The sequence below is a fragment of the Ischnura elegans genome, chromosome 4 (genome assembly GCF_921293095.1).
Source record: "Ischnura elegans chromosome 4, ioIscEleg1.1, whole genome shotgun sequence".
In the NCBI taxonomy this organism is placed as follows: Eukaryota; Metazoa; Arthropoda; class Insecta; order Odonata; family Coenagrionidae; genus Ischnura; species Ischnura elegans.
Window position 1 is genome coordinate 60,488,925 of NC_060249.1, and position 72,089 is coordinate 60,561,013.

Consider the following 72,089-nt stretch of genomic DNA (forward strand, 5'->3'; position numbering starts at 1 on the left):
CGCGTCTGCCATCAATGCGCCTTGATATATAGCGCCACCGCATGCAAGTGAGGGCTTCCTTTTCTCACGATGCCGCCACCCTCCCACGGCGGATATATAGCCGTTGAACCATTTCCGACCGCGGACTTCGTATCTTGCGAGTCCAATTCCGCCGTATATCACAGCAGGTGCCTGTACGATGCATAGCGAGCACAATGGCTCCTGCTTCAACCTGTTTTGCAAACGTGCCAAACATTCTTTCCTACCTGTGAAAATCTTCTTATCAAGTGACGCAGGCGGTTTAGGTATTTAGCGCGCCGGTGTTAAATGTTCAGATATCCTGAGCGCTATACATGTTACATTTTTTAATGAGATTTATTATTCAATATCCGCGTCAATTAATTTGGAAGCATTTAAAAAACTTATTGGTCTATTTCTAAAAGGTTTTTTACTCATTCTGGGAGGTGTATCGATACGTGTGAGCTTGGGGAATACCCTACAGTTGGTAGGGTATTTTTATTTTGGTTCTTATCTTGATAGATATTAGTATATGTTACCGTATTACAAAGTCGACAAGGAAATTTATCGCCTTCATATTTGTTCTAAATACGAGTAAGGGATACTTTAAAAGGCCTTTTTTTTAGGAATACTATCTACTAGTAAGTAAAATATCGTAAATGAAATCGTGGAAAGGCGCAAGGGTATTTTGTCGTGACTAAGAAGCAACCGGGGAAATCATAAAATTAATTAGATAAATTCATCGTTTAATTATTACTTTTATGCATTCCCGATTCAAAACTTACTATACTGCTATATTGATGTCTCCATGTTCCTGGGTTTCACCGCGTGGATTTTCTTTGTGACGACAGTTTCGCCGGTATTCCAACCGGCGTCTTCAGGTCGATGTCGCGATTCAATTTTTGGTGACTTTGGTTGGAATACCGGCGAAACTGTCGTCACAAAGAAAATCCACGCGGTGAAACCCAGGAACATGGAGACATCATCTAGACAACGCCGCGGAAAACTACGCATAAACATACTGCTATATTCTTTGAATAAGTAATTAAAATTATTTTTCTCAGAATGTTCCATATTTTTCAAAACGGAGTTCGTAACTTATTGTTTTTCGAATGAGCGAGTCATTATCTGACGTCCTTTGGAAAGAATTATTTTTTAAATATTTTTCTGGGACCGTAATAATTGAAAGACGTCAGAACCATCCAATTTTTTTCTGGAAAGGAAGTGGTCGTGTTCACCTCCCTTGATTAATTCCTCGTCCAGGATTCCGAACTTTTAAGATCCAAGTTAATGAAGCATCCGTCGATTGGAGTGCAGCGCATGAGAAGTACGCTTCAAACCATGCTCGCGAGTCACATGGCTCGTAGATTCAGCCAGAGCTTCTAAATATAGATGAGCGGACGTCAAATAGGTGTTATGGAATCAATGGAAAATAATTCCGCACGTTTTATTGGTAAACTGGTATTTTCAAGTTATACTACAAAATGCTTTAAAGTAGGGATGGTCTGATCGGATACCTCGGATTCAAATATCCGCGGATATTGCCCTTCATCGGATACATCGGATCCAAACTCGCGGAAGACATCGGATCTGGATCCGAAATTTTAAATAATAGCATCAGTGAATGATACGCCCCATAAGGGTGGAAAGAGCCCCGATTCTATCTTCGAATGCGCCGTCGCATGCGATTCTTGTCCAACTCATGAACCGTTTTGTTTGAAAGCTCTCGCAGAGGTTACGTAGGAGAATTTCAGCCGTGGAAAATAAAAAAGGCAAAATACGACTGGAACATAGTGTGACTCTTCCCAAGAGATTGAACAATCATCGGGGAAATCTCAGCGTCAGGAATTTGAAAATGCATTTGGATCCGAAAATATCCGATCCGAAAGATCCGGCTCCGAAAATCAAGGATCCGATCTGAAGGGGATAGGGTTGGTGTGGTGGCTAAAGTGTTGGCTTCCCACCCGGCGGGCTCGGGTTCAAACCCCGGCAGTGACAGAGAATTTTCAGTGAATGCCCGATCCCTGCTTGAATGTTATGTGGAGGATATTTCAAGCGCAACACTCCGTCCGTCGGATGGGACGCTAAGCCGTGGTCCCCTTGGCGCCTTTCGTTAAGAGCAGGCTAATGCCGACGCCGGGTTTCTCTCCACCCTTCCTTCCAAACCCTACCCTCATGGCGCAAATGACCTCAGCTGTCGGTCGCCTCCTCCAAATACCATACCATCCGATCTGAATCCGGATCTGAAAAAATCCTGGATCCGTCCATCCCCACTTTAAAGTATTTTATTTTTGTATTCCACCAGCTTTACACGGTTGAAATATCGTGTGCAGAAAAGTAATTGTTAGACGAACAGGATGATTATTCTCCTAATTAATCATTCCAGGCTTCGTTTCCCTGTGGAATATTTAGGATACATTTGGGTGCTAATTTCGAAATGAATATACAGCCATGGAGAAGATTTAGGTTTCATAGAAGAAAAATCAGAGTTCGTAAGAAAAATTACCATAAACCTAAGTCAATAATATTCAAAATTATTTATTTCTATCCCATGTTATAATTTAGTTCATCAATCTTTCTTTAGGGTATAGTGATAGAAGAACTCTTTCAAACTCTCTCCAAAAATCGTGTACTGGAAACTCCACCACTCACACAATGTTTTTTCATAGTATACGGGGTTCAAATCAGCGAAAAAAGTAGCAGTATGTCACTTTTTTTCATTATGAATGAGAGTAGTCTTTGTATTCAACGGTGTTTGGCGAGATGTTGTGGAACATATTGCAGTAATAAATGAAAGTGAAAAAATTTTGTGAATGTCCACAGTATTTATTCAAGTATAACGCGTTTCAGTGATTCATCGCTATCATCAGGTACAAATGCATAAACGTAAATGACGTAAACCATGCATTTGTACCTGATGATAGCGATGAATCACTGAAACGCGTCGTACTTGAATAAATACTGTGGACATTCACAAAGTTGTTTCACTTTCATTTATAACTGAGAGTAATCTTATTTACCTACTGATTTAAAGACCTTCGCGCGATTAAACGCGCCAGTTTTGTTGCTATATTTGTTGAGATTTTGAAGATATGTATCGTTTTGAATTATATATACTCTGCGTTATTGATTAAGAATGGTCATGAATTTTTGACATTTTGTGAAGGAACGAAAGAAAAATGTATATTGTCTAAAACTCATCAAGAATTGCATATATTTCCACGAAGGTTAGATTAGCCGACTATGATTATGCTCTGTAGATTCTGCTGTTAGAGCATTATCTAGAGTGAGAAATAAGAATCAGCACGAATTGTCGTTAAGAAAAAGTGACAATTTTGGTGATCACTGTTTGAAATCATATCTCCAGGTTAAAAGCATTTAGCAATCCAATAGCAATGAGTCAATAATCACCTTTTTCTCTCTCTGATCCTCCTAGCTAGTAAGTACCATTGGAGTAGGTAAAAGCTATTCACTTAGATAAGAACTCCTTACGAAGGATGCAGGAGAGAAGAAACTCTAAGCACGTTGCGAAGTTAGCTCTGCGAATAGTGACGTATAGAAGGCTGTAGAAAATCAGCTTCAAGATTGTCACAATGCTGATGAAGTGATGGCAAGCTCTCAGCCATACATAGGTCTCCACTTTCGGCTATTTCCCCGGGAAATGATGAAGGATAATTCGGCCGGCGCATTTTTCCCTCCATCTCAGCGAATCACTGCGGAATTCCTTTCCTCCAAGTTTTCTCCGTCTGCGTCCGGAATATTCGTTCGCCGACAGTTAACGTTCGATGCACGAAATGGAATTTTCTATTTCCTCCGTCAACTTTTTATATCCTGTTTCATAATCTTACGACTAGATAAAGAGATGCTCAATTTATATCTCACAATTAAACTGACTGAACCAGTACCAACATATAAGAACTATGGGGACATATCATTGAAAATTGTTTTTCTAAATGTCATTTGAAAAAAGTTTTTTTTTGCTAATTTTTGTCATAACAAATTCCTGTGTAAATTTCTTCGTGTACGGAAAGGAATGTTTTTGCTGGTTACATTACTGAATACTTAATACAGATTCAGTAAAAAAATCGTAGTTCACATGAAAAGTCACCTTGAAATAGGTCAATAACTACTCAGTATTATTTATTTCAATTCAAGGTTGTAGTTTTATAATTTCCTTTGCCCTTGCGTCGTTTGAAAATCGTTATAAAAATAGTAACTTTTTCATTTATTGATTTGTGAATGAAAAACTTTGTTGTTTCTACAATTTGGAACTTTAATTTGGAACTTTAAAGTTCCAAATTGTAGAAATAGCAAAGTTTTTCATTCACAAATCAGTAAGATGGATTTCTACAACGTGAAGGCCTCTACTATTCAGTGCATTTTCGTTTATTTTTAAAAAAAGGTATCTATAGATAGAAAATTATGTTGGAAGAATTAATTCATCAGCCATTGTCAGCGCATGAGTTTCTTATATAAAATATCATAAAAATTATAGCCTATAGTTATTGAGTAATTAATTGTAATCGGCCAACAATCATTAGATTCATTCGATGCAGCTCCCCTTTCATTACTCCTTTCAGCGAGACTTTTTTTTATTTTTAAGGATTCTTTCTCATTTACATGCTTCATATATTGTTATTTCTATCTAATACCGACCTTTACCGTTATTCCTGCCCACTCATCACCGGATACGATGGCCGATTTAGCTGTCTCAACTTACTCGTAGGCTTTTAAAAAGATTTTTTCATCCCCCTACTTTTCATACGACTCTGTCATCACTCACTCGGTCGATCCACTTGATTTAATTTTATCTTTTATTCCACCGTGCATTGTAATTTTTACAAATAAGCTTCCTCGGTGGAGTGCAGTGATCACTAGTGAAGTCTTTATTGAAAATAAAAAAAGCTATCGTTTCGTGGGTACGTTCGTATGCAGTGCAGCGAAGAAATAAATGTGCCTATCCATCATCGAAACCACCAACGGTGGCAGCAATATATCATCGGAGTGGATCGCAGGCACATCATCAGAGCCATCGTCGTCATCATCCACTCACCGGAGCCGGTGGCATGGGGTGATATCGCAGCGATATATGAAGAGAGAGAGAAAGAGATAGGGAACAGATGGAAAAGAGGAATAAGACGTCCGGGAGCGGTTCTTATACTACTGCATCCGCATATGGAAGACTCCCTCCCCTACCTACCCAGGAGAAAAAAATAAGAATTCTTCACTCACCACCTCGTCTCTGCGGTCCCAGCCCCCTCCACCTCCCCGTTCCGCCCCACACCCTTTTCCCGTGTGTGAATTTTTGTCTCCCGTGAGAAAGAGAAGGCCAGAAATGCATGCGAGTTCTAAAATAAGGACCTCGGAGACCCTGAGGACTGCTTCTCCACCCCTCCCCCCACCACTCTCTTTATTGATCACGCTTCGTTCCTCCGCACCACGCTATTGTTTCTCTTTTTCTCTCTTTCTTTCTCTCGCTTTCTTCTCCTCGTTTCCCTCTGATTATTCTCATCTCTCTCTTCCAGCACCCCAATTTTTCACCATCTTTCTAATCACACACTGCTAGCAGATCCTGAATGAGTTTTCCTGTCAGTGCTAGCAAAAACCATAAAATAATAAACTTACGAATCATTCGTAAAATTAAGTTGAAAGGTAAGCTCTATATTGAGTGCCAGGATGAATATTAAGCAGCATAGTTTTTTTTCCTTTTTAAACTAGACAAAAATTTAACCTGGGAATTGTAATTCTTCAGGACAAAATTTTTCGCTCTTGATGTTACAATTTATTTCCCATCATTTGAAGTTTACTTCACTTGCATGCCTTTATTTATATCTCACGAGTTGAATGTTAAGTATTGGATACTTGCTGGTATAAATGTAAGTTCAATTATTTTTTTCTCCATCGCCGAGTGCCGTTACGTTGTTTAATATGGCTTCTGTTCTCAAATTTATTAATGCTGTTAATATCTTAATTGTTTGTACTCACTATAATATCTTCGTTCACATTTATTTGCTGTTTGGAACTGTAAAAGAAAAAATTAATTCTTTAGTGAAATTATTTGCGAATCTTTGCACACTTAGAGGTATTTGCCAGAGATCAAAATATTATATTATTATTTTTTCGCCACCTTTTATTTATACATCGATAGTAAGACCCGGCTACGTTTTCCTGGTAGTGTATGCTTATTTAGGCAAGGATAAATGTAAAAAAAAAGCAATAATGGGAAAATTAATAGCCTATTATTTACAAAAAAATCATTTAAACGTCCAAAAATCAAAGCAATACGAATGAAAGATTGACATTGCATTTAATCATCATCATAAGTCAACAATACCTACTAAAAGTGGTTTGACGCAGCTATTCATTCTACTCTCCTGACAGCTATTTTTCATAGAGACGCACCTCTTATGTTTTATATCCTTAATAAACTTTCCTAAGTAGATTATAATCCTTGCCCTTCTTCCTGTCCACCTATCCTTCGACGATTGTCTTCATCAGGCCATCATGTATCATGATGTGGCTTACTTAGTCGCCCCGTCTTCTTTTTAGGGTTTTCAGAAGACTTCTCTTTTCTTCTACTCTTCTTAGTCTACTTACGTTTCTCCCTTTGATATGCCATGAAAAACCTCTCCTCCATCCTCAATCTGACTTCGTCTATGCATATAAAGAAGGGGATGTTTGTCCGCTATGCGTTTTCAGACCGAAATTGGTTCGTAGCTGAATCTCATGCACCCAAACCCCGTAGTGCTACTTAAGGTTGCGTCCTTCGCGTTGTTTTCTCATTACCATTTGTTACATCACGTCATACAATTTCTTTGGTTCTGACATCCTACCCGGTAGGCACACCTCTTCACTTTCTCAAAGGGAGAAACATTACTCAAATAATACTACTCTTATCTATTAATCCTCTCGGTGCAAGCCATTTTGCTGGCGTAAGACGCTTTTGGTTTACACACTTACGGGCACATAGCGATCAATGTTGTGGAGCTGGCTATAAGGTCCTCCCGTGCTCATTGTAAGGAAATCGTTCTTCTATTGTTTATTGTTCAGCGTGCCATAAAATCCTGCCATGTGATCATGAATTCCAAAATCCAAGTTTCCTACTTCCCTGAGTATTATCTCTCCTGGGCAACGCTGTGTGGCCTGCTAATATCTAAAGGCCGGTTTACACGGTACACGGAATTGCGCAGTCTGACGTACGTGTGAAGGCGCAATCAAAATTGCGTCGTGTAAAGCGGTGAATTGCTAGAACACATGCGAGAATGCGTGAATGCGAGACGGCAAAATAGCCCCTGTTCTAATTTCGTTCATGCATTCGCGCAATGCCACGCCATTTTAGAAATTAATGCAGCTCTAACCTGCGCAATTCCGTGTACCGTGTAAAACGGCCTTAATACATACCATCTTTAACGGATTACGGAGCCAATCTTTCTTCTCACTCTGCTGTAGCCACATTTTTGCATCTATTGCCCCTCTTCTCCAACCCCTTTGACATTGCCTTCGCCATTTTCTTTACTGAAGAGTTTCTTTTGAAGCGGTCCTCTACTTCACTTTGTTATTTACACTCCTCCTCCCTGACATGCTGATATTTCATTCTATAACTGCATCTATTTTCCCGTGACTTTCGGAAATGGATCGTAACTCGAGTTTTGCAGCTCTTCAACAGAGGAAAATTATGGTTCGGAAGCTTTTCAAAGATCAAACATTCGTCGTATGTCGTCAAATGTCATTTTAGTACACTTATAGAATAGTTTTATTGCTTCCTTTATTCCCCACATGATGTAGCTTTATGAGCCGCTTCCACCGAATTCCATCTCTAAAATATTCATAAGCTGACTCACTGTGTTTTCCAAGAACTAGGTCATTTTTTCTTTCGTCTCTTTTTTCGTCTATTTCCGTCTATATTATTGTTATAACAAGATATCAACGATCATTCACGGCCAGAATATTGTGGCATAATTTCCTTGTAAACACGCAGACTTCGTTAACAACCTGGTTATTAGGAGTCACCTTATTTTTATATCCACCATGGGCTAACGCTTTTGCGCAACAGGGAATTAAATCAATACGGGATGCAATCAGTGGGATTCTATGTTGGGGTGATATCATGATTGTGATTCTGATTTTATTAACTGTTATTCAATTTACAATTTTCCATTTTTTTTTCAAGAGTTCAAGCAGTACTCCGTATACCTAAAGTCCTTTCATCCTACGCAAAGTTTAGGTGATATATTTCACCATTTCGTTACCTAACTCTAAAAAAATATTGATTATTTAAAGCCCATAAATCAGTGACCAAAGTCAATAAAGTACCCAGGCCCGTCTGTTTCCCAAAAGGGAGTGAGGCACCCGTTCCTTCCTGAGCTACTGATATTGATAACGATTCAAATGCCTTATTTGTGAGTTGAGGGTAGTAAAAAAAATTCCTTGCCTATAATTAGCCAAGTTACAATTCCGATAACTAGGAGTACTACGTCCTGAAAAAGCTGCATTATTCGAGATTAGATTATAACAAATGGAACAAATTTTCATTCTAAGCCATGATAAATCAATAAATAAGACAAAATTTTTTCATGCACACCAAAAATAAAAAGCAGGTCGTTTACAGGAATATTTCTCGGGTTTCCCACCGGGTGTCGTATCGGGTTTTAGTTCCCAACGTTTCCATGACTAAGTCCGTCATCGTCATCAGGGGTTGATGTTGAGCCAAGTTTTTTCTCCGGTATTTATACTCATGAGGGCCGTTCAAGTGGGCCCTGATTGGTCCTTTCTGAATTGGGGTGATTTATAGAATTATTTATCAATTCAGAAAGGACCAATCAGGCCAACCAACCCACCCACTTGAACGGCCCTCATGAGTATAAATACCGGAGAAAAAACTTGCCTCAACATTAACCCCTGATGACGATGACGGACTTAGTCATGGGAACGTTGGGAACTACAACCCGATACGACACCCGGTGGGAAACCCGAGAAATATTCCTGCAGAGCATACGCCGGGAAAAACTCAGATTCTACAGGTCGTTTACAGATTGTAATATTCCAATTTGGTGGGTGAGGAAAGTTTCAATGTTCTGAGAATGCGAAACCTGAGAGCTTGTAAATGAGTTGATGCATTGGGAATCTCATTGGGAAACTGACAATAACGGACGCATTTTATTGTGCTTCAACCAAATTGCAAATGGCCATCAATTTAAGTAAGTAAAAAAATATATAATTCTACACCCATTTTAAAAGGGTAAGCGTAATTAATTTCACTCTTAATAGCATTCGTTAAATCACAGAGAGGGTAGGAGCTTGGCCTATGCTATGAAATATATTACAAAAAGTATTTAAGTTGATAAATTTCTAGAGGACGTTCAGAATCAGTCTTACTCTTTGTGATATCCACGTGCCCTTTTGTTTGATAAACGTTGTGCCATGCCTACGTAGAGGGGTAATCCCGCGTTCCTTTCTCTTCCTAAGGCAGAGAAAAACTACTACTTGGGAGATAGAAAGAGCCATCAATTCAATGACTCACTATGAGGTGCAATATTACACCCATTTTATAAAGGTTCTCGTGAGTAATTTCATGTGTAATTTTATAGTGTTTCAACGTAACTTGTAATTGGCCATCAATTCAATCGAGCACTTTAAGATACAGTATTACACCCATTTTAGGAAGGTAAGCGTGAGTAATATCGAGTGTAATGTTATTCTTAATCCTATCCATTGCAGTTACTTGGCCTGCGTAATAAAATGCGTTAAAAAATTATTTAATTTCATACTTGTCACTTGAAGACACTCAGCCTTACTTTTTCAAATATTCACATTCCCTTATGTTTGATAAACGTTGTGACATACCTGCGTAGATGGGCAATTCCGTGCTCCTAAGGCTAATTAGTTCGCTATCTCCATCAATTTCCGCCGTCTTTCAAGCACTCCCATTAGTATGCGTACTCTTTTTTTTCTCCAATTAAAAGTAGGTATTATTTGACCTTTTTATAATTGCTTCCTCGATTTTCTAAGAAGTAAGCATTAAAGCGATAGGTCACAGAGAGTTCAGGGACGAGAGTAACTTACCAGTGTAAACGTTTGAAGCTACTCTTTTGGGGATTAATGGAGCAATCAAGGCAATGCAAAAATAATAATTATATGTATTTATACTGTGGTTTCAATGCAATGCTTGTAAAGCAGTGAGGGTTTTTAAAACTTTTACCAAATACCAACGCAGGGTTGAGAAACTGCTAGCGGGTTGCCTCACTAGGCTACCTTTCCATTTCCTTCTTCAAAACGAAGCCCAAGAAAAAAAAACCCGCACCCCCTCATATCCCGTTTCCTGCCTTGTACAAATGCTCTCAAGATAACTTCTCTTTCCGCAGCCGTATGTAATGATTTTCTGTTTGCCTTCCTCTCTCTCTCCCCTGCTGTTTTCCGTATGCCCCTCCGTATACCCACATCGCGAAAAGCTTCCACCGTGATCCTCCATATTCCATACTCAGAAGAAGAAGAGAATTCTTCGCGAAGTTTCATATCACAAGTTGTCCAATATTTACATATTTACTCGGCAGCCACCATCTCCATCAATTTCCGCCGTCTTTCAAACATTCCCTTTCAGTATGCTTACTCTTTCTTTTCTGTAATAAAAATAGGTATTATTTGACCATTTTATTCAACTATTATTCACCCCCCTCATTTTACATAAAAGTAAAGATTGCAGCGATAGATGACATGGGAGGAGAGTAAGTTATCAGTGCTATCGGTGAAAGCTATCCTTAGTGGTTTTGGCTGGGGTTGCATTGTAACCGCATTGAACGTGCCTACATTCAAGACAATGTAAAAATAATAATTACATGTATTTATTTAAAAGTTTCTCCGACTTTCTTTGTACGATAATGTATTTTGAAAATTGCCTTTTAATTCACACTACGTGACGCGTATCGACGAAATGGATATTTATGAAAACCATCAATGCAATGAATTTTTTTGCTTATCTAACTTTAAGACGGAAAAAAGGAGATAAAATTATTCATTAGTTAGAATTCAAAATGTTTGCTGATTTTACTTTCAGAACATAGAGCAGGATATCAAGTCATTCATTAGCATTTCGGAATTCGATAACCTTTAGCGCGAAATCCGATTAGGTTCAAACGAATATTAAAGTTATTTTGATGCAGGTGTTAGGGAGCTTTAGTTTTTATCTCTTTAGCGTGGATAATGATTAGTAGTTCGCTGAAGATAAATGAACGGGTGGAACCGTACGGAAGAGCCTGAAAGGAGGAGTCTACATTAGATAAATGAAACATTTATGTGGTCGGTGTCATGAAGGCGATGAAAAACGAGGTTATAAAGGGAATGAGGAAGCGAGGATAAGTTTTTTGGATCAGGTTCCAAATTGTTATTTGGAACATAATTTGACATAAGATTACCGCACTGATTGTTAATGGATATTTTATTATTTTAGGGAAAATTATCTCCTTTTTTAAAACAATACATGATTGTTTTATGGTGATCAGTATTTATTTATGCCTTCCTTTATGATTTGATGATCACATATTCGTGTCTTTTATGTGTATTTATCTTCATTAAGGTGACAAATGGTGATAGAATTTTAACTCATAATAGGTGTACGATGTGAAATAATTCAGTATTCTATCTACACACTATTTTTACCGTTTTTGCATCTGATTATCGGCCTCTATGTTGACTTTCGTTCGTGATTTTTTATATATTGCAGATGTATAGCTAAATGGGCAATCATGAATCTGCACCGTGAAATTACTTGAGTTTCTTTTTATTTTGTTAGGTCACTGATAATAGTGGTGAAAAATTATGAAATAGCGGAATGTTACAAAGTCTCTCCCACTGAGTGCGTCAACCCGAAGTTTAGTTTGGATATGTGAAGTTAGAGCTCTCCCCATACTGAGCCAGAGGCGTTTGGTGTCACACCTTTTGGGAAGTATTCTCATTTATTTCACTAGGCCACCTTGTGTTTCGAGAATATTTTGCTTGGGGAAGACCAAAAGGAGACTTTATGTGCTTTTAAGCCTCCAAATCCTAATATTCAGTTTAAAAAATCCTGTAATTGTGGTCCAGAGACTAATTAATCAAACTAAATTATCCTTCCTTCATTGAAGTGTTATTAATCATCCTTTCAGTGGTTTCATCATAAACAATTTTCTACGCTAAGTTTTTATTCAATATTATAGTGTCTAAATTTATTTCAGTAGCTTAAACTTTTTTATATACCTTTTGTTACCTTAGAAGCTAGATGCCTATGATTATCTCAAGTTCTATTATGATTCTATTATTATTCTTGTGGAACTGCTTTCTGTCGCTATCTTCTGGGAAAATTATATTATATCTGCTATGCAATTCACTCTTATCATAGGTGCTGCTTTTATTTTCTTTCTATTACTTCTTTCTAAGTGGCAGCATGGTTAAGATTCTGATTCATTTTCTTTAGATTTGTTACGACAATCTTCCTAATTTGGTCAAAATTATAACTATTCCTGGAAGAAGATGGAATATTGCTGGAACCGCTGATCAAATTGAACTGTGTTTTACTTTGGTATCCATTTAACTTTCCAGTTAAGGGATGGTAATTTTACCGGGTGTTTCAAAATGAATATTGGAGTTTTAACGCTTTATAATATTTGATAAACTTAACTTACAGTCATAATTCATGCATCAAATGACATAGCAACTCAAGCAGTTTCGTTTGTTGGTATAGGTGGATTTAGGAGGGGGAATAAAGGGGGCACGTGCCCCCACCCCCAGACGCTTTATAAATAGACAAGAATTTTAATACGATTATCATTACGCTCGTTTTTTATTGTTTATCACGGAACCTCGATTATTTAATTAGTGTATTTCTCCATTTTCGGGTTATCGCCGCGTTTCGTGGTCAGAGGGGACGACAGTTTCGCCAGGATTCCACCAGGCGTCTTCAGGTCGAAGTCGACACTTCGACCCGAAAATGGAGAAATCCACTAATTCTGTACGCCACGGAAGACTCCGAGACTCAATTATTCAATTTCATATTAATAACCTTCATATGAAAATATAGAGAACATTTCGTATTGTAATTGTCGTATGCTGTTTTTAACCTCAAGTATGAGAAGACCACTTCCCATTCAGACCCGTGTGCCCCCCTCCCAAAGAAAAAATCCTCGATACGCCCATGTTTGTTGGCAAAAATGCGCATATTCACCCAGTATTTCCGCCGCAATCTGTTCGAAAGCTCTAGTAGTAACGGTGGCGACTTGTGTACAGGAAGCTTTTTGTGTTTGACAGTTTGCAAAGACGGAATCTGTAGTTAATGTGCTATTTGCGTTCCGTTCAGTTGTGATCCTCCAGGTGGTAATAAAAATCCGTGCTTCCACTACCAGCTGACCTCTCCGAATTAAGAAACAGGTTTGAAGCAACAATTACACGAGAGACACTAATCAACCTTTGGGAAGAACTCGCATATATTCTTGACGTGACGTCTGACGAATGATGCTCATATTAAACACTTGTAGACTTCAATTTAAAACTTTTTGAGTGTCTCTTTCATTACATGTATGCTTTAGGGCTGAAAGTTTATTGAAAAATATTAGAAAGCGTTAAAACCCCGCTCTTTATTTTGAAACACCCGATATTTGCTGTCAAGATGACATATTTTCCACTTCTTAGCATAATAATTGGTGTTATAGAGCGGGTCGTGCCCATTAAAAAGGAAATAGCTACTTTTCAGAATTTTTATTTCTCTCACATTTGAGAAATTCGTGCACCATTAGTCACTACCGTTACTTTAGTTTCCTTCCATTTGTCATGCGTTTTTTCTTCCGAGTACTTACGATCGGTGCAATCGTATCAACCTCTCCTTCTCTGTTACAAATGCTACACCATTATCTGAGAGTGGATGTGAGGAGAAAGAAAAACTTTTGTGGGGTTTGGATATCATAGCTTTTGCATAGCCATTATGACAGCCGTTCTATAATGAAAGCCCCCCCCCCCCCCAATTCCCATCTGAAGCAATTTGATTTAATTTGGCATGCTATCCATTTCGGGTTCCCATTCCCCTTGGGGATTTTGAGGGATGACGTATTATTGGGCGTGGGTGGAGGACTTAGGAGACCAAAATATGCATTAAACGAATAACATCATTATTTTGAAAAATCGAAGGGGAAATGCCGAGGATTTTGTTTTGACGCTAATACGTGATCAATTTTCAATAACAAGAAGATTCGACGTTTTTTTGGATCGGTAGGATTTTGATATAATTCGTGTAATACGATTGAACACTTGATGCATTGGAAATTACATTAATTCCCGTTGCATGTCTCAATATTAACACACGAGATATTATGTTCTCTAGGAAATTACTTACTCGGTGCTTCAGTCTGCAAGTTGGTTAGAAAAGGCTTACGTTTATACCTGATTTTGCGAGAGGTGAGTGAAGATAATTCTCCTGTTTAGCCCATGAGAAACAACCTCACCCGAATTTGAACCTAATTTCAAAATTATAGGACTCTATCGGTGGAACCAGGGGATTAACGTTACCAGGCCTTCTGCAGGACTTGTGTAGACTTGTGGAGTAGGTCATGAAAATGGAATAGGTAGGTATATAGTACTGTTATAAACGTCATATATTGATGGACTCTGTTAATAAAATTCTCTGGTTTTTAAATTGAATTTCGTTCGCCAGTAGAGAGATAGGGAAAAAAATAGTTTTTTAAGTCTCAAATCACGTCAACCTTAGTTCCATAACGTGCATGTTTTGAAAATGCTTATGGTTTCGTAATGTACTTCATGTAGTACTGGATAAAGAGGATCTTGATGAAAAACTGCGCACTTTGCATATTTTCAAATCGTTACATAATGTTCTCTAATTTCTAGTTAACCTAATCCGTCCATTCGTTTATTTTTCAAGCGGGTTGTAATAATCGCTCTTGCTGAAAGAGGCGTGCGCAAATCGGAAGTTCAACGAGGACGCCTACATTCTGTAAATAAGATGCAATTATCATTAACTCAAAAATAGAAGGACATTGAAAAGATTTTGTTAACCTCCCTTCATCCAAAACTTTGCTTTCCCTGAATATATAATCCTTTTTTTTAGCTGATAGAAAATAGATCACATAAGATTTTGACTCGTTGTGTAGCTACGTGGCCAAGGTTCATTCTGAGAAAACTGTTTGATGAATACATCACCAACATATTATAAAGGATAACCTAACGTAGGAGTTGAAGGAACGAAAACTTTGTGGTGATTTATTTTGTCTGACCATGGTTTCGTTACGGCGTAACATTTTCAAGGTGAAGAGTGCAGGAAAATTGAGAAAATAAATCTTCATGTGGAAAAAGCATAGTTTTTATTCCCTCAACTCCTACGATAAAGTATTTCCACCAAGTCATGCTAACATTACTTGGGATAACTCAGGACGACCATAGGTATGAATGGGCTAAATATCTTCAAAATTTGCAAGTATAAATTTTTCTGGGCGGAAATGGGTTAATTAGTTGCAGGAAGAGAGAGATAGAGAGAGATCACGGTAGAGAAAGCGACTGGAGACAACAGAGGTGAAAAGATGAAGATCGCGAGCCGCCCTTTGAGGTGACTTCCGCCCTCTCACTCACACTTTAATATTGCCGCCTCGCACGTAATTCCGGAGCAGAGCTTTACGAGGTCCACTCCCGAGATGAACCAATGGGGTGTGATTACTCGCTACCTCTTTTAGAGCACGCGGCTATTTCGGGAAGAATCTCTCCCCTAAAAATTAATCTGCATACGCATGCATAAACATAGAGAGGTTGACTGGGTCATCGCTTGCTGTACCCGTGCAGGCACGAATTCTGAGTTCAAAATATATCTCGCTCAGTTGAATATTCGATCAATTATTTAATTAATTTTCTAGTAATCAAAACATGCCATTTTGTGTGATTTATATAATATTTGTATATTTGTGACGTAAATAATTTTGTGTGATTTCATTGATATTTATTCCTTCAATTCCGACGATTTTGTGAGATGCCTTTTCTAAAGTTTTCAACACCGCTGTCACTTTCTATTGCACCAGGCATGATCATGCTCTCCCTCATTCACCGGGGAATAACAGTTTTCTTCTGACGTCACGGTCTACTGTTGGTTTCAACATCCTCACAAAAATAAAATTCCAAATTTTCTACCGGGGTAATGGTTTAAAGGCTATTTTACGGCTATTCGGTATTGACCACTTGAGTCTTATCACGTAATAAGTTATTCTCACCAACAGGGAAAAGATCATGAGTGCCTTGATGGTCATCTTCTTGTGATCATCATGCTCAGGCTTTGCAGCCCACTTCAAGAAGTTACACACGTCCTTTGCCAGGTGACTGGATGATGCAGGTTGTAACATAATGTAAACAAGCCACCATGTTGATTTTTTAGATAATTTGAAATTAACAACGGTAGTGAGGAGGCAAAAATGGTAGTTAGGGAGGCGGAGAGGAAATACACAAGCGGGGGTCGTTGTGTTGAGAGAGCAGCGTATGAGACGTGTTTTAGAAGATCGGCAGAATAAAAAAAGGAAGAGGAGAAGCAAAGAAAAAGGAGGCGCCCAAAAGAGAGAGAGAACCGATACAAGGAAGGACGCGTGATCGAGAGACAGGGATCGCAGAGGAGAATACCAGGCAGAGAGTGGAGTTGTGGAGTACTGTACTATCCGGCAGTGTTTGAGTGGAGACGCGAGCAGTGAACCCGATATAAGTAGACTTGAATGATTATAACCAATACACAAGGGGAAGAGTTAAAAGCCCATTGGAATATAATTGGAAGTTATGCAATCTGTTTGTTATAATGATCGATTGTAAATTGGGCCCAATTAGTCTTATTTCTTGATATTCTGAATATAAAAGTGTAAAAGTGATATTGTGTTCATGTTATTTTACGTAATTTGGTAGTGTTACAAGGTGTTCCATCCTCATATTCCAATACTTCATTGCACAATGTTTAGGCCATACTCATAGCACCTCCTGGGAATTATGGATTGTAGTATTGCCCTTTCTTAGTTTGACTCCAGTGGGAGCATCACAATATCCAGTCAGCAGGGCAAACACCTTCTCCCCTCCTTCATAGCGACCTAATGCAATGTATCTAAAGTCAGGAGGATACGCACCATTGTTTGCAGCTATAGCAATTTCTTCATTTTGGCATAGCTTAGGGAAGTAATCTGACAATTTTTCTGGCCTCACTAACATATTTCCACTGTAATCAGGTCCATCTTTGAGATTCGGAGGTTGCACGCTAGGCTTAGATTGTTTGAACAATCAAGAATGGATATTTTTAAAAGTGACACGGAGAACATAATATTAGAGCCGCACTCTATTTCCAGGTCCGACAGAAGCGATAAATTAATAGGGATGTCTTGCCGAACGGATAGATATGTGAATTCGTTTTTCCCCCGAACCATAAAGGACTTTAATAAATGCTAGTCGTAGTTACCTTAGAACTCTTTCTTTTATTTGTAAACAGCTGTGTGTACTAACACTCCCTGCCACACGCCTTCTAGGCGGCTGGCGGGGGTATTAAGTAGATGTAGATCTTGCACCTGGACTTCTTCTGGTGCTCTCCTATTTAGTATGAGAAACTCCGATTAGATTACGAAAAACCCAAATATTAAATACTGTGGCAGGCAGCGCAAACTTGTTTGTAAGCTTTAACCCTATTTGAATTTTGGCATCATATGATGCTGCAAACCTACGCTTATAATTATAACTAACAATTATGAGTTAGCTAAAATTTTGCGCTGCAATGAAACCAATTCAAATGAACCAATTTTTGGAGTTGCGTATTTGTGTAGGGAAACAGATTTGGGGAGACGATATGCCTCATCAAAGTTATTGACAATACCTTCACTGAAAGGAATTGACGGTGTTGTATTGCCAATTTTCTATCTGGTCAACCACATCGAGTCATCAACATAATTGAGTTAATGCTAGGGAAAAATAATGGAGGAAAAATAGAAGGGAAATTCCCAAGGACGACCAAAATAAAATAAAATGAGCAATAAAACGAGGTAACATATTTATATTGTTGGAATAGAACCGGGTGAAGTCAAATGATGTAGATATTCAAGCTAAGTACCTATAATTTACGCAAAAGAGTCGCCAAAACAATTTAAACAAAAGAAAACATGGCTAAGGAATGAAATTAAAGTGCAATTTTGCACCTCAGAGCAACGTAACGAAAAAATTGTTTAAAAAATGTATTTACAGTATTCTACTTGACTAGTTTCAACACTGCTTCGAACCTTTGCATATTGAATATTTGACTATACACCTAGACTAAATATTCAGAATTTAAGTGGTAAATCCTAAATAAATATGTTTATTTACAAACAAAAACATGTAAGACGTATGTATAAGCCGGGAAATTGAATATATTTGCGTAATTTAGGGGAGATTTTTGTAGTTGTTTTTGTTTTGCGATGTTGGTACCAGATATCCCGGTGGCAATCTTGTAGTTTCAGGCCGTTATTCGCAAATGTCTTTCTTATTCCATCATGAACTTAAACTTTCTCGTACATATTTAGATTCGTCACACAATTTTGCTTCTAATGAGTGTCATCTCAACAACATCTTGTTGCAAACAGCTTCGCTACCTCATAAACATCGTATTTCTCCATTTTAGACCATGTTAAATTATCCATATTTTACCGTCAAATATCTCCAAAACGGCTCATAGGAACTCTTACTTCTTTAGATCATTGAAAGTGCGTTTTTCAAAGAATATTTCACCAAATTTTCATGAAATTCTTGTTACTTTTACCGAGGCGTTCCGACTACCTTAAATGTAATCATTTACGTTTTCCTTCCTCTCTCCCGTGACTTTGAGAGGATGGAGCGTAACTCATTTTGCAGGTCGCATTACCTCTGGGTCTGACAAGTTCGCAGGTTAGTTGGCTGCTCGTAATAAAACCACTGTGACGACCGCAGTTAATTTTTCAACGTTCACCGGAGCTCATTGGGGTAAGTCTTAGAAAAAATTTATATTTTATAAAGCCTTCCCTCGAGTGTAGTAGGAAAAAAGTGGCGTTTGTGGTGGACATCCTTTCGAGGTAGTTTTCTTGGAGAATTAAATTCTTGTCGTGATGTCTTTGTTTTTTTGATCTCCCAGTAAAATGACACTCTCTGTCAGTTATTTTTTTAATCTTCATGGCTAAATAAGCCGCACGATGGAGTCCAAAATTAAAATGGTAATTTCTGGAAGAAAATGCTTAATTAAGTCGCAATTTTGAGGAATACAAGAAATATTGGTGTATTTTTTTCATTTTTAAGAGGAAAATACGTTTTCCGTATCAATTCATCAAATAAAATTATCAAATTTTTATCATTTTAACTATGTAATGCAAATATATTACATTAGCTCACATTAATTTTACAGCTAAAATTAATTAAGGAAATAAAACTCAGTAAGGTTCACTGATTGTTTAATTAAGGGCACGACCCGGGTTTCGTAACTTAGTTACATCGTCTTTCCTTAATTCCAATATGGAGAGGTTTCACAAAGTAAAGCCTGAAGTTATTAGTTATAGCTAAAATTAAATTTTTATATGAATCACGGCGTTACGCTGAAACTGAAGCTGAAACTTCAACCCTAAAAATTTTCGGATGATAATAATCTTCAAGGGTCTGACATTTCACATTTTTGCGCTACGTAATTTCAGCATATGCATGCCAAAGATAGAAGCACTGTATACCATTATTACGAACAAAAAGTGCTATATTCGTCACATTTTTATCAAATCATGAATTGGAATATAAACTAAATTTTTGAAAATACTACCAATTTCGCAAAGATGTTTCTTGTATGCAGCAAATCACAATCATAAATCACATCTGTTATCTTTTTTGGAATATTGCGTTGCATAATATACTTTTAAGTGGGTACCAAAATCTAGAATTATATTTTTATGAGATTAAATCAGTGATATGTTATGTTCATGCGGTATAAATTGACTAAAGTGTGTCCAAGTGAAGTCATCTTCTTTCCCGGACAGATTGAGCCCCGTCTTCACGTTACATTTTCATGCACCAGTGGTGATATAGAGTGCAGACTGCAACAAATACGTCGATATTTATTTCACCTTCAGTAGCTGAATTTTGTTGTTTCACTTGGTCGCGGTCGAACCTAGTTAACATACATAAATTCGTTCATTACAGCGTTGCTTATATTGATTGCGTCCTATATTGCTCTGCAGGTGTTACCATTGCAATTTTATGACCCAGTAAAATCATGGTTTTCTCTTGATGAGATTCTTCCTATTTTCTTCCATAAGTCAATCGCTGTCGTAACATCAGTACAATTCCTCTGGTATAGAATTTCCTTTTTAACCGAAATGAATTTCTCCATTTTAACCAAAATTGTTCAATATGCATAGAGGAAATTTTGATTTTTCTTACGGTCTAACGCTCAATACGCCTTAATATCTTATGCATAACTATAGATATAAGGCAATAAAAGTTTCCGACCATGAGTTTTGATTCATCAATGATGGAGAAACAATGGTGATTTTTGAGTATTGTACGTTTTAACAATCTAAAGGTTTATCGTCAGTACCTTTCACTTTTGGGCTCAACTTAGCTTTTTCAGTAGTGGTAAAGACATGGTGTGCCGAAGAGAAGTGAAAGGGTGAGAAGCCAAGGGGTGCAAGCAGAGCCGGCCTTAGGGCGGGGCGACCGGGGCCACTGCCCCGGGCCCCGCGTTCGTGAAAAAAAATTTAAATATACGATAGTTTGAAAACGCAATTTCAACTATTACTGTATTGTTATGTCCGTGCAAGACAAAAAATAATATTATGAAAAAAGGAATAATAATTCAGTAATTTAAAGGAAAAAGCGCGCTTTTTATGTTTATTTTACGTTATAATTTTATGAATAAATATAATTATAACTTTAATTTGTATTATGATATTTTGAACTCAAAGGCGTGATGGTATCATAGCGGCGTAATTAGGAAGTCTGAATTCGGGAGGGGAACACATACTTAGCCAGAGAGTGGTAGGGATTCAAAATGCTCGAGTTTGTAGATGGGGTATAGAGTTTAATATTTTAAGTGAAGGGCCCCGCACTGAAGGTTCGCCCCTAGCCCCGCACCTGCTAGCGCCGTCACTGGGTGCAAGTGATACTTTTCTCAACGGAGATAGGTAAAGTTAATTGTTGGAAGAAATACTCAGAAACTTGGTTGCCATGGAATACGAGCGAGTCTCTGTTCTGTGCTGACATTGATTGGAAAATAAAATGCACTACTAAATATCTAATTGATCCGGTTTGTTTTCTATACTTAATTTCTGTACCTAACACTGCTTAAAAAAGAAATCACCTGTACAACTTGGATTCTCACCCACTCAAATATTCTTATGCAAGGTTGTATTTCATGTAATCCTCATTCATTCTTACAGATCCAAAGCTAGAATATCTCCAAGGTGTAGCTAGAGTCAGCACTTTTGCTATAAGATTCTTGGTTGAGGATGGTGCGGTTGTAGCCGTTAATCTCCACGTATGTATTTTCTTCTCCTGAAATATCTCAGCTAACGCAGTTGAAGAACAAAAATGTTTAAATAGTAATAACCTTCAAGGATATGAAATTTTACGATTTTACGCTACGTAATGTTGGCATATTCGTGCCAATGACTGACTTACTGAATGTTATTACCAGAATATAGTGTTTGGCTCGTCCCTTTTTCACGAACCTAAGAAGAGTGATAGGGAGTACACGAAATTTGCAAAAGGTTTACCTGTTTTGCAATGATATTTGTTTTTGTCTTAAGTAATATTTTCGTGATACGAGATAACGCTCGTAAATTGCATCAGTGTCCTATGTATACACGGTTTTATGACTCTGAAATTAGTTCGATTTTTGAATGACAGTCGGCACCCTAATGCTGTCATTTTCTAGAGATATATCTATACCACTAAAATTTTTCCTCCTATCGAAGTAGTGATAACCTTTCATGACTAATAATTGAGTCCTAAAACATATTATAAGGGCCATGTAGATTTTTAGAGGTGATAGAACAAGTCCTTGAATTTGAAAACTAGCATGCAAATTACTTCTTTGACGAGGACACGATATTCAAAGGAATGGATAAAATTGAGGCTTGTCGGTAAACTTGGCCATAATTTTGACATTAATCATGCAGACTTAACACTGATAATGTGGCAGAAATATGATTACTATTTCTCGGGAAAAAATTTCTCCTTGCGTGACAAAAATATATTAAACAGGGTAGACTATGAGACTTACTCAATTCGTATATTTTTTATTTTTGCATCAGCTTTTTCATCTTCCTTGTTTACTATTCCTCCCCGGATGTGCTTATATGAATAAATTATAAATTTTTTAACGTATTCAGATATGTTACCAAAATTTTACATTGCCTCGTAGAAAAACTAATGAGCCTTTTATCCGTATGACTTTATATTCGTTTTTATGTTCACAATTGGGCTTCTGTATCAGGGAATGCTTAATATCAACCAAGAATTGGATAATTGTTAATTCCTTGGGTGATTAAATATGATTTCCATTTCTGAAGGGTGGTATTAGCTTGTGGCCAGTGATCTAACCTACTGTCGTTTTAAGATGCGGAAACAGCTGTGATTAACGCAGTTTAATTACTTCACTCTGCTTTCGCAAACCAACTATACCATTAAAAGAACAGTATAGATGAAATGAAACCAAGTAATAAGTCCTCAAGGAAAAGAGAAGTTTTATGGTAGCGTTGATGTCCGGCCGCATATTCGCGGAATCCGGATTTGAATTCGTGAGTAAGAAAACGATTTTTTCCGTGCGGAAAAATATACTGATGCATAGTTTTTGGATTGTTCCTAAAAAATAAAATAGATATAGTATACCTGAAAATATCAATAGCTGATGCACTTTTATAGATGATTTCTCATCCTTCTCATTCTGTTTCGCTGCTGGTACTTCCCCATTAGAAGACCAAACGTTGTTTTACTTTAATTGTTGAAGTGCCCTATCTAGCTATTTTAATTTATGTGCATATATCAGTCACAAAACTTCTTCTTAAAACCAATCATCCTTTTCTTCTCTTCCTAAGTTTTGGAACCATGAGTTTTGATTCATAATTTCGTAATTTTATCATCATGTGGAGGTGCAAGAAACTTGTGATTGAAGATCGGTCGAGGAAAATTGAAGGCGGTCATTATTCCAAATACAGCTCTAAGATTGGTATGGGAAAATATAAGATAAGACCTTTTTTTATAACCTCTAGATATATTTATTGATTGAATAGATAGATTCCCTTTATAAGCATATACAACTCGGTCCTTCTAAGTCATATGGCTTCTCAAAAGGTTCCATTTATCCAACATGGTGGCAAATTGAAAGCATAGCATTTATATTATATTTCAAGTTTCAACTTCATAAACAAAAAAACAACAACATGACACAAAAAGTTTTAGGAACTTTGAAACCAAAATATGAGACTTAATCTAATTTGTACAGTTCAGATTAATTAAAGAAATTACAAGTTTACACTTTCACTAATTAACCATTATTTCACTTTTCTTTTAATTTCGGCCTAAGATTTTAGATTACATAGAGACTTTGGCATACAATTAAAGATATGAGGTACAACATACTTCAGCAACCTTTACCATACATTTTATTGCAAAGATGCGTTTTCAACAAATGGCTGTTAGGTTTATCCATAGAATCTGTATTATTACATTGAATTTTGTGCTCTTTTTTTGAAAAAGTTCTCTATAATAAAGAACCATTTAAGCATTTCATTCACAGTTCACACATATTAACATAATAATAAATTATAATCGAATAAATATGGTGCTCTTTTTTGTTAATCTTGGCGCGAGTTCACAGCCATAAATATTCTTCGGGAGTTACTTTGAGGGGTGACTAATTTCATGGCTGTTCGAATTGATACTCTAGGACTACGTTCCCAAACTTTTTCGGGGGCTGGGGAGTTAAATCCTAAGCCCGATGGAATCGATCCATTCGGAATTAACTTAGTGAAAATTCTTGCTGAATGAAGATGTACATTGTACATCCTTTGTGAATTTTCATAGACTTTTGTTTGATACGACCCGTTTTAACGCTAAGGCGCACTCGAGAATGACACCTTTGAGCCGAAATGGGTCGTAGCAAATAAAGAATTTGCGGAAGTTTATGAAAGTTGTATATCTTCATTCCCAAGCGCAAGCTAATCACGACCTTCTACCGAAGCGAGAGGTCTTACGAGCTAAATTCGAACGTGAGCCCTCCACTTACGTATTTCTTAAAGTTCATGACCGATTTTATTGTATAAAATTGTGATATTTGCGCTCGGAATTTGGAGGAACTTACGACGCATTCCATGTGGAATTTCCAATGTAATTTTGCGTGACCTAGAGCCCCATATTGCTCCTGAAAGTCATCGAGGCATGCGGCTATTATGCGTTCCTCGTAACCTTGGGCGCTCATGTCTTGCATTCTCCATTTCCGCGCTCGTTCAAGTGATAAGGTTGGAGCTTCTTCGGCTGTGAAACAGCGGGAGTGACGACAGTGGTGTTACATCATCGGCAGTACACTAAGAAGGAAGGAGAGGAATTCACGGGTTATGAAATCAATAGGCATCAGGTGGAAGTCAAAAGTGCGTATTTCACGGATTTTTGTTGCGTTCAGGTTCTGCTTGTACACAAACTACATTTTCTCCCGTTACTTCACAGCAGGTTCACGTGAATTGTCAAGGTAAAAAACTCCACCGGGCCGTAAATCAAGCAATAGTCCTTGATCTCAGCAGACCTCTATGGTTATTAGTTTGGGGCCTTAAGGGCTTTTCGCCTCAATTTTGTTGTTTAGGTCCAACAAGACTATTTAATACTGGCATATATCCCGGTAGCAAGTCATTGCGAAAGACGTTAATACCTTGAAGCCATAGGAGAGCAGTTAAAATTTTGAAGTACTGAGTATTTAATTTGAGTATACATACTGATTATAAGATGAAGAATGTTGGTAATAAATTTTATTACCTTCGCACACCATTGAATATGGCTGTCGGTGGTGCAAAAGAAAGCAACATAGTTTACATCCCTCGAAAATCTGCAGACTAAATGATCATTTGTTAGTATTTATACCTATAAATAGTAACTATTAATTCTAAAAATTATTTAAAGTGTGACAGTCCCGAGTATCGTACTTCAAGGTAAAGAGAACATGATATTGCGCAATATATTAGGGCAAATATTAATTCTCATGGCCAATAAAAACCCACTTGCACACATTCCAACTAACTTTCGCTCTAATTTCGAGTCTTCCTTCAACACTGGAACGCTGAACCGGAAAAATACCTATTTTTGCTATCTTTCGCTGATTGAAAAAATTTAAGCAACGTAAAAATGCATGCATAGCAAAATAATCTTTACAATGCGAGCCAAGGGTTAATTGATATAATTAGATAACTATGTATTGATATGGAGCAAAATGTGAGACCCTTGCAGACGATTGTTTGTTGAATTGGAAATTCGGAATGACGCGTGAGCCAAGTTTTCTTCTACATCTACATAATACCCCGCAAGCCACCTAAAAGGCGTGTGGCTGGGGGTGTTAGGACTCTAGCCATTTTCACATAAAAAAGAAACGCTCCAACGAAATTACGACCGGCATTTATTATTGTCCTTTATGGTTCGGGGGAAAAACGAATTCCCATATCTATCCGTTCTACAAAATATTGCTGTTAATTTATCGCTCCTGTCGGACCTAGAAATATAATGGAGCTCCAATATTATGTTCTCCGTGTCGCTCATAAAGATATCTATTCTCACTTTTTCAAGGAATCTAAGCCTAACACTCACGGCCTCCGAGTCTCCAGCGGCTCGTGGCGTAATCCGCTTTACATCTGGGTAACGCTGTCCGTACGTCTGCAGTAGCTTTAAGACTTTTCGAAGTCACAGTTCTTCCGGACCTGAATCTGCGTTGGTCCATTTCTTCCGACAACAGTTGCATCAGGATTGCATGGCATTCTCCAGGTCAGTGCTTTGCTGATGCATCCATTTTAGCCGCCTTATATGCAATATCGTTGGTTCAGGCCGCGCATGATTGGTTGCTGGTGTACTGCTATTTCATCAACACTTGTTTTTATGTGTTGGCAAGTGATTAGCCATTTTCTGTGTTCAAATTGTTCTCATTCTTGGCTCATCCCATTGACCTCTCGTCATACTCATGGAAATATCTTCGCTCTTCGGAAAAAGCCGAGTGAAATTCTAGGAAACTCTTCCCCGAAGAAATAGATTAACGTGGATTGAAGCCCGGAAAATATTTACCTTCATAAACAACAAACCGTAGAAGTATACATAGTGATTAAAGACTTTTTTTGTCATGTATAGCAATGTAGGACTTACTTTTTTGCCTTTTTTTCCAATTTCACAACCACTGAACGCCTGTATTTTTTCTATAAAAAGGAACCCCTGTAATTATACTTCCGAAGAAGCCGAGTGTAAGGCCGGCGAAACTATTGTCCGTAGAAACAGATCGACGTAGAGTGAAGCCCGGAAAATCTTTATTATATATTTTTTTATTATAGCCACAAAACCGAAACCAGCGCTACATGCCTTCAATATCAGGGTTTTCATAACATTCAACAATTAAAGGTACACGAACATCCAACCCCTGGATGAAGGCAATCTACCAGACGGGACTTCAACCCGCGACCATCGGTTTGGCAGGCAAGTACTTTATCCCGCCGCCACCGAGGTCGGTAAACAAATGCAAATATTCACAAATAACCACTTGAGGAAGTCCTCATGGCGACTAAAAACTTTTTAATCAAATATAACAATTTAGGACTTTTTTTCGCCTCTTCAATATTTTCAAAACCACTGAACACTGTAATCATACTATAGACAAGAGCGGTTTATTAAATCGGTTGGAAAGAGTGATGGGGAATGAATTTTCTCGTTTAAGTGCTCTTCCAGTGTTTGTTGACGGGGTGTTGATAGTGGGGCAACTGTGATTAGCAAGTCGTTTGATGTAATACTCAGCTCCTCATCTCTGTGAAAAGATGTTTGTTTTAATTTTACTTTTCTTTTCGCGGAGGAGGAGAGAGTCCTCTCGCGTCGCCGTATGCCCTGAGGGTATACACCAAGAGTAGTGCATACATTGGCCTCGCCGTTTAAGGACGCCCGGGGGGCGGTGAAGGCGTGGGAGGTATTGGACAGGTGGGGAGGATCTCGAGAAATGAGACGCCTTGCGGTTGAAGACGCTGTTCAAGCCAATCTCAGCTCTAGTTTTTAAGGAGATAGAAATATGCACCCGCTCGTTCTCACCTCAAGCTACTTCGCAATATCCCGTGGATGATAATCGCGTAACTTTCACACTTGATTGAAGCACTTGGGAATTATTTTTTTCTGTCTCAACTTCATTTTATAAATTCTCGCCCTATTATAGTTTATTATTATTTTTTCTGTTTTAACTTCATTTAAAAAACTCAATTTCGCTCGCTGGGGGCTCCCTGCAAGAGGTCTACACCCTTTTATGGTCCCTCGGCAAGTTCTTACAATTTATATCCGTCATTTCTTCCTTTTGAACTGTTTTTTTTTTTAATACAGGATTAGAAATAAGAAAGAGCTCCATTTTCACCGGTGAAACGAGCGTTTTGTATTTAGATAACAATTTATAAAAATACATTTTTATAAAAACCGTTTTTTAATTAGGTAAAAATGTAAAATAAATTTTCTATGGGTCTGACAGGGTCACTAAATTATTAGAAGAAATTTGAATTTTCAAATTTTGAAAAGTGAATTTCCTTGTATCGTTCTCATTCATTCGTTTTCGCTCCTTCTTCTTCTTTTCCTCTTTTCCTTTTTCACTTGTGCTTCTTTTTTTTGCACAAACAAATTTTGTTTCTATGATTTTCTCTCTTTCTCCTTCCTTTTTAATGATTGCAGTGCTGCCATCGGATTTTGGTGGCCAATACTTTAAATAAGCCCAAAAATTAATTTTTAATGAACAGGTACATAGAAAATTTAGAGTTTCGACATTTTTTCCTAGTGTTTCCGGCTATTTTAGAGGGGGTCTATTCCATAACTTTTTGTCCTACCTCGTCTCGTCTACTCCAAACATTTTTATGAGTGAGTCATTGGTGATTGGGAGTAGGTGTTATCATTAAATAAATTATTTTCCCTGATATGTCTTTTGATTTATCCATTTATGCCTGTATTTTTACAATCAGGTTTACGTGGCAAATTTTGAAAGCGTATAGTTACTTCAAAGCTATCCTTAGCTATTGCTAAAGCTATTGTTACCCTAACCTGGTATGCGCTGTCTCAGGTATGATAAGCTTTCTGATTCTCACTTGATTATCGTACTTTCAAGTTATTTTTTCCGTTTTTAAGTACAATAAGAAATTCTCTTGATATGTGGCAAGTCTTGTTTATAATGGCAAGAGGTGGAAGCTTAGGATTACCTTTTAGCAAAAACCACTTAAGGTTTTTAAACAATAATTTGATTTCCCCTCGCTAAAATTCTCAAATTTTTACTTATTTTGAATAATAAATAAATAGCATTGGTGAAATGTATTTGTTTTGATTAGAAACGGTTGTAGCATATCTTCCTTTTGTAGTGATGAAGAATCGAAATTAATAATTTAAGTGATGAAAACAGTGAACCAATGAAATGTTTAATTTTATATCGTCTACTTTCAAATTTATCCCAATTTGAATTGGAATGCTATTATTTGTAAATCAGCGTCCTTCGGAAAGCAGTGATGAAATCGGTGCGCTAATGTCATAGTATTTGACTTAAATGCAGAACAATTCGCATCAAAAGCTAAGTAATTTATAAATTTAAAAATTAAAATAGTCTTCCCTATAGTACTGATAGTACAGAACTTATAGATAGTACATAGTGTTACGCCACATTCTTCCTTATACTAATACAATGACCAAAAAGATGCTTAAAACATGAGCGCGTTAATCGTGAAAGAATTTGAGCATGATTTGATATCATAGCATTCCACATTAATGTCATCAACTATTCACGCCCGGCTGAAAATAAACCGTGGGGTTTATGGCTTTTATTTCACCGAGAGTCTTGCATGCACTTTTTCACCGTCTTTGCATCAAGTGGTTTCCGTTTTGGCAGGGTTTTTCTCGCAGTCGTGTGCGACGCGTTTCGCTTGTTTCAGCGCGATGTTTTTGATTGATTGTGTGCTGTGGGGGGACTCATTTTTGTGTTTAGGAAGAGGTGGTATGCAGAGGAATGGGAAAGGGAATAAGTGTGGGTTGGGCGTAGAAGGTTGAAGAGGGAATGTGATAAAGCACGCGAACGCGATGCCCATGCAAAGTGGCATCGATATTTATCGATATATTTCGCGTATTTTTTATAATATCAGGTGTATAAACTTTCTCTATTTCAGGCATCCTGCCTTGTGCTGAAAGTATCTACTTTTCTTACCCCAAATTACAGTTTTCCTTCCTCCACCATGTACTTTCTGTACTCAATACACATTTTAGAGTGCCACTTCTGTAATCGGACACACATGCAAACGTGGCTTATCCGGATTATCAAAAACCTAGTAATATTGGAAACGTTGTATTTTAATTATATATATTAGGGATTGACGGATCCGGATTCGGATCGGGTCCTTGATTTTCGGAGCCGGATCTTTCGGATCGGATATTTTCGGATCCAAATGCATTTTAAAATTCCTGACGCTGAGATTCCCCCGATGATTGTTCAATCTCTTGGGAAGAGTCGCACTATGTGCCAGCGGTATTTTGCCTTTTTTATTTTCCACGACTGAAATATTGCTACGTAACCACTGCGAGAGCTTTCAAACAAAACGGTTCATGAGTAGGACAAGAATCGCATGCGACGGCGCATTCGAAGAGAGAATCGGAACTCTTTCCACCCATATGAGGCGTTGCATTCACTGAAGCTATTATTTAAAAATTCGGATCCAGATCCGATGTCTACCGCGACTTTGGATCCGATGAAGGGCAATATCCGCGGATATTTGGATCCGAGGTATCCGATCCGACCATCCCTAATTTATATGCCTAATTATAACAACGAAAACCGCACATATCGGTCTATTAGGTCGGGTAGGGAGAAGGGCCTAGGTCGGGGTAGGGGGCAAGGTTGCCAGGTAAGAAAGGGAAACGCCAACGTCACATGTAAACGGAAGGGTTCCGTGAAGAAAGTAGCCGGAAGAGACGAAGAGCGAGAAGGACCCAGAAAGGAAGAATTCCTTGTTTTGTTGATTCGAAGAAAGGCTTTGATAGTTCAGGCTTTTTTTAGTGCTTCATATGCATGTGACAACGTTGTGTGACTAGGCGAGGGTGTGAGGTGCGTTTGGGGGACAGCGATTGGCGGCAAACCGTGTTGATTCTCCGCCCATCCTTTTGCGCTGTCATCGGACAACTCTTGCCGGACGGACTATAGTCTTAACTCACCTTAAAAAAAATTAAACTATCAATAACAAATCAACACATTGGAGCATATATTTATGTGTTTCCGCTGAAAATACGCATTTTTAACAATCTCACTTGAGATCAGAGGGAGGGGGTCGCACCAAATCTCACAACATCTCACTAAGATGGGTGGAAAGATCCAAAAATCGTCTAAATCGCGTAATTAATAGACCGATGGAATGGACCACTAAGTGGACGAAACTATTAGTTTAGGATGTATGATATTAGATTTTCCCGGCGTAACAGGTGCAGATAAGTTTCTCGGGTTTTCCACCGGTTGATGTCGTCCATGTCTCCCGACGTTTCGATCCGCGACTTGCTGATCATCCTCAGGGGGTCTTCCGAATGATCTTCTGTTCAAAGGGGGTCTTCCGAATGATCTTCGGAAGATCCCCTGAGGATGACCAGCAAGTCGCGGATCGAAACGTCGGGAGACATGGACGACATTAACCGGTGGGAAACCCGAGAAACTTTTCTGCATTAGTTTACGATTTATAAGTTTTCCGGATCGGTTATAACACAATGCGTTTGGTATCGATATCCGTGAACCCCGAGGTGTAACTTAGAATGTGACTTAGCAATGCTTCTGTGCGATCCAAGGCGAAAATAAATTTAAAAAAAATGAACAATAAACAACCGCGGAGCGTTTTGTCGCGTGCGTGTCTCCGTAGAGGGCGTGACGAATGGTGCAATGCTTCGCCCGTGACTCCCATAATGCTTGTTGCGCTCACGGATTAATAAATGAGCCAAGTGACCTCGGCGATGGAAACACCTTTTTATGTACTCAACCCTTCATCTCCGACTCCGACGTCACTTCAGTCGCGTTTCGTGAAAAAATGAAGCATACCATGACGCGATTAATGCCTTTCGTGCCGTGGGCGTAAATTTATATTCCGTTGCGTGAAGGCAAACGATATTTGGGTCGTTTTGAAGAGAAGGAATCATGCTCACTGTGGAAGAAATACGATCCTTACTGTGGACGGGAACGAATTTTGTTCGAGAATTCATGAGTAACTGTTTGAAATCAAGGTAATCTTCGATCAAATGAGATAGATTTGCATACATATATTTTTAAATAAATTTAACTGATTCAGGCGTGATGTAATGGAAGTACGATGGGATGGAATTAAAGTTAGTTACACTTTATCATAATTTTTTAAAGAGTACTATGCGTTTCGTTTGTCAAACTCTCCCCCACCTCTTGAAATCAAGGGGGTCTTTGATAAATTGTTATTGCTAACAAAAAATTTATTTACAAAAAAATTCAACCGATTAATTCGTGATGTGATGGAAGTATGACATACTGAACTTAAAAGTATTGCACTATTCCACAAGTTTTTTTTAATGCGTGCTAAGCGTCTCAAATCCTCCCTCACCTCTTGGTCAAATTTATGATTGTAATGTTCCCATGTACAGTGATGTATTGTACCAGATGATGGAGCCTTAAGGCCTTGGAGCTCTGTGAGCCGAAACTCGTCATACGCATTAAAATATTGGAGGAAAAGTGCAACTATCTTTATTTCGAAAAATTTATTTTCACCTCATCTGAACTTTCACATTCCATAAATGTATTCACATTAGTTCACTCTTAAAAAATTTATGGGTAGGATTACATTGTGTGTAGTAATATGTATATTGTACCGGGGTACCTTGATCCAAGCTCTAGTACATGAATTACGTCGTTCATTTACCTCACACTGGATGAGCTATGCTTTGCGGTTGTGGTGTTCAGCTAGAAGGTAGCATATGGGGTTTTATATTTAAACCGTTCTCATTTGAGGAAATCTTTTTTTATTATCGGAGACACTTAAAATATTTTCTCCGATCTTAGGGCTTGCGTGATGTTCCACTAACTCCTGGTGATGAAAACTTCATTTCCCTTCTAGAATAAGCAAGACATTAAACAACAACAATGTGATGTAAAACTTACGGATGCCATGCCATCATATTAATTTTTCTTAAATAAGGCTGAGTTTCATTTTGCTTTAAATTGGTATTTCTTAATTAAAATCAATTCATCATCATCAGTCAACAAACCTAAGATTGGTTTGACGCAGCTCTCCATTCCCGTCTCCTAACCGCTATTCTTTTCATAGCGGGGTATTTCTTATCTTTTACATCCTTTTTAACCTGTCCTATTTAACTCATTCGGGGCCGTCCCTTGCCCTTCTTCCCTTCCACTTCGATACCTCCACTGCATAACGGTCAACAATGGCCCACCGAATCATATCCGCTCATCTAGATATCCCTTAGGGCCCCCGCGCACTGGCAACTTTTACAAAGTAACTATTTAGTTGCTCTGTGGATGTTCAAATGAAACACACGAAATTGACTGTGGCCCCGCGCACGGGCAACGTTTTAGTTGCCGCAACTGCCGTGTGTTCCATAGGGACTTCCTCAAAGCAACTAAATAGTTGCTTTGAAAAAGTTGCCAGTGCGCGGGGGCCCTTACAGTTCTAGATGAGCGGATTTGAATCGGTGGGCGATTGTTGAGCGTTTATACAGTTGAGGTATCGACCTATCCTTCTACGATTGGCTTCATCAGGCAATCATGCCTCATAATTTGGCCAACTAAGTTGCCCTGTCTTATGCGTGAGGTTTTTAGGAGGCGTCTTTTCTCCCTCTCTTCTAAGCGCTTCCTCGTTACTTACACGATCGATCCATTATATCGTCATCATTCTTCGGTAGCACCATATAATCAATTGCGCATGATTAATAAATTCATGATGGGTTATGACCCGATATTATTAGATGAAGGAAACTATCTACTTCCGTCCCATGTTTGTAGCCTCATAATCCTGGCTGCTGTGCTGGTATCACCATTTTAGTATGATGGTTTTTAAAGAGGTATAGCGTAGTTTTCTGCCGCTTGGGACACAAGGCATGTATACTACCCTCCCCCAAAAAATTGTATATTTTAAAAATGTATATGATTTTATGAGTCAAAGAAAGTATTATGCTGTTATGAGATTTAGTGGCGCAGCAAGGGCTTAGGGGATAAACCTCCCCCCCCCCCCAGAACTCAGAGAATTTTTTTTAATAAAATATTTTAAGGTGCCAAATGTTGTAACTAATTTTAAGGGGACGGCTGACCCACAAACAAAGCATCAAACTAATAACACAGCCGTTAAACTCACCATTTTGAATCATTTATCTTAAAAAATGTCTAGGGGAGTTCCCCTGCACCTCCCACCTACCCTGGCGAGTATTCCATACCCCCAAGGCCCTTCAGAATGTGTTGTGCGTAAAACCTCCCTTAGCCGAAATTCCAAGCTGTGCCCCTGATAAGATTTTCCCCGTCCACATTTCAAATTCCTCCAGGTTATAAATAAATATTTACCGGGGGAAATATTTTGAAGCAATATCGTAGCAGTGAGTTATCGACCAGAAAGTGTGCTGTTTTGTTGAAAAATTATTTAAGTTTGATAGTTTTTTTGTTTTTCAAAATTATTAAAAAGATTATTTTTGAAATGTGATCAAAACTCTTTCGCCTAAGAAGATAATTTTATTTTCATATGCATCGGAAATATATAAAGTTATATAAAAATTATATTAGCGTGTGCAGAGTTTCCATCCCTAGAAGTCTGCCACCCCTGGTGACCCTTTCTACCCTCGTTAGCGGCGTTACTGATTTTCACGTGGGCGATTTAATATTTGTGCTTGCCCTAGGGAAAATATGATTGAGGCATTATTCCGGTACCTGCCTCAACGTTGTTTTTGACGTGATATCATCTTTTAAAGGACTCTCCCGCAGGGATCAAAATGTACGGCAGTCGCCTCATTATCGACCTACGTCACTCTCCAGTGCTGCAGTGCGTGAATTACCTCTCGTCTTCCCCTAAACAGCCCCATTTTCTGACGTAGATTGTATTTTCAAGACTAATAATTTCATAATCTTACATGATCGTCATTCTGATGTACTGGTGTCCAAAAATCAAGGAAACTTGAAAACATGCAGCCCTCTGGGAATTATGGTCTTCTGGAAAAACTCACCGTGGAAATTTACACCAAGAATAAAATTCGCCATGAAAAAACATTCGGCTTCGCTGAAATTCGAACCCGAATCTCCTGGTTACCGGTCAAGTAGTGTCGTTACTACACTCTGCCAACTACCACTTGTCTCGTGATACGGACCAGATAAGTACTAAAAAGGATTGGGAATTAGTAAATAAATAAATGAGTATTAATCCGTGTGTCTCTCAAAAGCCTGGGGACATAACCAAAATGAGGATCTCTCCATTATCAATGGCGTAACTATGGGGGGGGGGGGATGAGGGGATAGATTTCCCCCCAAAATCTAAGAGAAATAAAAAAATATTTAAAACTTTTAAACGTCTATTTTTTACATATAACAGCTGAATCTGCTTAAAGTAAAATTTTTAGTGCCAAAATGATGTAAAATTTATATCTAGGTAAGTCATTTTTCAAAACTTTTCCCGGACCCCCGTTGCCTGGAGAGGGGTCGCCACCCCGGCCATCCCACAGACCCCCCCCTTTGCCTAGTTACGCTACTGCGGTCAAGTATGCTACTAGCTCCAAGCCATCTTTTTATAAGAAGGCTCACAGGCCGGGTTAACCCATCAAGGCGTTGACGTCTCAAGTCGACACTGTGGCAAGGGAGACGGAGGTCGTTCATGGTAATCCACTGTCGGAGAATAAACCACTGTTATTTGCTATTCCGCGACGTGCGTTTTCCATTGCACTGCATAGAAGAAGTGACTTTGAACGCAGACACGCGCACGGGTGCAGAGTTGTTTACACCAAGGACTCGAATTCATTTGTTTTCCTGGAAAAATCGGATTCTATCTTACTAGCCGTCCGGCGAAAATCAGCTCCATGCGTTTAACCCATTAAAACCAAATGTTCCTCCTGAGTAACATGAAAACTTTATACATTTTCAGCTCTATTCGGGAAAGATTTCAACTACGTATTCTTTTTTGCTGTAAAGTTTAATGGCGAAATATGTAGCTGCCACAATAGTTATGACTGAATAGAATATTTTTAATTAAAAAAAATGAGAAGTCTTGAAATTTAATTTCTCCCTGAATCAGCTTTAGGTTTTAAAGGGTTTATTCTCCTTACTCACCAAAATATAAGGGAAACATTATTTTTATGAGATTATTGCTCTACTTTTCCCAGAACTCTAAATACCTCAATAGATTCTTCTACTCCAATACATTACGCCACAATAATTTTCTGTTAGCATACTTACTTTCTTGATATTTTTAACTTTTTCTAATGCTTACATCTAATATCTAGAATCTAGTTCACCGAACTGTTTGTGAGTTGCAATTCAATTTTAGATCAATGGAGCTGGGGTCTTCCTGGGTTTAAATTCACTATAATGTTGAGAAAAGTGTAAGTATGTAGTCATCTAATGGACGAAGTAGTAGAGTCTCTGCCATGATATCATTTGTTCAGATCAAGATAACGTGATGATGCATTTGCTGTTTTACCCACAAGTGTTAGTATGTGATCTGTGGTTCGCAGAATATTAAGAACGCTTAATAATCTCATCTTAGATTAGAACTTGGAATCGTAGATAAGTTTCTATTGTCTATAGGCTAAGAATTAAAATGGCTGGAAAATTATTTATGCGGGCAATAATTTCCATGGGCTATGTATAGCTAAAAATCCTATTATTACCAAATTACCAAAATATAAGGCGACGTTGCATTGCCTTTTACTTCTACACTAAGTACACGCACGTAGGGAAAATGTGAGATCAACGTAAAAAGAGACCCACATTGTTGCAATAACATTATATTACCGCCCATTTTTCGTTAGATGACGACGTTTGTAAGAGTTAAGCTTGATTCATCTACTCCTTAAGGGAGAATTTCAAATAGAGAGAGAGATTCGCTAATGAGAGTGTAAACAGTTTTCGACACCTTGTATTGCGGCCGTGACTTACAGTGATTTGATATTTGAGTTCGGTCCCGCTGGGAAGTATTAGACTCTTTAGATGGGTAATTTATTTTTTAATTCAGCTCTTGGAATAAAATTACGATTTCCGAAGTTAACGAAGGGTCAGGAGACGTCGCGTGGGCTTTTATATCCACACGCACGTCTGAAAAATGTCGATAGAGGTTTAACTCCCTTTATCGAACGAGATCGATTGGAATGCTGAATTTGAATTTCAAATTTTAATCGATCAATGAAAATTCAATATTTTCTTTTGCCCTCATTGCTGCGGTGAGAACTCCGCAGTATAAAAATTAAGAGAGTTAATAAAATAAGTATTTAGACCATATGTAGTTTTTAAACTCTGTGTAGGAAAGTTTTATAAAGTCGGCCTCGGCTGCGGCGTGGTAGTTCCTCGCCTGCCAAAGCGAAGGTAGCGGGTTCGAGTCCCGTCAGGTTAAGATACCGTTAGCCAGGGGCATGATGTTTGCGCATGGTCGACTGTTAAAACTTATTAAACACCTCGATGTAAAAGCCGAATAGTGCTGTTTCCGAAGGATTGTGAATAAATAAATAAATGAAATAATATTTAAGTCCTCCATATTCAATAGATTTGGTCTTTATTAGTATGGTGTTAAGTTTTTCACAACGCGACGTTTAAATATGTTCTAGTCCGTCTATTTTTGACCTGCATATCGCAGCTTACAGTTCAATGTGGCTGACAAATTTTAGTGAGAGAAATTCGGAAAATAATGGCATTTGTATACTTTTGTGCTCGTGGCTAATGACGATAGCATTGATGTAATGGAATAGTTATAATGGGTTAAAATCAACTTTCTCCGAAGTAATATAACTGTATTCTCAGCCTGTCGTAGATATCACCGATTGTCTTTCCGTAACGCACATCCAGAAGTTCTCACAGAGTTATCTCGACCGTGTACACGGGGTCAAAGTTCGTAAAAATCACGGTATCAATTTCTGACGCTATTGAGAATGATTTTATTTTCACGTAGCGTGCACCTAATTAATTTGTTAAGCTTTGCGGTTTCTTTACGCACGAACTTCGTGTATCATTACGTATTATGTCGGAAATGTGCTTCTAGTACAATAGCTATTGCGTCGTGCCTATGATCTTAGTACTTTCAAGTACTCCAGGTTCCTTCTTGACAATAGGAAAATGTTGAATAATGGGTAGCACAGTAAGATTCATGGTTGAATTTCCAAGATGATGGCCGATTTACAATTGTTCCTTGACAATTATGTTCTTAATCAAAATCGGAATGCTCATAACCTGAGGTCAACTAGGTTTAGCTTATTTTATTGAAAAAAAAACTTAGTTTTCCGAGGTGAAAGTACTTCCGCGTTCTGTAGTTTGGTTATCTTCGGGCAATGAAAGCACGAAATTTTGTTACTCGAGCACCGAATCTCAAAGCAAAATATTTATTCAATACGGCTCGTTAGCGAAACGATGCATTGCTACCTGCTTGGAGACTACTTCCATTAATTTTCTCCGCCTAAAAATCCGTTGTTAGCTGTGGATTACGGCATGGTGTAGGGATCAAGCGTACATCGTCAGTGAAAAATCCCTTATTCCAGATATAAGTAGCATCGTTACGGCAGTCCAGGCTCTTACCAGTCCTGAAGAAATTTTCTATTTGCTCTACTTAGTCGCTGTTCGCACAACGCCTCCTACGAAGTTGAAATCCATTATGAGAGACCCTGATAAAACAATGTGATCACCTTATCTCATGCACAAAACCTAAGCATGTCAACAGAAATGCGCTGAAGAATTTTTTTTCTAATTATATTTCTTTTCTCTGACTGTAAAGGACAATGGTCAGATATCAGCTGAAGATTAATAAAAAGAAGACCAAGATACCAGTATGCAGTTAAAGAGAGGATGCTAATACAAACATTAAGCTAGGAAAATATAAGCTTCAAAAGGTTTTTTTATCTAGGAAGCCGAATTACTGAAGATGGACCAAGCAAGAAAGAAATAGTCAGTAGAAAAGCCCAGGCGAAGAAGTATCTTCTTTCAGATGAGAATAAAAGCGTAGAATTAAGGAAAAATATACCAAATATTACATATGGAGAATTTTTCTCCACGGAAGCGAGGCGAGTGAATTCCTGCATACCTGAGGACGGTGAACAAGTTAAATTCGGTGAACATGGCCGGGTGTGAAAATTGAGAGTTCTTCCAAGCCATCATGCCATCATTTGGGAAAGCCTACAGAAGTAGGCAGCTATTTATTTTCTTGGCACTCATTGATCTTTATGGACATTTTTCCACCCGATCCTTAATTTCCGGAAGGAAGGCAGGCCCATCTGAAATTTATTCATTAAAAAGAGGTGGCAGTAGTGGTAATTCTCTCATAATCGTACAAAATTACGTCCATTGGCTGCCATAAAAAACAATAATATCAAAACAAAACTAAAGTGACTCATTAGTTTATGTACTCTCTTATTACTTTTAGTGGAAAATTAGTGAAGAAAAATGTATTTCCCAAATTTAATGTCCACAGACTAAGATTCGTCGTGCTCGTAGACAGTCCCACATAGATTTTTGAAGAGGTGTTTATTATATCAATAACATTCACAAAATAATTTATTATATAATCAATCATAAAAAAGCGTTACATCAATATCAAAATACTAAAATAGTATTTTTTGGTTGATTTTATTTCATAAGATATTTTATAAAATAAAAAAATATTTGTCCTACCCAAAAAAGCAATGTCCATAAACAACAGAAAAAAGGGATATTATTCATAGGAGACGGTGGCAGATATGAACAGCCAGTGTGTAGAGAAGGAGATTGTCAGCTATATTGGATGTTTTGAGTTTATACTTGGTTTAGTGAATACTTAAACAGTGGAAGAAAAATTTTACTTCAGTTTGTAGAAAGAGCCAAGATCATCAGTCATGCCCGTGTACAAGTAAAAAGAAGTATCTCTGTACCTTTTACTAATTACAATTGAGATTCACTAATTAGTGGGCATTGTCGTATGAGAGAATTTAATTATTCATTGCAGTTTTCCATTTAAAAAGTGGTAAAGGACATGGGAGAGCCTAGTGGGTATATTGCTTCGCTACCGAACAGAGGATCTAGGTTTCAAATCAGACGTGAAGCCTTTGGACATGATCTTAGGGACATACTCTCCCCCCCTCAATCATTCATTTTGCAAGCCTTTGCCTTAGTCTGGGATGAGCCTTATCTCACCGATCCAACAGTACTTTCTGGTTGAATCACCGAGTTAGTGAATGGATGAGGGCTTTTTTTCAGCGGTGGATCCTGGATTTTTTTATGAGGGGGCACAAGGGTCTGACAGGTCTTCTCATATTTGAGATTAAAAACAAAATACAGCAATTATTGTAGAAAATATTATCTTTATTTTGATATGAAAGTTATTAATATGAAATAAAATAATCGATGCTCCGTATTAAAAAAAAATAAACAAACGTAATGATAACTGTATTGAAAATTTTGTCTTTCCACGTGACCCCTCCACTAAATCCGCCTATTCTTTTATTGATAACGTTTATTCTATTCATAGTTTTTATCAGGTAATTGGATCACCTGGACTAAAAAAACATGGCTTAGCTATAAATCAAAAGTGTACTCGTTTTGTGTATTAACGACTGCTTCCACTAAGTATTCGTCTGATTTCTATCGCTGTCGTGTTAATAACCTTTTGAGGTCACAGTGAAGGATGCACAAAATGAGTACTTCTTTATTGGGACGCGGAAGCAATTTTCCCGTATGCAGCAGTGGGAATCGTCCTTCAGTTATTTCTATCTGGGAAATAAGTCCGTCCCTTTTCTGCTGTGTGTCAATTAAGAGCCCTTTCCACCCATATAGCCGTTCTCGTTCGTAGCCGATACGGGCCGAGAAATGAAATTTTGAGCTCGAAAAAAAGCAGTGACTATTTCCAGGAATACACGGGTTATCGCACCGAGTTTCAATTACCGTACTACTAAAAATTACATTTGTCCTCGCTACTTATTTCCATGAAATTTTCTCTTATCGGAATCACGGTCCTCAAATGCATCGGTCGATTAATTGGTTGAAATTGCTCCCCACGGAAAAAGAAATAAAGGTAATTATGACTCGGTGTATACACAGGCTGGAGTGAGATTTAATTGTCTTCCGACAAGATAATGGTCGGCGGTTCTTTTGAAATTAGTATTGCCTCGCATAATAATGGTGATGATGTATATAAATGTAAAAATACCGTGACAAATTATTCTTCTCTCCGCTGGAGACATTTATAGGCAAACGATTTCTTATTATCCGGACGACAACTCATTTTTCCCCTCAAATATAGGGTGTGGGGTGAAGCTTTAAAAAGGAGAAATCAATTCAAATTCCACTTGGGGGTTTGATAAACACTTCGAAGTCACGTGATAGCGGGGTCAGGTGGGGAGAGGTACGTCCGCCTCCCTCCCCGAGCTTAGCTTGACCCCAACCCCTCTCTTCGTCACCTCGTCCTAATTTTATTTGTGAAAATTCCTGATAAAAATTTATTTTTTCGCATATTTTTTCTATAAGACCACGATTGAGAATATGCACGAAAGTGGGGGACTAGGCCTGCAAATGAGATTTATCCACACAAAAAAAAAGAAACTCGAAAATCTCCAGGCGTCCGTGTTGAAAATTAAAGGGATGGTTACCAAGGTTCTCTTTATTTATATTTTTTTTTGGATATGCGACTACTTTTTGAGTTTTCTCGTTCGCGTTCCAGGAAAATACTTGATCGCCGAAATTACGGAAACCCCCCCCCCCTCTGCATCCTCCTCATATATATTCGAATTCTTCCACTTCGACCTTATCTGATTATATACATCAATATAATTCGTTCAGCGGGCCCGGAGGAAGTTATTTTTTATCATCGCATGTCCTGAACGCGCAGCACACTTATAAAAAAAACTCGCTAGCACCGTCGAAAGCGTTCTGAATATTTAAATATTATAATTCCGCGTTCCGTGAGGAAGTAAATCACGAAGGCATGTATACAATTTTTTTGTACTGTATTGATGAGATGCAGAGGAATTAGTGATAAAGAATTGGAAAAACAAAGGAATGGTACACAAGGTAACCCAATCCCATCTCCACTCCACGCCTCGAAGGTTAAATATTTCGTATTTAAAGTTAAGAAATAGCCAATCTTTAACCATGAAAACTCATTGCGGAACGTACTTTTAACCATTAAAATTGCTGTAACTTAATGTTTGGGTTTATAATCTGCCACGCAGATATAAATTTGAGATCTTGGATTCCAAATAGTGAAGAGTGAAAAATTCTTATTGAGACAAATAACTTTTCATTAAAATTTTATGCGCTCTATCATAAATTTTTATTTATTTCAACTATATCAAACATAGGTTTAAAAGTGTAGATAAGAGGGTGTATAATAATTTTTTACAAAATAGCTTTATATATAAAAAAATTTTCTGCCAATTTATCCTAAAAATTACATAACTACTCATTAATTATACAACGTAGCATTTGTACCTTTTTGATGATCATTTAATTAATATCCATTTTAAACATGTAAGAAGCTTGTTTTTCCTCTTATGTGGCTGGGAAATAATGTGAAATGACATTAAATTGAGTGAACAGGTTATAGAAATATCGATTAGTATACCTCATAGGAAAAAAAAAGAAAATCATGGTGATTTTAAAACGTAGACAATATTGGAGATGATATCTCGATCTATAAATCTCTATGACATGGTTCCATATTTTTTTCAAGTTATATTATAATTACTGCTGCTGCATTTATTATTTCCTTTTTCCACGAATTTTGATAGTATCGTTTTAGGCGGAGAACGTGCTATACCAACTATCTCCTAATTTTTTTTTTTGAAAGGATGCTTTAAAATTTTCTGAAATATTGCATATTCTTAGTATTGCAGGTTTTTGAATGGTTATATTAAGTATTTGCAATACTCCATTACGTTTTAGACGTAACTTCACCCGTGGCAGAGATGAAAATCAGTTCTAAAAGAACTTTTTTTGAATTTCCATATCCTACTAATATCCTACTTCAGCTCCACTCCTCATTTGTTCGTTCGTAGGTTGTATTTATACTGTGTGTATTTGGTTCTATAATTTATTTATATATTTTCATGATTTTTTTATGCAGCACCAAATCCAAGCTTTTACTTTGAATGCTTTTGTCGGTGACATTTACCTATCGGTCAAATTATATCTTATCTAGGTCTAAATAATACGGGAAAAAACTTTCACCCAACACTTCAAACCTGAATGTGGTGCTGCAACGCCGGCGAAACTATCCTAACAAAGATTAATCGACACGCAGGACAACCCGGAAGCCATGCTGCGCCTACTGCACCACTCCGCGGGAAGCATCCATCGGCAATCTTAATCCTGAATGACACCATCATTTTCTTCCGTCGCGAAAAGTGATCACTCGAGCGATAGCTTATCACGACAGGAAAAATGATCGCTCGAATGATCATTTCTCTGAATCATACGGTCCCTCCCGCCGTCGCCTTTCGCATCACTTCCGATATCACAGCTCGTTGTCAAAGGACCCGCACAACGAAAATATATCGATGACTAAGTTCTAACCACTCGTATCTCAAAAATAGCAAATTTTCAGGGGAGAAAAAAAACGATTAATTTGTTTCATTGTGTATAATTTTAATTGAAATTAAAAACCAAGAATGCATAAAACTGAAAAAGAAGCATGCATTTGCAAAGAAATAATTGTTTTATGTTTTAGTTTTATTTTTCATTAACAGTGTTGTCACTATTAACTCAGACCAGCCCAATTTTGAGATACTTTTTGTTAGGACTTAGCCATCGATATAGCGTGTGTGTTTCCATATGTCGTCCCCACGATTGTCAAACGTTGCGCTGCAATCGCTCCATACGGGCATGCGTTCTGATTGGCTGACATGGGGTTTTAGTGACGGTTTCAGCGACGGAAAAAGCGACAATACGAGTGATGAAAAAAGTGTTGGGAATCCTCATCATCAAAGTGATCGCGAAAAACAATTTCCGGCGACGATCATTTGGGAGTGATCACTCGAGTGATAGCTGGAGTGTTCACTCGAGTGATAGCTGGAGTGATCACTCGGAAATGACGGATTAAAGGACTGCGTGATTCAGGCTTTAGAATTGTTGACAAGTGATGATGATTAAGGAGCAAACGGAAGACAAAAATCGTAAGAACTGGCAGAGACAACAAATAAAGGCCGCAAAACCCCCCAACGAGCGAATGCGAGTATCCAGTATACATGTGTACTTCCTACACCTCTACAACAGCCCAGCCTTCCCCACTCCATCCTGCAGCAACAAATAGCCCGATACCGGACCGCATCGCCCAATTCCCACCCTTTCCCCCGCTCTGGAGACTGCATGATATCACACGCTAAACGTCGACCTACTTGGGTCCTCTCTAATGACAAAGAATTATCCTCGGCTGCGGCCATCTCGCCAGTTAATCCCGATATTCGACTCCCGGGTTTTAAGCCCAAAAGGCGAGGGAGAAAGTGGGGCGGGAGGGTCGCAAGGTAAGGGAAGGGATTGGCAGAGCATTTATATAAAAAAAAGAAAAACGGCAGAAGATAGTGCCCGTCGAAAATTAACTGCCCCGGAATAAAAATAATTGTGTGGACCACATTTGAAAGCGTGGCTATTAGGGGGGATGGGGAAATTAATGGGCCGTGTCCAGGTACGATTAGAAGGGACCTATTTTTGGTCATTATCACTTCCACGCGTCATCTTTTGGAGCGTGCGAAAAAAACTCCGCCGACCGGCAGCAATTTTGGTGTCAGAAGTGGGATGCTATTCCTTTTTTCAGTCACTGTAAGTTGCCTTCTCGGAAAAATAACATTTTTCAAGTTACTATCTCATTTATTTCAGTGTAGGCGTATAACCTTTTTGTGAAGGCAATTTTTTTAAGAGTCCATCGTGAAGGCTGCTGAACTTAGTGCTTACGTAGGTTTACCACTATTAAATGGATAATTTGGAAAAGTCGAAGAATTTCACTGTGTCATATATTCGTTGATGGTCAGCAGGAATAGTTCTCAGGTTTCGACGGGTAGAATCTACACCCGGTGGGAGACCCGAGAACTATTCCCGCAGAGCATACACCGGGAATAACTTAAATTCTGTGTCGTTGATGGTAAGATATACAGGTTGGTTCAGAAGGAAAACCTGCAATACTTCAGGAGAAGATAGGGGAAACAATTTTAAGCATTTTTTGCCCATAAACATGGAGTCGCAACTCCGAGGTAACTTGACTATGACAACGCAGACATTGTTTTGGGTGCATTTTGCAGTTCCAATGAACAAGTTTTTTCCATGGGTATCCAGCCTTCTGGACATTTTATTCAATACTATGTATTTTTTAAGGACGTTAAAAATTAAGGTTGGATGAAATGTGCGATTATAATAATTACTGTCTTCAACAATTAATCTTTTTAATTAAAAAATGGCTTTGAGAGAGTACCAATCATGGGCGTACCCAGCGGAGGGCAAGAAGGGGCAGCTGCCGCCCCCCCCCCCCCCAATAAAAGGAAAAGTAAATTTAATGCAAAACAAAATTTAAAAAATATATTTTCTTTAAATCCAAGAAAATTAATGTTAGTATAATACATATAATTAAAATAAACCGAATTAATAAATAATTAAAAAATTTTCAGAGCAAATAATTTTTAAAATCAATAAATATTAATTTTTCTTTAAATTTCGTTTTCCATAACATTTTAAACTTATTTATAAAATTTTTAATTCCACCATTGACTGCCCTCGAATGCTCTATTTGATCAATTTTAAAGTTCCACCCTGTAAGGAGTAATAATCTTTCGATTTAGGCAATTTAAAAAAATAGGAAACCACCCTATTGAAGAAATAAATACTTGGCTTTTTCCACATGGTGATTTATTGTGACCGAATATGGTTTATTTGAGGGTGTAAAGAAACGTGGTCTTGTAAGGTGGTAACTTGTAAGGGGAACGTTGTAACGAAATCGTGGTCGGACACAATATATCACCGTGCGGAAAAAGCCAAGTCTTGATTTCTTCAATTCCCGGACTATTCTATTTCTAGAAATCAAGCGTCATCATTACGTCGCGGTGATTTTCCGGCTTTTTATCTTTTCCCTTCCCCCAATCATCATAAATGCAATACCTGCTCATTTCTTTCTTCATTCCGGACTCGCCATATAGTCCTTACTACCCTCCGCCCCTCATTAAAAGTTCCTTTCTCCTTGGCTCCTTGTTTTAGGGGTCTCTCTGCTTTAGGGGTCTCTGCTTTCCTCGCTCATCTCGTATTTCACTCCATTCCCTCTTCTGCCCCTTCTGCGCTCATTTCTCCATTGAGTGTGCTTCCCTCAAGTCATCAAAACCACACCCGCCTCCTTCCTCGTCGGTTCTAAAAAATGGGAAGGTTAAGTTAGGGAAAAGGTCTATGGTCCTCAGTACCCATGCATATTATTGCCATAAAGGTCGAGTAAAACAACAAAATAATTAAAGGCGTTATATTCTTATTTAATTGTTGTGAAAATTGATCAGGCTATCTTTTAAGTTAAAACTATTTAAATATAAACATTTATTTATTTATTTGTTCATTTTCATTCTTCCGCAAACAGCAGTATTCCTTTAAATTGGGGTATTCGATAACATTTTAACATTCGAATAGTCAAAATCAGCCGTGCCCTGGATATGGGTAACTTACCCAGGTGGAACTCGAACCCGCGACCTTTGGTTTGGCAAGCGAGGACTTTATCCCGCCGCGCGCCACCGAAGTCGGGAAAAAACATTACACCAAACTATTTAATCATTTATTATAGAAACCCCATAGCCGAATTTTTAATCTAATTTGACTTTCTAGTACATTGTATTAATAATTATTATTATTAACTTACTCCCAACATTTTGATTTTGCTGTTGATAATAACAAAGGAGAGGGAGATTTAGGTTGTCTCCAAGGTCATAAGGCCAGAATTGAGCCACCATCAAGTAACAAAAATGTGTGCCGAAAAATATTTCTGTAAATATTACATTAGTGTTGTCAAAGAAGTAACATCAAAATAAATGTTCATCATTTCTTGAGAGAAAAGCCAGTCTTTGGCAAATCTTAAGATTTCATTTGAGAATTTAATTCGCTAAATTTTAGCGGGCAGAAAAATAACCTTTGGCCCCATGTAGAGAATGTATATACGTTTATAAGTAGTTAACTTTGGTCTGTTTGTTACAATGATTGACTCACTGGCTATGAATACGCAGTATTTAGAACACCGTTTGATGCAGAAACTGCAAAAGTGCGACTTTTCTAAAGGCTTTAGACTGAGCATCAAATTATTCGTTTAGCGCCGAAATTCTTAAACTACAGGAGTAAGTAAAATTTTTCTTGATTCCTCTCAAATTTTCTTTTGGTTTTAAATCTATTATGGGTTAAATATTGTGGGTTGTAAATGGGGTTTCTGTAAGGAACGATTCCATAATACCATTGAGATAAAACTTAAGTGAAAACATTATACCAATGTATCCTTTTGATTCTCGTCTCAGTTTTACTGAATCAGAAAAGTCTAACCAGTAGCGGATACGGAAAAAAACTCTAGGGTGGGCGCAAAAGATAATTAGAGCTACCTATACTTTTATCGTAACAAAAAAGAATTAAGTTACATGCTGTGCTTAAGAAAGTTTTATTTAAAATGATTAATCAGGTATACAATAAAATGCCATTTAATGATATAAAAAAGATACAATTGTGATTCTGCAATGCTCGGCAATGAAGGGGGCCCCGCAAGGGGGGGGTTGCGCGCCCCCAGTGCCCCTCATGTGTATCTGTCACTAAGTCCTACCCTTTGGATTAAGATTTGAGAACTATCAGTTGTAAAATGTAATATTTATCTAAAATAAAATTTGAAAACCGTAAATATAATGTTGGTCAAGTTAGTTTTAGTTTTATTCATTATAACCTCTTCTTTCATTGTCAGGGACGTTCACATCGTTACTTATTTACAGATAGTACTGATCCCACCTCGAAATATAAATACTTTGAATTACCACAGAGTATCAAAAGGTTTAAAGCTCTTAACGTGGAGGACATTATTTTATGTTGTTATTGTTTTTATTCGATTACCTCACATGGAATAGGTAAAGAGGGATGTGAAAGAGAAGAAGTACGTTGGTATGAAAAGATTAGCTGAAAGGAGAATTGAGTGAAGAGCAGCGTTAAAATTTAAAAACCTTAACAATATGAAAGCTGTTGATCAGTGATGATGATATGAATTTAAATTGCAGCTGAAGCTATAGTTTGGAAGAAATGTAACGCAATGGTAAGAATCAGAGGAGAGGTATTGTTTTCAAAGAACAAAACCCTTTTTTTTTACTCCCGTCTCGCCAACCCCAGTTACGTCACTGTCGTTTATATTCGGCTCACCTGCAGAGGCAATAGTGAACATGTCTCAAATACATTTTAGCAAATCCCCCCTTATTGCTTTCTGGCTGTGTAAGGCTGTGTGCGATGTGGGATAAGGATCGCCCTTGCCTATTAGATTAGATTAAGGACTTATGACTGCGTTTTCTTGAGCATCCATCCCTCTGGTTTCAAAAATCAATGACAGGCACTCGTAGACGGCTGAGGGTGTAATTGAATCAGCTGGACATATATCGACAATAATTTCCACCAGGTACGTTACTATGACGTAATACTGCAGAACTGAGATGTTTGTCGCAGTCCGCAACAGAGTTATATAGCAATTATTATCCACGTGAAAAAAAATATAAATGATTTTACCGCCGAAAATTTTATTTTTCATCACAATCAGAAGTAGAGTTAAAGCAATGAATTCATATTCATGGTCACGTACATTGTTTATATTTAGTCAAAAATTTAATCAACGAATGTGTAATATTTTTTATCTACTAGTCGGTAATTTAGTGAAGTTGAATTTATAAAAATGAAATTTTAGAATTCGTGGTACCTAAGCGCCACACCTCAATTTTTAGGCCGTTTCGGTCAATTGTGACACGATTTATGTCCTGTTTTACGAATCGCAGATTATTCTTTTGTTCTGCATTCTAATTAATCCAAATATTTCCCACTCTCTTTCCTTACCCCCTCCAACTTCCCTTATAGCATTTGTTTTGAAGGGCCATTGTTATAGAAATCCACTTATACAACGGTTAAAATCATTTAAATATATTTGCAGTCACTGTTATATTTCGAGACGCTTCCCCTTCCCTATTGCCAAGAATACTAGTGATTCGATATCACTTCCGATAGTGATTTTTTTACAGTTTCCAGAGAGTAAATCAGTAGAAATGTTTCTACGAACAGAGAATTTTTACCTCGCCGTCATTGTTTGAATGATTTAATTACTCATGGAAACTATATTTTTTTGAAAAATGGGTATTTTGGCTCCACCAGGTGTACTCCTGGTTTTCTTTAAGGCCTCTACCAGTGCTACATTGATGTAGTTTTTATATGTAAAAAATAGACAATAGTTTTAAATGAAGAAAGATCTGAGGTTTTCCCGGCGTATGATGTTGTTGAAGTTTATTCGGGATTGCCACCGGATAAGGGCTAGCCCTGATGACGATGGACGACTCGGCCATCAAAACGTCGGCAGAGATGGAGAACCTTATCCGATGGCAATCCCGAATAAACTTCAACAATAGTTTTAAATATTTTTTTTATTTCTCTGAGGCTTTGAGGGGATCTATCCCCTTATCACCCCCATCCACTGGTTCAGATGTATAAACGAATCATAATTCAAAGATATTTAATGAAATATAATTCGGTGGAAATCTTTGATATTTAACATAATGAAAATAATTGTCTATTCGCATGCTCCTTTTTTTCAACCGACCCCTGTTTCGGCACAAAATGACATTTTTAAGGAAAAACCTTGAAAATGGGATCATAGGCCAAAACTTGGGTCGTTTGAACTAAAGAAGTATTTAAGTAAACAAGAAGCATGTGAAGTATCATGGCTAAGACCCCAAGAACTAGCAGTTGACGATTATAATTTTTAAAAAAATTTGAAAGACTTTACTCCTCCATGCTTGCATATTTTCCTTGAGAATGTAAATAGACAAGTATTTTCTTTATTTATTGATAAATTAAGTATTTAATTATGTTAGATTTATAGTTCCACTGTACCGATATCTCGCTCACAATCTGTAGCGGGAGCTGTGTCGGACGAGTCGTGAGGAGGTGGCTCTGGAAATGAATATAATTACGAGCAGGAAGTGGAGGTCTTAGTTTGTCACGGGAGGCGTCGCGTGCAAATGCCTCGGAGGACCTTGTCCCCTCCCACGCTCTCCCCTCCACTCCACCCCTCTCCCTCTGGCCACTATGCGACAACACACACACACATACGTTTCTAGGGGATGAGGAACTTACTACACGGCTATTTTTAATTCGCCCGCCGTTACGCGTCTAGAGGGGAGTGATGGTGGAAATGTACGCGACTAGCAGTGTGCGCACGTACGTATATATATAAATGAGAAACATATGTATACATTGGTGCATGCTTGGAAGGCTGGTTATGCGAGTGGGCGCACTCATGACTTGAGAAAACGCTTAAGTGCTTGTTGTATCATTTTTTTCATTCCTCCTCGTCACTTTTTCATCTTTCCTTAGTCAGCCTTCTGAACTTTTTCTGCATTTCATCCTAAGGAAACTGTTGGTTATGTTGAACGGGTTAATACTCAGTATACAGTCTCTCTAATCTATGCCCATTCACTCATAAGCGACCCACTTTCAATCGACTTCAAGTCTATAATGATGGCTCATTATTTATTTTTACCGCTGTTAAAATTGGTTGTTTTAGGCGTAGCTTTGTGAAAGCAATTCATTATTAAAATTAAAAAGAAGAACTTTGTGTTTTCACATGGATATTTTTTCGCACATTTACACGACCATGTTTCAGCGTTAGATGATGATGATGACGTCTAACGTTGAAACGATGGTCGTGTAAATGTGTGAATATATATTCATGTAAAAGCACAAACTCCTTCTTCTTAATTTTAATATTTTTACTAGGGATGGACGGATGCAGGGTTTTTATTGGATCCGGATTCGGATCGGATCCTTGATTTTCGGAGCCGGATCTTTCGGATCGGATATTTTCGGATACAAATGAATTTTCAAATTCCTGTCGCTGAGATTCCCCCGATGATTTTTCAACCTCTTGGGAATAGTCATACTATGTGCCACTTGTATTTTGCTATTTTTATTTTCCACGGCTGAAATTCTCCCAAGTAACCTCTACAAGAGCTTTCAAACAAAACGGTTCATGAATAAGACAAGAATCGCATGCGACGGCGCATTCAAAGAGAGAATTGGAACTCTTTCCACCCTTATTGTGCGTTGCATTCACTGAATTCAAAATTTCGGATCCAGATCCGATGTCTTCTTCCGCGACTTTGGATCAGATGTATCTGATGAAGGGTAATATCCGCGGATATTTGGATCCGAGTTATCCGATCCGACTATCCCTAATTTTTACCACGTTTTATTATACTCGCTTTCTCGTTTGTCCGTTCTGGAAAAGCTTTCAACTCAAATTTCGACCACTTCTCGATTATCCAGAGCACTGAAATTTACAGGAAGTTTCAGAAATAGATGACAACGCCATTTCCTTACTCTTTTACCACGATCTGGACAGAATTTCGAGAAATATTTAGGAATAAAAATAAAATCTGGAGTTCCAGAAATGGTCGCCAAAATGCAGGCGCTGCAATCATTATAGCTGTACTTAACTGACTTTAGAATAAGAGAAAAATATAACTTAAGAAGAAAATAACAGCCGACGGCGTCTTAAGTTATTGAAAATTTCAAATGTGATTGATGAGGAAGTTAAAATTAGTTTTAGAAGAGCATTTCTGATATCAAAAACGAAAAACGTGGTGCGCACTTAAGATTATAAAATTGAAACTTGCCGCTCAATATATATCAGAGTTGTCTCCTAGAGAAAACAGGTATAACCTTTTATGTGCACCACTTTTTTCGTTTTTGATATCTGAAATGCTCTTCTTAAGATTTTAACTTTCTCATTTATCACATTTGAAATTTTCAATAATTTAAGATGCCGTAGGTCGTTATTTTCTTCTTTCTAATAACACGTGTTTTTTTATAAATGATATTTTTATACTTTAATATTATTAGATATTTTATTTGTTTGCTATAGGATCATTCAAGAGTTCCACCTCAACAATCATATCGATTTACATGCTGGCTTCAACGACTTTTATTTTAAATCGCGTACACGGATCGTATCGTCTTCAATATTTGATTATTTTGTAATGGAGCAATTCCAATTTTTCATATGTTGCGTCTAGTGGATTCTCTCACGATCTGACATAATGTTAATCAATTTATAGTCTCTTGTATTTCTATTTAAAAATCATAATTTCTTCTCGGTATTTCTTGATGATTTACGGTTATCTTTTTTAATATGTCATATATGCAAAATTAAAAATTTATGATATTTGCTATGAAATCATTTTTTTGGAATTTGGAAATTAATGGATGAAAATACGTAGCAAAAAAATGTACCCGAAATGAACGTTTTAATTTTAGTAAATAATTTTTTAACTTTAGCACTAAACGTTTATTAAAAGCATTGATCGCATTGGGACTTATAATGAAACGTTTATTGTTTTCACAAAGGGCTTATCCAACTACTTTTTAGATTAAAAATCAAAGTCCCTAAATGAGATCTGTACCCTTGAAAGTTTCTCGTACACACCCCGCAATGACTTTCTTCTTTTCGCCTTATTCATGGATTCAATTTTATGTTATTATCATTCACTCATATATTTTAGGGGATTTACTACTACAGGGTGACCATAATAGCCGTTTGACATGATAATTTAAATTTAAATGGCCATATCAAGGACAGAGTTTTCACCACACCAGTTGCTGACGTTGGCGAACTGATAGCTAGGATACAAGCTGCTGTGGGCACTGCGATAGAACACATGTTAAAGAAAACCTGGCTGGAACTGGAATACCGCTTCGAAATTCTCCGATTTACTGAGGGGGCACACGTCGAAGTTTACAAGCGTAAGTGGTCGTAAAAATACTAGTAATACTGACCGATTTAACAGCATCAAATTTAAATTATTAAGTCAAACGGTTATTCTACAATAAATTTCTATAATCAGGGCAAGATTTTATGCTCACCCTGTGTAATCGTCGTCAAACCCTTTATAAAGTTATTATTGATTCTTTAGACAGTGCTGTCCAACCCGTTGATATCTGTTGTCCGTAAAATCCCACACTGTTCATTGGGTGATAACGGAAAGGAAAAGGAATGAAATGCAATGTTCTGTTTCGAAGTTATCAGTCCACCAAGGTAAGCGTAGATAACAGGTACTTAACGACTTGACGTGTCAAAATCAAAGAATGAAAGTAGGTGCGTGATGTGTCATTTTTGTATCAATGCGTCCCTCATCTAATCAGCGGAGTAGGAACGAATCAGTTCGACTTTGGACACGTACCTGAGAAGTTATTCCCGTCGTCTGTGAACTGCATTAGTTGGCTTAAGAGGACGCATCACTCGCGCTCGTATTTTGCCCTTTAACCCAGAAATTTTACTCGTATAAATCTAAAGCAATCATCTTAATACTATTGGTGCATTTAGCGTCAACAATTTACGTTATTTGAAACGTAATAATTAAACGTGGCCGCAGAGAAAATATTAAAGAAGGATTTTCTGCTTGAAGTGCAAATATATTTTGAAATTGATCTAATCTCTTTTTTTGTAAACATTTCTTGGTGATTGCGTTTGTTTTTTAACATAAAATAGGTCAAGAAAAAGATTGGTCGGGCGGTTAGTGATGCCTCTTATGAAGGGCCAATTCAAGTTGTATAGATGCTAGTCACTATACCGTGATTCTTATTCCAGCAAGGTGGCTTTGTCCAAACCATCCCTTGATTGACCCGATACGTTAGGTGAAAACTATATCTTAAATTGATTGAGTCTGACACGACGCTTGGTTATGTATCTCAAAAAGGCAGCCAGCAATTGATCGTTTGAATAACCTTATCACTGAGTTTAAATTGGAGGAGCGTCGCAGAATACGAGTTGGTCGGCTTCCGATCTCGAGAGAACCACCCATACGAAGAACTTAAAATTTCGTAAGACGCCAGTTATTAACCAGCCAGCACGTAGTTTCATGATAAATTCACTTGCCGCCTTTTGTCGAGCGCTAAAAAATGTCTTATCTATGGGAAGTTCTTACCCAAGACCTTACAAGTGGGAAAATGGCGCTCACTAGTGCTGCTATCAGAGAAATGTGGAACTAACGACTGTATAAAGCTCCCTTAGACGTCACTTGTTGGAACAATTTAACATTGGAATAGATAATACATTGATTATTCCGCAGATTTTTATTCAACTTTGAACGCGTTTCCAACGACTTAGCGTTATAGCTATGGTTCACAAACTGTAAACCTCAGTCGTTGAAACTGCAGAAAGTGTTTGACAATAACCTGTAAAGAAGTATTATTAATTTCAACAAGAGGTTTATAAAGTTCGTGAAGTCATTCGAACATTGCGGGATAAATCAGTACTTAGGGATCGCAGCTCTAATTTGCCAGCCTTATTGTGTATTCATCGAACGTAACTTTGGGAATAAATTGTTGAAACTTCTCAATCTCAGTTACCAGATGCAATAGTGATGGCTCTGAATCAATCCCCCTGGCAAAAAGTATTACTAATAGCTGAAGGAAATTGAGGGTAAGCTTGTCTACTACCGGCGGTAATTGTGGAAGAAAATAAGAAGAGGGTGAACTCGTTCAAATAATCACATAAATTATGATTTCGAATCATGAAATTAGGTGTATGAGGACATCGCAGCCCATTTCCTTCACACCATTCAAAATTAAAATAATCCCAAGTTCACATGATGTTTGGAATGACCAAAGTAATATTAGCAAAATTTTTGAATTTTAGTGTAAATACTGTATTCGAATGATACTAAAGTTGATAGCAACTATTTACTTGGTGAAATAAATCACTGTATAATTTATGTAGTTATGCACTGATTAAGAATTCTTTAGGCTTGGATAGTTGAAGTTTCCACTTAGGTGTATGAAATTAATAATAATTTCCTTATTTTCTTTACACGTGCTTAATAATTTGTGTTATTTAATAGTAAAGATCATAATTCAGTTGTATTTTAGTCTCTCGAGTATAAAATTTCCCAAAGAGGAACCTTTGACGCTTTGTTCTTTTGAAGTCTCTGAGTACGCAGTAAACAGATGCGTGAAGCAAGAGCGGATCCAGGGTTTTTTCTGGGGGCAACCAGGGTCTCACATGCAAACGGTCTTCTCATATTTGTTTGTGTTTACAAACTACAAGCAACGATTTGGCTACGAAATGTAATCTTAATTTTATTATAAGATATATTGATACAGAAATATTCATAACTTTTATATTAAGTAAAATATAAAATGTATTAATATTTTTACTAAAAATCTCGTATATTTTTAAGCATCTGGGGGGGGACGTGCCCCCGTGCCCTCCTCTAAATCAGCCTATGTGCGTAAGTGTTCTTAATCAATACTGATAAAAGATGATAAGGTAGCATAGTTTTCCATAAAAACATCCGATCATCGTGAATTTTTTAAGGTAATAATGGAATCTTGAAAATAATTCGCCATCCATTTATTTGAATGAATTTTAATGAGTCACTCTGTTCAATTAATTCGATATTGCAATACCGTCGAGAGAATTTGAGTATTTGATCAGCAAATTTCGGGCGCGAACTCAACTTGCACCGCTCATTCATGAAATTCCGGAAACGATTCCATTTTCCGTGGACCTAACTCTTCTACGAAACGCAATTGACGCCCTACTCTCCATGTGATAGACACTTTTTTTTTGCTGGAAGGAAAAAAATTAAAAATAAATTCCGCATGTTCAAGGCCTCATGCGTGATCCACTAAAACAGATGGTCATCATCGCGCATCCACGGTTCGTGGAATCACCCGAGAAGATGATGCTGTGATGATTTGGCCGCACATACATACACTGGTCTCGAAGTGCTCCGGAGATGCTGGCAATGAGTAAGTGCGTTTTCCTCACGTCTAAGAAGCTGATTCCCTGAAGCAGCGTTTGTGGAACGACCGTGGTTAATCTGAGCCATTAAGTCACTCACCCAGCTCCCAGATAAAACATGCCAGCTTGCCGATTCGTGTGTGCATGTGTTGGAGTGGCATATGCCGTTTATCTCTCACGGTATCTTCCTACTTTTGGCAAATGACTGCGGAGATGGGAGGAAAGAAATAAAAAAAGAGAGAGTTCTGCTCCGCGATAACGAGTTTTCCCATTAGGATTTTTGAGCCGACGAACGTGATATGATTACGATGACGATTTTATCCACTTTTGTTTCTTTCAAAAATGTTGGATTTTCCTATTGTAAACTCAACGTTAAACCATGGTAACTCAAAGTTGCTTCTAAGTAAAATCAAAAATATATATGCATTTTCAGCTCTATTGAGGAAATAATTAAACTTCGTGTTCTTTTATGCTCTAAAGTTTATTGGTGAAATATGTAGCTGCCACAAAAATTATGATTGAGTAGAAAATTTTCATTTTTTTTATGAGAAGTCTCGAAATTTAATTTCTCTTAGAAGCAGCTCTGAGTAGGAAAGGGCTATACTTCTCACACGTATCTGAATGAGAGAGTGTTGCATTTATTTCTATGCACGTACATGAAATATATTTGATTTAGCCATTGAATGGTATTCAGGAGGCTGCAATGATCATTCACATTCCTTTTCGTCTCTAGTTTTGAAAATACATACCGGAGCTATAATTACTTATTTATGATTAATTTTTATTAAATTATGTACAATTTTGTGCTCCTGGTTTCCACTGCATTGTGCTCCTTTCTTTATGATATTTTGAGGCGTTGATTTTGTCGTACGAAGCCGTGAGATGAGTGAGACCGAAGATAAATAGTGAAATGCTAATTATATTTGCAAATTTTGAATGATTTTTGAAGAGAGGCAAGAAATACATCATTTATACACTTAATATATAATGAGAAATGACGTTCATGGTTCGGTCATGGCTCCAGTGAGTGATTAGATACTGGGATACATGTTTAATATGGCTTTAACAACAAAGCTAGTGAATATTTATGCCCACAATTTGTCCCATAATTTGTGAATGAGTATCATAACAAGCGGATGTAGTGTGAATGTGGGTTGCAACTGGGATAAAATATTGTATATATGTCCAGGCGTGGATGTAATTTCAGCGTAAATCAAAAGAACGAAAGAAATATTTTTGTAAAATTCGTCGAGGAAGACAAATGAAAGGTTAATTTTTCAATTACTGTGATTGAAGAATATTGAATGATCGTTTGAGAAAATGGAAGTTGAAGGAGGAGGTAGCCAAATCATAATATATAAAGGGCTTAATATACTGAAAATTGAATATCTAAATAAGCTCATGAATCACTCCCCTTGCCTTTTTTTACTGGGAATTTCCAGTGTACTTGACGCTCTTTATGGTAACTCACCATCGATAAAGATTCTTTATGAGTTGCCAAGAAACTTAATCCAGCTTTCCCTTACCAATGTGAAGTCAGCGTAACCACAAACATCCACCCCGTATGTTGCTTATTTCAGGGGCTTGAGGTTGTTTATAGAGGTTTGCCAAAAGCGTTGATGGATTGATAGCCTCAGCAAACCGTTTTAAAATGGTGCGATCAGATTTTTTTGTGCTTTTAAAGGAGACGTTGATGTGGGTTCCCATCCATATCGGATTCGGGTTGGCAATAAATTGGTATGTAATGAATTGGTTCGCGTTTCACGTAGCGGTGATGTCACTTGAAACGATCGTTTTCATGGTCCGAATCGACAAGGCACAAATTCAACCGTCCAATTTCAGAATATTATCGATGGGATGGTTAAAAATGTTAAATGCCATCGAGGATAAAAGCTCAGGAGAAGTGTTATGAGTTCAAGCACAGTTATAAGTTTGTGAGTTAATTGCTGAATATGAAAATCTTTTAATGTCTTATTGAAGCAAATTGATTTTACCTTCAATTTCATTATATTCTATTTATTATATGGCTTTGAGGAAGCAAGGATTTTGGGAAATTGATGTTAATGAAGTTGTTTACTAGCACAAAGATTATTTTACATTATTGATCCATGATATATGATGCAACGTGTTAATGCACGTACATGTAGCCTATAAAAGTTGCAGTTGTAAACTCATGCCACTGGGTAGGTATTCATTAACCAAATTACAACATAACGTAAATTTTACAGTATAACATACTAAATTGAGTGATTAGATTACATATGAATCTTATAAATGTTTAAAAATAAGTTCTGAGCCAATGGCGCATCAGCAGGTGCTCGTAGGTATAAGCAAAAATAGTTAGGAAGGGGAAAACTCAATAGTTGAAAAGGCATAAGTGATCTTTTCTCTTATTATGAAGAAACTAAAACTAAATTACGCACGTGTTGTCAGTTAAACATGCATACTTACAGAAAAATAACAGTCCCTTTCATTAATTTATAGTTGATTTTCAAGTAATAGCGTCTAACGATTTCTTTTTTATTCCGAAATTGTAGTAATGTTGGTGCTCAGTAAATTCAAGGTGCGTTGAGATGTGAAACCTCATTGTTTATTGAACTTCTTGGCAAAATTCACCAGTAAATCGGTGAAGTGCCATAATTATCTTATGTTTTTATCATCCAACTAATGAGGCTAAACGCAGCGATGGCATTTCACAGGGTTCCCTGAAGTTAAATACAGAAGTTTTTTTTACGGATTAAAGTTCTATAAATATAATGCCAAACTTAATGTTATTAGACAAAGGGCTGAAGAATTCAAAGATATTTTTTGCGCAATGAGGTCACTTTTTGGCACGGATGGTAAAAACAACTATTTTTTGATTTACACCAAATATTTTTATCATTGTTAACATCTGGACTATTACACAAATAAGGCCTACTTATCTCGATGGGTGGAGCCCACATTTTCTTCAGTTATGTGATTACTTGATGTACTCAACACATGATATTTTTTTCCTCATCATGGACTGGTTACTCATGGACAAGATATAATTTGTTGTAAAGAAGCATTCTCATTGACTGCCAATTTTTTGGTGTTGGCATTTGCCAAAAACTATTGGTATTGAAATCCGATTGCGTGGAATATGAATTGCGTTGGTAGTCTAAAGGTTAAGATGTATGGATAGCGATGTTTATTTTGACTAACTTATAAAATTAGTATGTTTTTTCTTTATTTTTTGACCTTATCGACTTATTTATGCTCCAACTCGGATTGTGCCAACGAATTTATGATATTATTGTTATGTTTTTTTCTTTGCTATAAAACCAACTATCAGGTATTCAAAGCATTGGTTAATATAGCTTGCAAGTGCAGCTGCAAGGTAACAAGTGCGACCGATAATAAGCGATTTTTTCCGTTGGAGCATATCTTCTACCGAGCCAAAAGCTTAATTCGGAGATCAAATGATAGTGATGAAGACATGGCATTTTTGTTCTATATTTACCTGATGAGATATTCCCGCTGGCTTGAACCAACACACGTTATCAATATTAGTAGATGGGGATAAGTGGTGTCATGGTTGCGGTTCCAGTTACTGTGAGGACCAGTCTGCACGAATGAGCAAGCATTATACACTTGGATATAAATAGTTTTCCGTGTAGCCATGATGGATCCTATCATTTATATTTTTCCCTCTCGATAACTAACAAGCATTAGCCGTTCAGCGAGCTAGCATTAGTTACTAAAATGATGAAGTGTGTTTGCTAGGTGTTAGATCATTCAATCATTTGGACATGCATAATATATTATTGAATATTTGACATGATTATCAGTGATCAGCAAATTTTTAAACATTCTCTTCAATATTAATGCACGGTGTAATTAGGTCTCTGCCAAATCTTCTTAGTTTACCATCACGCTAGTTCATTGAAGCATACGAAAAAGTTAAAAAGTTTTTTTAAAGTATGTTTGGTGATCAATGCATGGCCGTACCCAGCGAGGGGGAGATGGGGGTAGCTGCCCCCCCCCTTGAAGCAAAAATCGCAAAAGTCTTTAAGCAAAATCAGTACTGAATTGAAACAAAAGTATTCAACAAATTTGTATCTTGAAACCCACAAAAAATGATATATATTAGTATAAGATATGTAACCAAAATAAAACTATTTTTTCAAGGAAATAATCTCATAAATCCCTCCCTACCCTAGACCATTGCTTACCCCCTAGACCATGGCTTGCCCCCCCCTCCCTTGTTATGATCCTGGGTACGCCCTTGGATCGATGGTATCAAAAGAGAAATTTACATTCAAAATTAAGTATATAGACATAAAAAACTACTTCTTTCCTTAAAATTAAATTCATCTTGGCATGTATTGGATTTATTTGGACTTAAATACGGTAGTTAGAGGATTTTAACGAAACTGGACTTATGTGACTATTTCCAACGAAATATTTCCATCTATTGGAATTAATATAATGTATGAGTAGGAGTGACGCATCCTCTTAACATTTTTCCACATCCCTCCTAGCTAGCCTTCACCTTTGAGCATCGGCGTAGGCAATTCAGAAGTAGCAGTGTACTTGATCCATCTCTGGTCTTCCTTTGAAGTCATGTTCGTCGATAATCCTTTCATTGTGGTCCTCACTCAACCGTGGTGCTCCAGATTGGTCCCAATTAGTTTTCGTCTTCTTGCCTCCGCTAACTTGCACGTGCTGCTCCAACTCCTTCCTACACTCGTGATTCGCCTTCATCAGTCACGCGGTCCGTCCGTTTGATTAGCTAGACTCAATTTAGGCGCAAGCAGGAAATGCACTTGACGGATTTGCTTCGCGTTTGTTTTAATTTCCTTCAGAGTTTTGCTTATAGGTCCATAGTTTCATTGATTTACTCTATACAGACTGTCCCTCTGGTCGTGTATCATTTTTGACCTCTAATTTTAGTAACTTCGTATCGAGCAACATTCATGAAAGTTGACATAATTATGGGGAAAGGTCCGAAGTTTTGTTGAGTGTGAACAAAATTTAACAATTTTGACCTTTTGTCCTAACAATGTGGGTCCAAACCAAACATTTGAATTCGTTTTATGGGGTTTCAATGCTAAAAAAAAATCGAGATAGAAAAAAGTCTGAAGTTCATGGACCAAGGTGTCAATTCTTAGGTTTTCGTACACGAGAAAACCGAAAATAATACTTTTATTTACGAAAATTCAACACTTGACCCAGTAAGGCCACATTCAAGGTCATATGGGTGGCAAAAAGAATAGCATACCAACAAAGGTATCTGTACATGGGTTTTAAAGGGTGCTTAAGTCAATGGTATCGTCCTAATACCCGTATTATCCACTAATTGACCTCTGAGGTTAATACCGGGGTCAAAGGCCATAGAGGTAAACGTCGGGCCATCATGAAAACCAACGTATCGAATCATCGGTTTTAAAGGGTGGCAAAGTCGGTTTTGCAGTTTATAGATCCGTATTGTTGATTTTTTGACATACGGAGGTCATAATGGTGGTCAAAGGTCATAAGTTAAACTTCGGGCCATCGTGACAACCAACGTGTGTACGTAAATGCGCACAACGCCTATGCCAGGAATGCAACATACCTAATTGCAATATTTTATATAATTTTGGCATGAGCGCAATAATTTGGTCAATAAGCAACAAGAATTATGATTATTCTTTCATTTAAAAATTTTAACTGTGGATATATGAGAAAAATACTCCAAGAATCATTTTTAACACGATAGCGGGCAAGTAAGTAAACTCATTGCGATCAAAAATTAATCAATCTCTTTTCTCTGCTGAAATCTGTATTCTCCCGGCCTCTTATCCCTTGATCACTAAACCTTCGTAATTTTTTCGACGCGCCAAACTAAAATTCCAAAGTTTTGAAAAATATATTTTTTGATATATTAAATATTTTCTCCAGCACCTTACATTAAAAATTTTTGTTATAAATCATAGTAAAAAGAGTATAAAAAACATTTTCAATGAAAGTTATTTGACTTAAACTTTAAAGTGTTAGTATAAAATTTAACATTTAAAATTTAATAGTTAACTAAAAATTAAGTAATTAGTTTAAAGCACAAAAATAACCTCATTTAAACCTAAAAAATAGCGTCGTCAAAGTGACGAAGGTTTGGTGTCTTTCTTCTATCTAATCTACGGTTCATAAAGGACAGCATTCCATGTGCTGTATACATAATTTTAGTAGAAGGATTTATATAGTATGGCTAAAAATTACTATTATTCATTTCGTGATTCAAATGTGAGTAGATTAATAGGGTACAGTCCGCTATCGTCCGTGAAATGACTTACTTCGGAGGTATGATTCCAATTTCAAATTTTTCCTCATCAGTCTTTATTGGCTATCTGATATTATTGTGAATGAATTCGTTTAGATAATTTAATTACTGAAGACTTATAGATGTCTACATCTACATGCCATCCCGCAAGCCACCTAAAAGGCACGGAAATGCTTTAACGAATTTACGATTAGCATTTATTAAAGTACTTTATGGTTCGGAGGAAAAACGAATTACCAAATTTATCAGTTCGGCAAAACATTTCTCTTAATTTATCGCTTCTGTCGGACCTGGAAATATAGTGGGTCTCTAATATTATGTTCTCCGTGTCGCTATTAAAAATAACCATTCCCAATTGTTCAAGCAAATGCCTTAGGATGCATGAGAAATTAAACTAAAAAATCAATTGAAAGTGTATTTAAGGTTAGAAATGTAAATTCGATAATTTTATAGATACTTGTGGAAAATTGATCTGGTACGTATTTTGATTCTTAATAGTTAAATACACAGCGAATGTTTTATATTTTGCAAGTAAACACTGTCATGTGTTCCAAGTAGCTCGCGATTGTAACAAGGTGACCAATCAGGGCCGTAACCTAGACGATATGCCTTGGGAGGCACGACCCAGTGGGCGGATGGTGCCCTCCTCTGGGAAAAATATGAACATATTATCTCTAAAAATAGCGTTTTATGCTATTTTGGCCCTTACAATTACACGGTTGATGGGTCGTCTGGAAGCTGTTTTGCTACAAACATATTGGTGGAGTAGAATAAATTATTGTCAATGGTTAATATTTTTCTGTTGAAAATAATTGTTTTGGAGGGGCAAGTGCCCCCTGTGCCCTCCCTGGCTAAGCTTCAAAAATAGCAACTTTTCATGAGAGCAAAAGAAATGATTTATATTTTTAATTGTGCACTGAAATTAAGAACCAAAAATTTATAGAACTGAAAAAGAATCTTACATTTGCAAAGAGAAATTCTGTTTTTTGCTTGAAATTTTTTTTTTTATTGATAACACTTTTTTTAAGATAACTGTCTCAAACTGGCCAAATTTTGAGATACGTGTTATTAGAACTTAGCCATCGATATATAACGACTTTTATTACTTTTTCGTAATTATTAGGGCCTGATTTCCTAAAAGGCGAAATTTCTCTTGAATAGTCAAATTTTTTTTATTCAAATACGTAATTTCGTGTGTCACATGGGTGGGTAATTGCTACGTTAGAAGTTGATGCAGCATACTTTGTTTCGTGAACCCACTCGATAATTGCATGCGGGCGCATTGTCACGTCACATGTCTGTGTCTTCTCATTATTCCGATTCATATTCTGCATCTGTCGTCAATCACTTCCTATTTTTGGGCGTAAAAATGGCTACCTAACATGGCACATTATCTTTTCCTAGTGAGGAGGGCGTCATTTTGGGAAGACTCAATTCAATGGCCAATGCCGCCGACCTCGTTGCCAACAGAGCGGTCGTTTCATGCCAAAATATTGCCTTTGAATGGTGCTTTCTATCAAATTCTATCTTTTAACTGTGTAGTCTCTACTCACAGTATAAGTGCGCTAATCTTTCCTCTCTTTTTATGGGAAATATAAAATATAATTTTTTTAAGAGATATGTATGAAGCCCGCGATAGCAATTTTTCGTGTCCAGAGTCGAGAAGGGAGCATAAATTCTGTTGTGCTTATGATAATGCTTGTGATAGCAGTTTTCTATTTCTTGCTTAAATTTCATCTCCTATACCTTTATATATGAAATAAATAAACTTTCATTCATTCCATGGAGCGGATAGGTAACTCGAGTACGGTGGAATCGAAAAATTGAACGATCACTCCAACATCAATAATATGGGGTCAATTATTGATGAAGTATGGCGTTTTGGAACACCTTGGGAGAAATCTGACTTCTTATACATTTTTCACTTTGACACTGCCTCCACAATCTGAATCAGTTGAAAATTACGAGGCACGTTTTTGAGTTCAAATCATATGTATTAAGCATGTCATGTTTTGTTTATGATGTCTGCATTTTATTTGGCTTCTCATCCTATCCATTTGCTTTTGCTGACAGCAGTTTCTATTTGTTTTGTTTTTATTTTTAACTAGCTGACCCGACAGACTTCGTCCTGTCAAAAAAATTTGTAATGTGGCAGTGTTTTGTTCCTACCTTTTTTATATTCTTTGCAAAAAATTATCCTGAACAGAACCGTCACCCTGGTAATAATTCGGTGTGAATTATTGGGATTATGCCTGAACGCCTCTAAGGCAGAATCCCCTCTAGCCGATGAGGCAACGGTGATTTGAGGAGGCCCGAGAGCCGGCAGGCTCGAGACACTTTTCTTGCTCTTAGTCGACGCGCCTTGCTTAGGGGTGCGTCGGCATCCGAGCCGACTTGCCGATCGGGGAAACCGGGGCTCCCGGGGCGTATCCAGCGCCGACGGGATGCCTCCCCCAAGCGGTCGAACATGGGTGACCGACTGAGGACGGTGTCGGGTCTCGGAATTGTCTGTAGACGACTTTGGTACCGAGCGGGGTGTTGTACTCGGTAGAGCAGCTGCCACGCTGCGATCTCTTGAGACTCAGCCCTAGCTTGGGGGATTCGTCTTGCTTTACTCGGCGAGACCCTCCGTCGTCTCAGGTCCGGCTTCGGACTTTGAAAAATGTCGTCCGAATTCCGTCGTCCCAGGTCCGGACTCTGGACTGAAATTTCTCGGCACTTCGAAAATCGTCAAAAAAATTTTCTTCCCTTCGAGCGCCTGCAGACTCGTAGGTCTATTCCGTAGTATGATCGTACTGGTGCCGTAGTCTGATCCCACCGTGGGTTGATCTTTTTTCGAGATCCGAAATTCCGTCGTCCCAGGTCCCGACTCTGGACTTCGTCGTCCCAGGTGTGAAAAAGAAAAGGGCTGTTTTTAGGGTTTCCCGGCAACTATTCGATTTTTTCTCGCCGTAAGAACCATCCTTGGACTTCAACGAACATTTTAAAAAAAGAATTGGCCAAATTGGTCCAGGCGTTGTTGAGTTATGCGCTTACCAACACATTTTGCGATTCATTTTTATATATAAGATTTACAGACCCTAAAAATCGCTCGTTTCGTTCATATCGTGAAACTATTAAATTTACACACATAATATTACTGCTGTTGTTGTGAAATATTGCTAATTAATTATTCGTTTTCCGCAGTTGAACATAACACCATTTACGGAGACATGTACGATGAGTGTACCCTCGGAATGTTTCGCTTTCGTGGTCGTTCGTGCACGACAATGTCTCTTCCGAACATTTGCACACACTTGACACGTGTAGCGAATCCAGTCTTTCACTCGGCCGTCCTCTTAACGATCCATCAAGGAAGAATAAAGGAAGGGACTCCGCTCCGCTATCCCTCGCTCTACATTCGCGGAAACTTGAATTAAAGATGCTCTTAGGCGTGGACACGTGTATTCATCGTCATTTAAGACGACCATCACTTGTTTTGATCTATCACCTACGACATTCTTCGCCCAAGACAATTTTCTACGCATATAACCTTCTCCCCGAAGTTCTCACTTTCAGGAGAGGGTAATCGACATAATGAAAGCACTGGTACATTTTCACACATCTCTATTTCTACCGACTTAGATTTTGGCACATAATGCTATTTTCAAGGCCTTCGTCATTGCTTACGTTGCCCATAAGGCCTTGAAAATGACATTATATGCCAAAACCTGGGTCGGTAGAAATAGAGATGTGTGGAAATAGACAATTTCTTTCATTATGTTAAATATCAAAGATTTCCATAGAATAACACTGGAAACTGCATAAATTATTTAAGGGGAGGGTAGTAGCGTTAATCCCACCTGTTCTTGCTAGCAAATATTTTATAATTATATGGAAAAAATATATCAGGAAAGAGATTTGTTCTCGAAATTTAAAATTGTTACTGACCTTATAGATAAAAAATCGTTTAGGTGCGTTTAAATTGTGTAACATGTCATATGAAACAAGTTACATATAACATGTTTGCAAAAAAGTTACAAATTCATGCAACACGCTACGCGTAACATGGTGTTATAAAACATTCCCTTATTCCCTCAGAAAAAGTGACCTGCAACAGCCAAGAAACGTCGGGCAACTAACCAATAAGTACGCGGGGCAAGCCCAAAAAAAAACATTATAAACAGCTATAAATAGAGTTCATACTTTGGAAAAAGACTCCATCTTAACTTCTAACTAACTATCTTATGAATCAATAGCGACCAAGGAGGTTGTAAATGTACTGGAGGGGGTAAATGTACTGGTTCCGAGCGTTGAGTGCTTGGGGGTGCTTGGGTAGGATAGCCTAGATAGGATAGGATAGATAGATACTTTGACCAAAACACTGATAATCCCATAAGAGTCAATGCTAACTATTTGATGAAATATTCGGTCATGATCGTTGTTACGTTAAAATAAACTATCGCAAACGAACACAGTAAACATTTTTTCTATCAGTAAGGGAAGGCTTCGTGAAAATATGCCTCGAATATGTTTACCCAAGGAAAAATTATTGCCAATCACCACGGTTCCGCTGTGCAACTAGCTTAGCCGACAATAACATTTTACAAGTGTAAAATATCCATTCCCCTGCACTTCTACTGATAATTAATAAGATAACAGCCGATGGAAATCTTACGATAGCGGACCAGTCGCAATAATAGTACGAAAGTACGTTCACGACGATATATTATCACCACGATATGACTCTATGGACAGTTAAATATACACAGTAGTATGACGAACGATCAGAAAACCCTGACGACAATCAGGATGTAATTGTTGCATTTTCATTTTATAAATCAGAGGCGATATAAGGAATAGAATAATTGATAATATGCGTACACTGTTTGAGACTAAGTCCAAAAATTGTCAGACCAAGATGGCGGAATTCTGACTAATCTAAAAACTCGAATAGAGCGCCTCCAGTGTATTAACAACCTCCTTGATAGCGACTGATATCAATGATATCATGATTCATCATTTTGCCTCATTTCGCAGCGCTCGGATTCCAGCGCAATGAGAGACTGTCTACCACCCCATCCTCATATAATCCTTCGGGCCTCTGCGATACAAGAAGTCGGAAGTCGGTCGATTGATACTATGTATTCAAGTTATATGGCAGCACACATAGTCTTGATAAATGCACGGAGATGGTAGTAGTATGTCGGGCGACTGGGGAGTGGGGACTGTCCCCTTCTGAGGCGCCGTCTGTCTCGTAACCCAGTCGAGCCATTAGTACGACGTTTAATAGCCTTCCGCGAGGGAGCGCGCGCGATCTCTTCAGAATTAATGCAGGGACATCCTTCGGGATGAAACGGATCCGATCCCATGAGAGAGTACAGCTAGTACATGCATGCTTCGGAAAGCAGTCTTAGCGAGCTTGAGATCTCTCTTTTCCAAGGGGTCACCTGCATCTAATTTATTGTCGTTCAAAAGGGGTGGCTGTGCGTCATCCAGGCGGCTAATTATTAAGACCAAAAAGATATTACGAAAATTAATGATTTTGTCCGTGGCAAAGAAGGGGAAAAGATGGGGATTCACATCTGCTATCATAAAAATGGCTTGTTTGGAGTTTTTTTTTAAGAAAGGTGGTATTAGTCCTAATCCATTCTTACTTGCATTCTCTTGCATGCCGCATGGATTGAAATCATCGCAGAAAGGATGGGAAAAATAAAATCATAAAATAAAATCTTCCTCTTTCTTATTTCTTCTTACTTATATGTTGAAGTTTACCCTAGATTTTAGACATTTGGCGAAAATCAGGTTGTTTACATTGAGAATTCATGAGTTTATATATGCGTTGTAGAATTATTTTCAATGTAAGCAATTCAGAAAAAACGGTCCAGTTAAAAAACACATTCGAAGGAACTTTTTGAATATTGCAAGGCATGCAGGCTTTCCATAGAAAATTATCTTCACGGAATATGACTTTCGAACCGTCTTAAAAGAAAATTTATTTGATGCAGAAGTTTCTTAAATTTATTTTCATTAAACGATACTCCAATTCTCAGGTTCATCGGTAGTTATTTTGTTTATATACAGAAACTGCTAAGGATTATGCTAAAGTTTATTTAACAAGTATTTTAATATTTTGAGAAACTCTGCAGAACTACCTGGAGTATTCTGTGGGAATATTTTCTAGGAGCCTCTTTAGAATTTTCTATCAGGTTCGAATTTCAAATATTTATCTTTATTAAACGTGTTGACTAATAATTAAGATTCTTCGGGATTTATTTAGTGTATCTACATACATTGCCATAACATATTATGCAAAAGTTTCTAAAGAAGTATTTTAATATTTTTAGAAACTCTCCAGAAGTACGTAAGGAATAGTGTGGTAATATTTTTAAGGAATTTCTATAGAATTTTCTATCAGGTTGGAATATCTAATACTTATCTTTACTAAACGTCATGTCTATTACTTAGGTTCTTCGGGAAATATTTAAAGCATCTGAAGACACTGCTACATATTAAGAATTTTGAAAATGTTTCTTAAAAATGTGCTTTAATATTTTTGGCAACTCTGCCAAACTACCTGGGGAATACTGTAAAAATGTTCTTAAGGAATCTCCACAGAATTTTCTGTCAGGTTTGAATCATCCGCGCCCATCTTCCCTCCTCGCTAGGGACTATGGATGCTGTCTTTGAGTGAAGATGAGGAGCGGGCTCCGATTGTTGGATATAATTCCCATACTCTCCATCTCACACTTCGAAATGAACTTAGTCGCATCGCGAGTGCATCAAGGGCCGCTTTTCTCTGGCACCTCGCCCTCTCTACCCACAACCTCCCGCTCTGCCTAACCCCTACCCCAGCACCCCAGCTCGTACGGCGAATATCTCATTTTCCTGGCTTTCTTGGCACCGAGCCCCGCTATCACTTACGCCTGTCGATTTTCGATCGGATAGAATCCCTTGCACTTTGGTCCTGAATGAGGACGTTAGGTGAGAGAAAGGGAATATGGGAACAAAATTTTTTTAAATTTTATTGGATAACTAAGTATTAGAAGGAAGAGAATAAACGCAACTTAAATAGCTGTTACTTAGAATTTTAAATTGAATGTTTTTGTTCATTGCGTTTGTATATTTCCCTTTTCTCTCTAGGGCTGAGGAAGAGAATGGCGAAATGTATGGAGTATTGTGCTACATAGATGTGAAACGTGGACCTTGAGAAGAAGTGATAGGTATATAATATCAACGATTTTGAGATGTGGGTGTGGAGAAGGCTGGAGAGAGTAAAGTGGGTGGATAAAGTGAGGATTAGGAGGTGATGGAAAGAGTTGGGGAGGAAATAACATTATTGAATACTGTAAGGAGAGAAAGGGGAATTGGATCAAGCATACTTTAAGAGGGAAGGGGATTTTAAATGCAGCAGTCGGGGCTAAGGGAGCCAGGAATTTCGTTCCGGGGGGGGGGGGGGGTCCAAAACTAGGGTGGAAAATTTTTTAAAACAGAGCACTAATTAGAGGGTTCTAAACTAATTTTAACACTTTTTATAACCTAAAATATTTTATTTGTCAAAGGAAATTTTTCTAAATTCATGATTTTTCACATTTTTTTTATTTTATAAAGGAAATAAATTGTGTTTTTATACTTCGTGGGGGGGGGAGAGCGGACCACTGAGTCGAGCTAACAGTGGAAGGAGAAAAGAGAAGAGGAAGAAGAAGGCTGAAAATGACGGACGCGGTGAAATTAGGAAGAAGGTGTAAGGAAACTAAGGAGGAGGCGTTGGACAGTGTGGTAGAGACGACTTTGGTGTTTGGGAACTGCCAGTGAAAAGCAGAAAACCGGCTGATGATGATAATAATAATGATAATTTCATCTTTTTTCAAGCGAATTTAAGACTCTCTAGCCATTTCTTATAATCTACTTGTTTAACAATCACATACAGCCATACTTTGGATAACAGTTCACTCTCCCCGACGGGATTCGAACCCGCAACCCCTAGGTTAGCAGTCGGGAATGTTACCCCTACGCCACCGAGGCCGGCATTGATGACCGATCACCGCAGTGGGAGAAGGGTAAGAACCTTTCAGTGGGGATCTGTTATGTATGATGGCTTCCCATCCAGTCGGTCCGAGTTCATATCCCGGCTGCCCGATCCATGCTTCAAGGAGGATACTTCAAGTACAGCACTCCGTCCGTCGGATGGGACGTTGAGCCGTGGTCCCCTTGATGCCTTTCGTTAGAAGCAGGCTAATGCTAATGCCGGGTTTGGTTGTTGTGTTGGCTGGAGTTCAGGATACCCACCCCGTGGGGCCGGGTTCAAATACCGGAGGTGGCGGAGAGACTTCCTGATCCCTGCTTGAGTGCTTCATGGAGGACACTTCAATAACCACATTCCGCCCGTCAAATGGGATGTTAAGCCGTGTTCCCCTCGGCGCCTTTCGTTAAGAACAGGCTGTTGCTAATGCCGGGTCTCTCCTCACCCTATCATTCTTTCCTCTCCCTCATGACATCATTGATCTCAGCTGTCTGTCACTTCCACATAATACCACACCAGAGGAAGCGTAGTGGGTAGATCCCTTGGCTGCTGATCCCGGCATCAAATCTTGGTGAAGCTCATGGACACCCATAGTCAGGAGCACAGGGAAAGAAAATATTCCCCTACCATGAATGTATGTTATGCATGAATTTCCTTAATAATTTGCAAGCCGTGTAAATGGGCGTTTGGAGTGTTAGGAAGCCAGCCAATTAACAAAAGAAAGAAAAGTAATTAGAATTAGAATTAGAAGTAAAAATATTATTAGAAATTTTTGGGAATTTTATATTGACCATTGCTATTAATGGACGTAAATGAAGAGAACATAGTTGATAATCTCGGAATCAATAAGTTATTTATCAATAGTTGTGGATATGAAGTGTGAATGACATTGATATATTATTGCAATGGAGGTAGAAAAAGTTCTTCCAAAAACATTGTATCGCGCTTAAAAATGCATTTTTTATCAAAATATACCTAGACCTTGAACAATTCCGCTTAGAGCCAATTATCAAGAAATGAGTAATACCTAACCTTATTTTAGGTACTGAGGATGGCCATCGTTACATGCTCACGAAATATCATTGAAAAGTGCCCCCACCACTGTTTATTGAACCGGCTAATACCAATTTAGATTTGTCGATCACCTCCACTACCACAGCACGTTTCCCATAGTCTTTGGTATTCTCTCTCCGAATAGGATGCAACACGTTCTCTGTAAAATCGGCCTTGCATCATAATCAGCTCCTAATTGATGGACTCTTGATCATCACTGATCCTTTCGTTCCCCAATTCCCTTCCGCGGCTTCCCATATTAAGGAGTTGGGATGAATTAACCCATAAACGATCGTAGACGATGGTTCTAAATAATACTCCACCCACTATTAAGGGGATCGCCTTTAATTAAATCGAACCTCGGAGCTTATTTTTCTTCAGCGAGAAGCGCAATGAGTCTAGTAAACCCCAATTTGATTGATAAAATCCTCCAGATCTTTCGATGCTTCACAATAGGGTGTTTTCCTATTTTTTTAATTGCATAAATCGAAGATTATTACTCCTGGAGTACGCATGTCACGCTTTTAAATTTTTTAAATCACGATATCTATTTTTTGCGATAAAATGAAAAGTGAAAATATTCAAGCGCGCGAAAACGCGACGGCTATGCATGAATGCTGGGAAAAGCCCGTGTGGCGTCATTCTGGTTCTGGCTACCGCTGTGTGAGGCCACCTTGGTGCGAGGCTATGAGCGCCGCTACGATACAGGCTGCTAGCAGGTAGCGCTTGGCTTAAATAATGGTTATGAATACCCTATCAAACGAAGGAAACTTTCTGACCATTGGCAATTTTAATAGGTGATTATTATGAAATGTTTCCCTGAGCTCTGTGCCTCATGCATGCATTGGTAATCTTGGACGATGTAAAACTCCCGACTACTCGCATAGCATCTGGGTCCTTGTGACGTAACGTGGAGTGGCATCACATGCCCACCAATCTGGACTTTTTCAAATGAGGTTGAAATTTAGTATTAATATTCGTATACACTAGGATATCTTAAACCAAATAATTTGTATATTATGTATGTACCTATGTCCTTTTATTTGATGAAGGATACTGCCCTATTAGGAACATACCTAAATTTTAATCAATTTTGAGAATAAAAATTTTAAAAATGGTCGAGTTTGCTTTCTGAACTCCCTCAATTGAAATTCCGAAGGAAATAATTTTTTCTATTGGTAAAAAAATTATTGTCTAGAGAGGGTTAAATGCTCTTTCTTCCAGACTTCAAAGCATCTTCCTGTCTGGTCAATTTTTGTGGTTCCTGCGACGGAGGGGATGACGGCCCAGGCTTTCCCGTCTTTTGTTTTCTTCTGCATTTTACTGGATAGGAAGTAAAGAGAAATTTAATCTCATTTATATCAGCAAA

The 72,089-nt window shown here is 37.8% G+C and overlaps 1 pseudogene; it reads right to left on the reverse strand.

Moving 5' to 3' along the window:
* Window positions 1–16,142: 16,142 nt before the first annotated feature.
* Window positions 16,143–60,113, reverse strand: LOC124158150 (annotated as a pseudogene).
* Window positions 60,114–72,089: the final 11,976 nt, after the last annotated feature.